The sequence below is a fragment of the Bidens hawaiensis genome, unplaced genomic scaffold (assembly GCF_021521415.1).
Source record: "Bidens hawaiensis isolate Kalapana, Puna unplaced genomic scaffold, B.hawaiensis_p1.1 tig00044856_1, whole genome shotgun sequence".
NCBI lineage: Eukaryota > Viridiplantae > Streptophyta > Magnoliopsida > Asterales > Asteraceae > Bidens > Bidens hawaiensis.
In genome coordinates, this window is record NW_027497982.1 from 41,329 (window position 1) to 113,417 (window position 72,089).

A 72,089-nucleotide genomic window follows, 5' to 3' on the forward strand; every position below is an offset into this window, starting at 1 on the left:
CTTGTAATTGCGCAGGTGTATTAGGTCAACCGTCGTTCCTTCTCCTTGGCATTTTCCTTCAAGTTGAGAATAAGAAGGATCGGTTAGTATTGGCATCACGCTTGTATGTAAGTAGTTGTAGGGTTCGATACTTATTACATTCACACCCATATATTTGCTTATAGTCATACTTATTAATCATATACTCGCATACATAGATTTTATTATTACATCTCATTATACCACATCGTATACTCATACTCATATATCATAAACATAACTTCATTACATCAAAAGATTTGATTACATAAGTTTATGTTTAAGTCTACTACAAACTCCTACAACATACAAGCGTTTTGCCAAAAGATCGGGTCGTAGGCCGTAATATATTACTTCCCATACATATGATTACTACCCGCTAATACTAGTCTATAGTCGCTTCATGGCATCGGTGGTGGCGGTGGTGGAAACACGTCTCCCAAAAAGGCTTGAATTGTCTTAACCTCATTCTCCAATTTCATCACCCTTCGTTCGGCGGCAGCGGCCCGACTCGTTCCCACATCAGCTAAGTGCAATGCATCTCTTACCATATGCTCCAACTTTAGCACTCTCATCCTTGCGTCCGAGATCAAGTCATAGTGATTTTCAAGGCGGAGACTGGTCTCACAGGCCTTGCCTTTCACGCTCTCCATAAACACCTCGACCCTCTGCTCCCAATCCATGAGCCATTCATCAAGGGCCTTTCTCTCAGCCTCGGCGGCTGCTGCGGTCGGTGGTACGGGGACCTCTGTATCATCGGAGGTAGCGCGCCCTTGGGGGCGTGAGGACTCGCCTACCTCATGTATAGTCCGGGGCACCTCATCGTCAGAGTCCGTGGCATACCTTTTCAGCCCGGCGGCTCGTATCTCCTCGGAGGGCACTGCAGCCAGCTCCTCCATCTCCTCAAGGTCGTCGTCGTCATAAGTTACCTTGTCGTCCTCATCGAGCCTGATTACCTCGGTAGGCTCGTCATCGGAGATCTCTATAGGATCATCAGGAATTGGAACAACGTCGCTCATATGGACACTGCTGCTATCAGTGTTAGAGTCAGAGCCGGAGTCGGAGTCAGTGATGGCTAGGCCATGATATGGATCATTGTTCGGGAAGGCCATCGCTGAAAGGATTAAGGTTTAATTAGTGATAATATCGCTTTTTTTTTTTTTTTTTCTATCCCTTATTTTGGTCATTCCTATACTAGACCATTAGTTGCGATAAAGGTGTCGTGAAGACACGTGCACTCTCGTGTAATGCAAGTTTTGAAAACATGTCATGCATGAAAAACGTTTTCATGAGGGAATCTAAGGGGTTATAGCCTAGACTCAGGGTTGAATCCTAGTTCGCTATAACCATGGCTCTGATACCAGTCTGTCACACCCGGTCCATAGGCGGAAACAACCGGTGTGCGACTCATGAAAGGTTTTCGAGAGCGCGGTTAAGCAACAACTATATGATAAAATACATGAGGATTTCATTCATAATATAAGTTTTACAAAAATATCCATAAAAAGGTTTACATATAACATATTGAGATTTCACAGTTATGTCCCGCCGAAGGAAGAAATAGCCGTGAAAACTCCAAAATATAAAATCCTCATTCATGAAATTTCCATAGTTAAACATAAAACCGTAGTGAGACACCGTGACCTCTCCACGTAGCTAAATACCTGAAAGACACGTAAAATAACTTAATCAGTACAAACTGAGTGAGTTCACAAGTTTTGTGACTCGATAAAATGCTTTATAATATGATTCTCATAACGTCATGAATGCAGTATCCATGACTTGCAGTGTAACGTGAATACATGAGTTCGTAACCATTCCTTGACTATATATATACACCATAAAGCCCCATATAACATCCCACGAGTCCACGAGGGAATAAATAAATCGGAAAACTAAGCACCCGTCTTATAAAGTGGCGCGACCACTTACGAGTGGGTTGGTCAGACCAGTAGTACTACCCGTAGAGTTCCTCGGCTATAGTTGCCTATAGTTTATGGTTACGATATATACCGGGGACTTTATGTACCATGAGCGCGCCAAATATCTCATGTACACGCACATTGTAAATCAAGACATACACCATGATAAAACATATTTAAACACGTGTCCCTCGCCCCGAAAACAGTTTAAAACATAGTGAAAATAGTGAAAATAGGGGCTGTGAGACTCACCTTAAATGAGGAATAATGTTCCGTTATACTTGGTGAGTTCCTGTATCATATCGTATACGTACGTACTTCAGTACATAATATTCATACTACTATTAATACTTAGCCCGATACATACTTATGAGGTGACGGTATATATGTATACTTTTTATACATTAGCGATACGGACGTTAGACAACGTCTTATACTTGTTATGTATTTCCGTTATATCCTCTTTATATATATATCCTCCGAGCATTAGGGAATGCTCGATACAAATTATTCGTCGGTAATCATGACGTTCGTGACATGCTTTAGCCTAATAGGTTTTGGAGCTCTCATCGTTAGTCCCCAGGTAGGTAACGGGCCCATCTATGATATATTCAGTTACCAGCCTAGACAGGACGTCCCGACTACCGGCACCTCCACCCTTCCAGTTACTCGCAATGTCCATCACAAAAACCCGTATTTTATATTTATACGTATGGCACATATATAGGAATATATGTGTATTAATTGTATATATCATTTCCTCATGTATACGATAAGTATTATTAGTATTTTCGTCTTCGTAACATATAGTTATCACATCCTTTGTTTTTATAACATTATACATGGGTATTTATATTTTCATTTGCGTATATAGGAATATACGTGTACCTTGTATTTTACCCGTACAATCATCGTTATTTTTATTTCCAAGACTTGATGCAAGGATTGCACCTTATGTTTAATGTGCACTTTTATTTATACTTTTATCTTTATTACTAGTACTCATATTTTATCATTATTATTATTATTACTATTATTATTTTTACTTTTATGACAAACCCGATACGGTTTTTAATACGTTAGTTATACCCTTTTTAAAGTTTAACATAACCGAAATTCCATCTTTACATTTATATCATCTTGTTTATTTATAAGTGGGTTTTACTACTCAAGATCATTTTTACCTTAACTAGGTGTTCTATTAACCTTAACCTTCCTTAAACACCCTTTAAATCCTTTATATCTTTTACTTAACATGATTTATCCTTAATTATATGTCATTTCAACACACTTCAAGTTTATGTTTATGTCTAATCACCTCATTATGTATATGTATCTTAGGCTTAGTCCATGTTTTTCTACTAAACATTATATGGCATTAGTACCTTGGGAATGTCGGTTTTTGAGCGATTTAAGACGAGATCCAAGTTCCTTGACGTTAACCACGATGTTAAGAGTCTACAATATGTTCAAATAACATGAAATAGGTGGATTAGGGTCAAGTAAAATGATGAGACCGTGGCTGGACAGAATCTGTGTTTTTCCAGCCACCATAAACTGTTACAACTCGAGTTTTCGGCTTACCTAATGCTGAAATGAAGCCGGAAATGGATGTTCAAAAGGTGGTTCGTGATCCTTGCGAGTTTCCTTGGATTCCTAAACAAGAATCACCCAAAAATACCAAGTGGTTTGTGAGATATGAACAAAAGAAGAGAGGGGGGTACTGCTGGAAAATGCAGTTTCCAGTAGTGACCTTTGAAGGTTCAAAGCTTCTTACCGAGTCTTCCGGGCAGAGATCCGTTCAAGGCTTTCTACCACGGTTTAAGGATTTCTTCTAGCTTTCCAACGATATATAGGGTTCAAGATGTTCAGAGCAGCATTATAAAGAAAACGGGTTGCAAAGAGGCGGCTGTGGTGGTGCTCTGCTGCTGCCTTCGGCCGAGAGAAGAAGAGGTTGGTTTGGAGCTATGTTCTTGAATGTTTGTGGTGAATTTCAGCTGAAGATCTGATGGTGTATATTAATAATAGTGTAGGGGACATCATCCCTTAAGTTTAGGGATTGAAATCTTGCTAACTCCTCAAGATCTTGTCAAGTGAAATGGTCAAAGGTATGGTCTTTGTAATATTATAATGTGGGCAGATTTTGTGAAGGCTTTTAGGGACTTTGGTTGATCTTGCAAGTAACCAAGATTATGATGATGTTGGTGATGATGATGATACATGATCATGATACATATGGGTGCATGGATAATGGTTTATAAGATTTAATGTGGTGTTTGTTCCTTGTACATTAAAACTGAATGGGAAGAGGTTGGGGTTCGGCTTTGGGCTGCAAAGGGAAGGTATTATGGTTATTTAATAAATATATTGGTTGTCCAAATGTAGTGCTAAGTTCAATCTTGGTTCGGGTCTTAAGTGGATAGTCGTTAGGACGAGTTGATCATCGAGTAAACAAGTTATGGAATTTATATTGGACTTGGGTATTATGAGCTTCTCTTAATTTATTTGGTCACCTATAAAGTATTATAGATGGTATGGAACCCGGTATTTATTTCGGTTCCCGGTATGATGTATATTTAAATTTAGCCCGGAGTTATATTCGGTTAAATAGTGCTCCATATTGTAATCTTTCATGGATTGTTTAAATTATTATCTTCATATTATTCCGACTAGTATACCTTTAAACACTTCATAGTTTCATATCTTGATCGTCTCACTGTATAATGTGTCATTAATTTGGCCGGTTCGGCGACTATATTCCATTATTTAAACGTTTTTGACGTTTCGGTCCTAATTAGGGAATTAGGACATTATTGGGCAAAGTCTTACCATTACCCATTATATTGGATCATAGGTATATATTTAGCTTGATATGTTTGTCACCTCTAAACTATTACTGGGCTATCTTCATCATATAGCCGTTCTCATCGGCACTTTATACAATCCTATAGGCATTAACGACTGTTCTCGTCCACATTTCAAGTATACTATGGTTTATACCTCATATAAATTATATAAATGACACGTAATTTTGATCAATTATAAAGATTAAAGAATATGGAAAATTACCGGGTGTCACATTCTCCCCCTGTTGGAAGAATTTCGTCCCGAAATTTGTTGTTAGTTATCCGTTATAGTTGGGTCCGGGACAAGGTGTGGGTACTTCTTTCGAATTTGATCTTCTCTTTCCCAGGTAAACTCGGGTCCTCTTTTAGATTTCCACTGTACCTTCACTAACTTAATCCGACTTCTTCGTAGTTTTTGTTCTTTCCAGTCGGTAACGGCTATCGGTTCTTCAACAAAATGTAATTGTTCGTCAATATGTACTTCGTCTAGGGGTACGACTAAAGATTCATCGGATAGACACTTTTTAAGGTTCGACACATGGAATGTGTCATGTACCCCGCTAAGTTCTTCAGGTAGCTTCAACTTATAGGCCACGGGACCTATCCTTTCCAAGATCTCAAATGGTCCGGTATATCTTGGGCTGAGCTTGCCCCGCTTTCCAAACCTCGGAACTCCTTTCCATGGCGAGACCTTTAAAAGAACTTTATCTCCCACTTGGAATTCCAAAGGCTTGCGTCTCACATCCGCATAACTTTTCTGTCGATCGCGGGCCGTTTTCAGTCGTTCTTTTATTTGAAATATTTTGTCATTAGTTTCTTGAATTAGTTCGGGACCCGTCATTTGTCTATTGCCTATTTCCGCCCAGCACAAGGGCGACCTACACTTACGACCATACAAAGCTTCGAACGGTGCAGCCTTTATGCTCGTGTGGTAGCTATTATTATATGAAAATTCCACCAAAGGAAGGTTAACATCCCAGCTACCACCAAAATCAATTGCACACGCTCTTAGCATATCTTCCAATGTTTGTATAGTTCGCTCGCTTTGGCCGTCAGTCTGGGGATGGTAGGTGAACATCGTTTAGACTCGCGAGCCGGCTCGAGCTCAATAAGTGAAACTCGGGCTCGGGCTCGGATATTAAACGAACTTACTTTTAAGCTCGAACTCGGACTCGATTAAGTTTGGCTCGATCGAGCTTCTTAACGAGCCGATCTTGAGTAACTCACCAGCTCAGCTCGTTTGCACCCATAATTTTAAGGTTATATCTTGTTCTATATAGTAAGTTTTAGTAGGGTTTAGACGTAACTTTTCCATGCGGGGTACTTTTGTGTTAATCAAGGGCCCGTTTCAGAAAGGATTCAAAAAAAAAAACAAGACACTCTTTCAAAACAGCAGGTGATCGGCAATAGTTTAGGTCTTTTTAAGTTTTAAGGTTGAATATAACAACAATTGTATCCTATAAAAATCTCCTCATTAATAGTAAAACTATTAACAAGGTTTGAAGAGAGTGAGATGTAGGGCCTCATCCTCTCCAGACGATGTTAATAGATAGATTTACTATTGATATGATTTTTACGGGTGTGATTGTTGTTGTATTCAACCTTAAAACTTAAAAGATTGAAAGTATTGAGGTTCATCTGCTTTTCGAACTCAAAATCTAATTAATATTTTGTATTTTGATACATATTAATGATCTGTATTGTTTTAGTAAAGGAATTTAAGAGGTTCTAAAATTTGAATAAATTTTTTTAAAACTGCAACTTTCTTGTATTGTATTTAAGCTACCCCACTCTCTCAATTTAGGGAGTCCCGATGCTTCACTCTAGTCAGACTATGCTGTCTTAATCGGTCCACGCTGGCTTCAGAGTTTGGCTTGTGCGTTCCTCCGGAAAACCATACCGCCAACTACCACTTAACATTCGTTGTGCCACCACAAGGCAGAACTCTCTGGTGTAAAACACAGTGGGACGAAAACCTGGGTGGGCTCAGGGTTCGAACTGACAACATTTGCACAAGGCCTAGCTCAAATCCTTCATTTCAATATCCACCCAAAAATGACATAAGTGGGATTCAAACTTAAGTCACCATGAACAACCCAAGCCTCCTACCTGAATAAATTAATTCTGACTATCAAGCCATTGGATTTTGATACATATCAATGATCTCTAGCACAATAGTTGAGGTGAGACTTCAATTTTTTTAAAAAGATAACATATTGGGTTTAAGTCCTATCTATAACAATATATATATATATAATGTTGTAAAATTAGGTTTATAAGGCCGAGTACTCTTTGAGTACTCGCTACAAGGTATATCGCCTAGGGGAGTTTCTTTAACTCCGACTAGTTACTAAAAAACTGTCAAAGATGGTCAACCTTAGCCAGAATCATATTTAGTCGATGGACTTGAGCTAATTTTGACTTAAAAAATAAAACATAATTCTTATTTCTATAATATTAAAGAACAAATATCATTTTTTTAATTAATGATTAGTAATTCTTAGAATAATTTATTATGTATTTCTTCTATTTATGTTGATATTTTTACATATTTTGTTTTAAATATTAGTAAAATAATGTTATTTGACAAATATATAATATCCAAAAATTAATTTTCTTCATATTTACCATATCTGAGTAATCCGAGTACACTCAACTCCCCAGTCGACCGCCTAGGATCCGCCTAACGACTTTTGCAACCTTGTATATATATATATATATATATATAGGGGGTTTCAGGTTGAGGTTGAGTAGGGGGGGTTTTCTTACCTATAATGGGTTTCCTCCTGAGAGTGGTCTCCAGTACTCAGGAAATGGAGATGAGTGGATAGATCAGTGGCCCATCAGTGATCCAAATTGACCGTTGCCATTGGAAATATATTTTAGATAGAACTTTGATTTTGGTCCTCGTAGTTTATTAAAATTACCAATTTTGGTTCAATAGTTTATCAAGGCTTTTATGGTACACTACCTTTACTTGACTATCAATTTTAGTTCAACTCGTTAACTTTTTCATGAACTTTTTCATCATTTCTTTTTCTTTTATTTTTATTTATTTTTTTTCTTTTTTGCCATTACGCTGGTTGGGCACATTTTTGTTCACGTTCAGACATGCTCTCGTTCACATTCGGTCTATTCTTAATCCCGCTCTTGTCCATGTTGTTTCAAGCGGGTTTCGAAGTTTTGTTGGACCTCTCGTTATTATTTTTTCTACTTGAACTTTTTAGAGCTAGAATTCGTTAAAATATATATAATTAAATACATATAACCAAAAGATTTTTCAAACATACTAACACATATACATAACATTCACCGGTTAAAAAGATCTGATTTTCAACTTTTCTGATCTTGCAAAACTGAATATATGCAAGTATTGATGTGTGCATAGTGTGTGCATTTTCAGTCATCAAAGTGGAGATTCCTTGTAACATGTATTGATAATACACATAAGGTATATTAATACTAATATGAAAGTATGCATCTACAATGCACACAAAAGGGATTTAAGAACTTAACTAATAAGATGAATTTTTTTAATTTCTTGCATATTGATATAATTCAAATCGGTTCGGTTAATCTGGTTATAACACACATTATAACCTAAACCGACCCATTAGTTTTGGTTAGTCGGTTATGACTTTATAATAGGGATGAGCAAACCAGTATGGGTACCGGTACTGAATTCCGTACCGTCGGTACCAATTTGATTCCAACCTTTGATTATCGTAAGTCTTTTATCAAATGTTGAGTCAGAAACATTACAGTCTGATTTCCAATTCAATAATCTGGTAGTAACAAAGAGTGTTACAGCGTCTTTAGACAGCTCTCACAAAGACTCGCTGGCTTGCTCTTAACGTATTGTAGAGTGTTCGTGGTTTTTATTTGGATCATGGGGCATGCACTCCATAACCATTTGATGGAATCTGGTATATTCACCAAGATCTTCATTAGCATCTTAGCCCACGTCCATCGTATTCGCACACCATGTGTGTGCCATAGTCAATGGATCTTTTATAAATCCTCTTGTAGTTAGACGCAATTCAATAATACCTCTTGTCTTGTAGTAACTAGTAACTTTCGGAACCCGTCTACCGTTTCCGTCCGTGGCGTTTTTGAATGCAAAATCCAAGAATTTGTCAGCACATAGTTGGAATTGCAAGTTTAAACTTTAAACTACCATCGTTATTGGCTCTCAAGTTGTACATTCATTCTCTATTCGACGCCATTTTTATCAATCTAAACATAAAATTCTACAATTGTTAGAACTTAACACAGAAAGAGCACACATGCATGCACATAATGCATGAATATTCTACAACTAAGTAACTTTTCAATCACTAATCTAATCAAGTTAAACAAATTACATTCAGATTTTGAAAAAAAACAACAAAACTAACATTTATAATAGTAAAAATAATAGTAACCTTTAAATATGATGTTTTGTAACTTTCTAGATTTTCCGTTCCAACATGCTTATTTCTATCTGCGTTTTCACATGAACTTTTTTCATGGGGTTAATACTAATTTACAAATTGTCAAAATCGAGCCTTACAAATTTGAACACCATCGCCGCAGTCCGCTGATTTCGTCCACTAGGTTGCATAACATCAGTCAATGTCAGGTGTTTGGTCCACCAGAAGGTTTGGTTTAACTTGTTATCTAGATAGAGAACCATGAGCTCATTTATTTTCAACGTCTTCCACACATGCACACTTAATTTTGAAGTTATTCCTTCATCCATAGGCAATGCACCTAAACCACGTTAATGGTATTTGAAGTCGAGTTTCCTTATAATCAACTATTTCTCACTAATGTGGGTTTTACCAAAGGTATCTTGACCATTCACGATCATATTGGTACCACCATCCTATTCAAAATAAGAGCACGAGTCACTTCGATACCATTTGATATGACCAATGCTGTAAGAAACAACCAGCCATATAAGTCTGCTCATACGATGCTTAATCATCATCATCATCATCGTACTCAGTATATCCCACCAATAGCAAAGCTATGGTAGGGTCTGAGGAGGGTAAGATGTAGACAGTCTTACCTCTATCCCGTAGGAATAGAGAGGCTGCTTCCGGTGAGACCCCCGGCTCGATAGTAGTTTTGCATCAAGCCTTGGACATAAGGCACATAACACTCAACCATCGGCACACCAGTCGATTGGTGCTCATACGATGCTTAACTGTAAACAAATTCACATGTACGCTTTGGGGTGTTACAAATGGTATCATGCATGTTCTCTTTGATGACAGGGCCAACTTCTTTGACGACAATGAGTCACCAAGGATAACCAAAGTTAAGTGTGCTTTATTCATGTAAAATTTCTTGACGAATCACCTTAAACTAGGATAACCAACCCCTTTTTGTTTTTTTTTTTTTATAAAAAAAACAATAACCTGTTTTAACCCAACCAATTATTACATGTTATCCAAATTCAAACCCGAGCGGTCCACCTTACAAACTTTATTTCATGCATGTTGATGTTAAGAACCATCATGTTATAGACTTTGTAGACCTACCCTACGTTCAATCAATCGATCATAATCATATTTATAATTTCAAAAACAGATAATAAAAGACTATGGTTCTTTGTCTATTACAACCATCAAAGAAGCTACGCCATATGCTAGCATTTGGTGCAAAAGGCATCCCCAATATAAACTTTTCCGCTTCCTTTATATCACCATATCTAGCCATTAAGTCCACAACAACAAGGTAATCTGGCTCAACTGCATATTCGTGTTGTTTATTTTGAGTACCTGATGATGTATTCAATCGAATATTCAAACCTGTGATCTTAATTTCAATCTTCATAAACAATAAGCAGTCTGGATTAATCTCAGAATCGTGTGAGAACTTTCAGATAAACCTATTTCGCCGGTTACACGCGATTGATTTATCGGATAAGACAGAGATTTCTCTTTATTGGAATTGGATTTGTAAGTTTTCTGTGAATTCATTGAAGCAAAGAACATGGTAACCGACGTTCTCTGTATAATCGATCCATTCATATATCTCTGTGTCCTCCATCATCTTATCTTAAATAAGATTGATGTCATTGGGTTTAACCCAAAACCCAACTAATTAGTAGCCCACTAATAATAAATTAAGGCCCATGTTATTATTTCAATAACAAAGTCTAAATAATAAGACCCAAATAACATCTAGAATTAAATCGAGCACGCACTCCCACGTCACCCAACTCGTTTAATATCTAGCGTTATTTACTTGATCGACAAGTTAATCCAATATACTAAAATACACGTTGATAACACTAAAATTACCAACAATCCTCCCCCATTTTAGTGATATCCATGATTAACTTAAATATTCTCACATCAACTCAAACGCATGCATAAATGATATGTCGTGACGATTGAATTTCATCTTAGTATATTACACATTCCAAATATTCGAATATCGGGGTATCGCTACGGATTGAACCCTTGCTATTCATAGTGAATACTCGAAGATAATATACACATACATTTATAAATCCAAATTCCACTTGACACAATATTTTACTAGCCTATGTCTCAATCCTTCAAAGAATATATCAAAGCTCAAGTACAAAGCTTCTTGAAGCGGCTAAACTTCATATTCATATAGGTAGTTCATTAATCTTGCACCCGCACTGCAATTTTTCAATAAACTATTAAGAAGCTATACTTCAACCTCCTTTATCTCGCGGTCCGAACACATACCTTGGGATGATGCTACTAATGTGTTCTAATTTCTAGATGTTAAGTTTTCCACATTGAATTCAGCATCTAATATCATATTAGATGGGAATTGGGTATCTTAACATGAGAGATTTTATATGAACTTTAAACTCATCCCTATGGCTGATTTATTCACGAGATCTCTTCCTAACTCTATAGTTAGATCATCAGCCAAATTATGCTCAGATATCACACCATGCATGATGAATCATGCTATGTATAATATATATAACTGTCTAGACTTTCCATTATACACTTGACTATAACTTATAGTCAGCACTATCACACTTGATAGATTTTGGTGATATCAGTTACCCACAATTGAATTTCATAATACTAGTTTCTTAGCCATTCGGCCCTTTTTATCAGTTGCTCAAATGCTACAAACTCACTTTCCATTGTCAATCGATGCAAATTCATTCTTTAATTGGCCAAGAAATGAAACCTTTCCCAAGAGAGAATACACATCCACTTAGTTATACAACTTGCACCAGAATACCCTTCTATAGAACCGAAGGAAAAACTTGAATAACACAAACCATAATTCATGGTTTTTTTTAATACCTTAGCCGAGAAATAGAATAACCTTGATTAGACATAAGTTTGATATTAGGATCTATAGGAGTACCAACTAGAGGACAATCAATCTGCTTGAATTTTTTTTTCTCAATACTTTCTCAATGTAATGAGATCGAGTCATAGCTATACCATTGTCACTCCTTTTAATCATCATAACTAGGATATCATCAACCTCCCCCAGATCATCCATATCAAACTTAGAAGACAATAAATTTTTTTATCTTATCAATCACTCAACCCCGAGTAAATCAATAAGGAATTACGTATTTCCTTTAAGATTTCATTTTTCCTTTCAGGCTTTCAGCCACACCGTCCTATTTGTGGTGTACAAGGAACCGTGGTTTTGTGTATTACTAGTAAACTCATATACATTGAATCATAATACTCTCCACCTCTATCGTATAAAGATTCTTACTCAGACCACCTTGATGAAACTCCACTTCTTGTTTAAAAAAAAATTAAAATTTCCAAGAGTTTCATCCTTAGAATGCGACAATTAGACATATCTTCATTCTAAATAATTCACATGACCTAATCTAGCATGTCACAATACACAAACGTAATCTACCCTGCTTTAAGATAATGCCATACAAAAAAAAATTTCAACACCATTCAGGACACTAATAATAAGTTTAAACATGTCATGATACAAATATTCAAATCCAAAAGATTTCATATCGAGATAAGATAAACTTATCCAACTTAATAACCTGCTTAAAACCAAATCAATCCAGACAAGAGATTCTTTTTAATCCCTAAATTATACAACACATAATCCAAAACAAATGTTTTCCGCAAGTAAATACAAGTCTTCGACCGGCTCAAATTCTTCAAACCATTTCAGATCCTTGCATACATGACTCGTATCACCCGAGTCTACGCACCATGCAAGCATGTCGTCCTGTACATAGGATAAAGAAATAAACGACAAATAATCCGAATTATTTTTAGAAACCATTGACCTTTTTAAGTCCAATAACTAACCCGAAGCCCGAGTTTCGTTTATTTCGCACCCCAAAGGGTTTCCCCGACTTGTATACCTCTAATGGGCCTATAGTTACTTGGGTCATGTCCCATCAACTCCATGTGTGTACCATTTGGACAAACACTTTAATAATATTTTTATTTCATTCATTCAAACTATAAAATAAACATTGTTTCTTTGAATTAAATCTATTTTTTTTAATATATAAATCTTAATATTTCCCGAATGAAACATTGAATCTACAAAACTCAAAGGTTTTATCATGTAAAGTAGAATTAATAAACGTACCATGTGGAGCATTCTCGTCTTTCAACCCACTTGGACTCGCCACATCAGGCTTTGTCTCCACCTGTAACCTTCACTCCACAATCTTTCTTTAGGCATCCCAATTTTCCATATCTCCAACAAACAACTTTGGCTTTTTCAAAAATTTTCAGTTTTCAAATCATAAATAAAATAAATGCACAGACTGAATCTAGTAATAAAAACATTATACCAGATTCTTGCAATTTAATCATTTGCAATCAATTTCGATGCAACTACCACTTATCTATTCTTTGTGCATTCTCAAAAGGAAACAAACCAAGATAAGTATTGTTAACAGTCTTCATCGATTACACTAAATTTGATCATATGAGACCCCAACAGAATTATTAAAATCACAATTTAAGTTTAGTGATCTATGCATAAAAGCATATGACATTAATGCAATCTCATATATATAATCTGAATCCCGTGAATTGAGAGAACAAAAATATATATATGTATATCATATATTTCTCCATGTGCAGCAATATCAGTTTGTATACATTCACAAATCAGAAAATCAATAAACATAATCATTGGCTTTCAAATAGCCCGTAATTAATTTGTTTGTTGTAAAAATCCTTTTCAAAACATATCTCCAAATCAGTTTTCAAAAAGTGAACAACAAATGATCAGCCATATTATCTAAAATAATATATGGAAAGACATTCTATTGATTTGAGAATAGTTCACTTTTAAACTAATATACATATGTGTGATGACTTTAACCCTCAAATACAAACAAAAGCCAATTTGGTTGATTATTATTTTCAATAAGACTTTAAAACCCCACACCACAAATATTCCAAAATTCAAAAACGGTTATAGTCCATTATTTCCTTTGATGAAACCCAAATCAATTACAATGTAAAGAAAATTTCTATTTACCTTTCAAATGGTAATTGCAATATCCAATTTTATTTAGTGAATGAAAAATTGAAATTGAAGATAGAATCAGATCGTGCAATTAATAGGACCGTGAAATTGATAATTAATCAAATCAAACCCAAATAGGTTTATCTTTGTTGTTTATTTTGCTACCTGATGATGTATTCAATCGAATATTCAAACCTGTGATCTTGATTTCAATCTTCATAAACAATAAGCAGCCTGGATTAATCTCTGAATCGTGTGAGAACTTTCAGATAAACCTATTTCGCCGGTTACACACGATTGATTTATCGGATAAGACAGAGATTTCTCTTTATTGGAATTGGATTTGTAAGTTTTCTGTGAATTCATTGAAGAACAGAACATGGTAACCGACGTTCTCTGTATAATCGATCCATTCATATATCTCTGTGGCCTCCATCATCTTATCTTAAATAAGATTGATGTCATTGGGTTTAACCCAAAACCCAACTAATTAGTAGCTCACTAATAATAAATTAAGACCCATGTTATTATTTCAATAACAAAGTTTAAATAATAAGACCCAAATAACATCTAGAATTAAATTGGGCACGCACTCCCGCATCACCCAACTCGTTTAATATCTAACGTTATTTACTTGATCGACAAGTTAATCCAATATACTAAAATACACATTGATAACACTAAAATTACCAACACGTGTTTCATTTTCTTAAAACATTTCCGTCCTGTCTTTCACTAATCCAGCATGTCGACACGTAGAAAGAACCGCTTAAAAGCAACCTTGTCTGGTTTAAAACCAACCATCTCCATTTGTTCAAAACAGGCAACCGCTATACGAAACTGTCGGCTCGCATATGTAATCATCATCGTAATTATCTTCGTCATTTAAGTTCCCCCCAGCATCATGATTATCCTCATCATGCTCGTTTTCCCTGTGGTACGAAGACTGGGTTCCGTAAAACGGGGCCTCTACTATTGGTAATTGGTACGAAGAAGAAAACTGACCTCCGTAATCTGACCCGACAACAGGTAACTGGTACGACGGCTGACTATCATAAGCGAAATACTCCTAACATATATTAGTTAAAAAATCAAACAATAGTAATAATACTAATATAATAATCGTATTTTAATAATAATAATAATAATAATAATAATGATAACACTAATAATAATATAATAATAACAATAATAATATTTTAATACTAATAATGATAATGATAACACTAATAATAATATAATAATAACAATAATAATATTTTAATACTAATAATGATAATAACAATAATAATATAATACTAATAAAAGATTAACAATAATAATAAAATAATAATTATTATAACAGTAACAGTAGCATATATTAGTTAAAAATCAAATAACGACTTTATATCAAATAAATATATATAACGAAACCTGATTCAAATTTGATAAGCTCGGCGAGCTAGGCTGTCTGTAAGATTGTTCAGGCTGAATATCATAACCGACATACTCCTAACAAAACGTAATGTAACATGTCTTAGTTTTAAAAAAAAACTAACGACTTCATACTAAATAAATATAAAACGAAACCTAGTTCAAATACGGTAACCACGACGTGCTAGGCTGATCGTTAAGCGCGTAACCCGGCTCCTCCTCGTTTGAGTCTAGAAATAAATAGTTGAACCACGACATTTTTTTCTCGGTTCTTTGGTATATGCTATAAACATGTGTTGTGTGTATGTGTCCATGTTATAAAATATGTGTTTGTGTATGTTGATATTAGTATAAAATGTGCGCGTGTGTGTATATAATAATAATAATAATAATAATAATAATAATAATAAAGAGAGTTAGAGGGAGGAAGAATCGGGCCTCAATTATTTAAATAGGAACTATACGGCCCCGTATAGCTCTATACGTGGCGTATAAGGTATGACGAGATAACCTAGGACTATCATAATTAGTCATAGGTTGACTGTACCCTAATACGCCGCGTATAGAACTATACGCGGCGTATTAGAGGATGTTCAGGGTGTCCCCTTCACAACCCTATTAACAATCCGACTATTTCATAAAAACTGAATTATTTATGGGAAAATTCCCAAAATGAGCATTTATGAAAACAAATTTCAAGTTTTAGTTATTATTTGCAAAAAATTCTAGAAATATGTATTATAAACTAGTCGTGACGAGTAGTTTGTAGAACCAATTAAAACTTGACGCGTGTCCTTAAACTAGCCGTAACGAGCGCGTTCACTAATCATTTACTCGTCACGACTAAATAAGTTTCATGCCTCGTAATCAACGCCCACAAGTAATTCATAAGTCCTTTAGTCGTGACGACTAGTTTACCTGGTTTACATTCCCTACACAAGTAGTTTATTAGCAATTAACTCATCGCGACTAGTTTAACCTTATAATCTACTCATCGCGACTAAAGGAGTTATGAATTACTCGTGGGCGTTGATTACGAGACATGAAACTTATTTAGTCGTGACGAGTAAATGATTAGTGAACGTGTTTGTTACGGTTAGTTTAAGGACACGTGACAAGTTCTAATTGGTTTCTACAAACTACTCGTCACGACTAAATTATAATACCTATTTCTGGAATTTTTTTTCAAATAATACATAAAACTTGAAATTTGTTTTCATAAATGCTTATTTTGAAAATTTGTTTTAAAAAACTTTAGAGACTAAAATGAAATGAAAAAAATAAAGGGTCCTGCTAATAAGACACCCACTTTCAAAATTCAGACACCCTTCATACGACTTGTATAGCTTATACGAGTCGTATAGACTTCCGTACTCTAACACCCACCAGCTTTTTGGAAAGGGTGTTTGACCAAATTCTTAAACAAGTCGTATGACTTATACGAGACGATGTTGATATTTATACGAGTAGTATAGCCTATACTACTGTATACTGTCCATACACCCACTAGACGACTTGTATAGCATATACGAGTTATTTTTAATCTTTATGCACCCTTTTCAGATCATACATACCAGCTTCTCAAACGGTGTTTGACCTGACTAAATACTTATACGAGTAGTATAATCTGAAAGAGCATGTGTATGACTAGTTTTATACGAGTAGTGTAGGTTATACGACTTGTACAGATAGGGTAATAATTTCATACGTACCGAGATTCTCACGGGTTCGCATGATGAAAATTATTTGACACGATATAATATTCTGAAAATTATTTGACACGATATAATATTCTGAAAAAACCGCTAGTTATATGACACGACATAATGGTGTAAATTAAAAAGAGAGAGAGAAACAGACTGAAAATCTAAGAATGTATTCTTTTTTAATAACTAGTATTGTATTTTCATAAAAATTTAATTAGAAAATAAATAATTAATATTTAGTTGTGTAAAAGTAAGCTATAAACGAACTTAGAGTGTTGTAGGGTATTCATTATGTTCAATGAGACAAGAAATAATTGACTTCTCAGTTAATCATAAGAAAAATTCGATAAAATATTTATTTTAGAAAAGTTGTAGTATAAGTGTTTTTTATAGTGAGAATTTATAGTGTTTAATAATTTAAGTCATGTAGCTAATAGTACTCGTATTTGCGTTTGGAAAAAAAAAATCAATTTTATCTATTACAAATAAATGTTACTAATGTCGGTAGAAAAGAATTTAAAATTCATCTTGTATAGCCCATACAACTCGTATGGCTTCCACTCATATATGAAAATTCAAATTGTCTCGTATAGCTCATACAACACGTATAGGCGTCCACTCGTATATGCCTTCTCGTATTAACTGGTTAACGGATATTGACAAAAAGCTGCCACCTATACGAGAATTCATCTTGTATAGCCCATACAACTCGTATGGCTTCCACTCATATATGAAAATTCAAATTGTCTCGTATAGCTCATACAACACGTATAGGCGTCCACTCGTATATGCCTTCTCGTATTAACTGGTTAACGGATATTGATAAAAAGCTGCCACCTATACGAGTAGTATAGCTATACGACTCGTATAGATGGGCCAATGTGTCCAAATAGCAAAATGGGTATTTGAATAGAGAAAGTCAAAATAAATCCGTTATGATTGAGCATCTTAAATCAACGGCTGAGATCTCTTCAAATTCAAAACCAATTCAAAAAATCCCCCTTTTAACCTGTCTCTTGTGCCGTAGCCGTTTGAATAATAATATCATCACATTCACACACGCTCTCAACTCTCAAACCCTAATCCTCTCTTCACACACACTCTCGGACCGATCATGGCGGATACCACACACGAATTGGAAACCCTAACGATGAATATGAAGCTTTTGAAACTGGATCCGGATCAAACCCGAGAACAATCGCCTGATTCTCTCACAGGTGAGAAATCGTCACCCTAAACGTGATATATCGTTGTTGAATTGGATGCTTATTGTGTCGTTTTCGGTTTCAGAACATGGTGATTGCGAAGGCGATCAGAGTAGCGGTGAAGTGCGCTGTGAAAGTCAGCGGCACTGGCACATGCTTCTGAAATTTGACAAGTTCGAACAGTTGACTGACAAAGTGACGGTATGATTTACCAATCGCTTCTTACTTTTGTTATTCGAATTGTTTTCTGAATCGGTTGATGCTTGTAATTGATTGTAAATTTCTGCAATTATTTTGTATAATTCACAGATAATTATTCAAAACCTATGTTCATTTTGTTATTATAATTATTTTCTGAATCAGTTTTGTTTAAGCTTGATTGTAAACTCTGCAATTATTTTCTATAATTCACAGATCCTTTGTTCATTTTGTCATTAAAAATCTTTTAAATCAGTTTTGTTTGTAATTGATTGCAAATTTCTAAAATTATTTTGTATAATAAACAGATAATTACACGGATCCTTTGTTAAGCTTGATTGTAAATTTCTGCAATTATTTGGTATAATTTACAGATAATTATAAGGATCCTTTGTCCATTTTGTTGTTATAATTATTTATTGAACCGGTTGTGTTTGTAATTGCTTGTAAGTTCTGAAATTATTTTGTATAAATTACAAATCCTTTTTTCATGTTGTTATTCACATCATTTTCTACGTGTGTTTTGTTTATACTTGATTATGAATTTCTGCAATTATTTTGTATAATTTAAAATCCTTTGTTCATTTGTTATTTTAATCATTTTCTGCATCAGTTTTGTATGCTACTTGATTGTAAATTGGAAATTTCAGCAATTATATTGTATAATTTACAGATCTTTTATTCTAATCGTTTTCTGCATCAGTTTTGTTTCTACCTGATTATGAATTTCTGCATTTATTTCGTACAATTTACAAATCCTTTGTTCGTTTGTTATTTTAATCATTTTCTACATCAGTTTTGTTTAATACTTGATTGCAAATTTCTCCAATTATTTTGTATAATTTTCAAATCCTTTGTTCATTTTGTTATTCAAATCATTTTCTGCCTTTATTTGTTATACTTGAGATTGTGAATTTCTGCAATTATATTGTTTCAGAATTTGAGAAAAGAACATATAGCACTGTGTGATGAAGTTAAAAGTCTAACTGCTGATTCTTTTCCTGGATCTGAGGTGTTTGCTGCTCTTCTGAATCTTGGTAAGCTATTACACTTTCAATTTGTGTTTCGTTCTCTTTCTGTTTGCTAATGTAGTTAATTATGATTATAAGGTGAGGAATATGAGGCATTGAAGAAAAAGCATCATGAAGAATGCCAAATGTTGAAGAACAGATGTCAATCAGAGTGCTCAAAAAGAAGACAAACATACAACGAAGTGATTGAGCTCAAAGGCAATATTAGGGTCTTTTGCAGATGTAGACCATTAAACCAAGATGAGATTACTAAAGGGTCAAATTCTATTGTTGAGTTTGATTCATCTCAGGAGAACGAGTTAAAGATAATAGGATCTGATTCATCTAAAAAGCAGTTCAAGTTTGATCACATTTTTAGACCTGAGGACAGCCAAGGTAGTGATCATTTCATTTCATGCTTATTTATTTATCTTGATTGTTTTTCTCAGAATATGCATATTTTTATAAATAATATGCCACATTCAAAAGACTTTTGTTAAGAACGCTTATTTAAACTATGTTTGCAGAAGCTGTTTTTGCACAAACTTCACCATTAGTGATGTCAGTACTTGATGGATTCAATGTATGCATCTTTGCATATGGGCAAACTGGAACTGGGAAAACGTTCACAATGGAAGGAACTGCTGAAAACAGGGGTGTCAACTACCGTACTTTGGAGGAGTTATTCAAATTATCTGATGAAAGAAATGATATTATGAAATACCAACTATTTGTAAGCATGTTAGAGGTCTACAATGAGAAGATAAAAGACCTCTTGGTTGAGGATGCAAATCAACCTCCTAAAAAGTAAGCTTGTTGGCATAATTATTGTTCGCATGTTAACCTTGTTTGACACTTTGGCTAATGTTTTTGTTTTAAATGCAGGTTAGAGGTAAAACAATCAGCTGAAGGTACCCAAGAAGTACCCGGGCTATCTGAGGTGGCAGTTTACAAGACTGATGAAGTTTGGGAACTGCTAAAACATGGGACCCGTGCGCGTTCGGTTGGATCAACCAATGCTAATGAGCTTAGTAGTCGTTCTCACTGGTAAATTTGCTAGAATTGTATATTATTAAAAAGGTTTTTAGTTTTAAAAATATATTGCTTACTGGACATCTTTGTTTGGTATAGCTTATTGCGAGTGACTGTTATCGGTGAAAATATGTTGAATGGACAGAGGACTAGAAGCCATCTTTGGCTTGTAGATTTGGCGGGAAGTGAACGAGTTGGGAAGATTGAGGTTGAAGGTGAAAGATTGAAGGAATCCCAGTTTATAAACAAGTCGCTTTCTGCATTAGGAGATGTAATTTCTGCACTTGCATCAAAAACAGCTCACGTTCCTTACAGGTATATATAATCCTCCTTCCAAATAATAATATTGTTAAAAACACTTGTTTCAACGTTTAATCTTATTTTTATCTACTTTTTTGACCCAATCAGGAATTCAAAGCTTACCCATATTCTGCAAAAACAATCAGCTGAAGGTACCCAAGAAGTACCCGGGCTATCTGAGGTGGCAGTTTACAAGACTGATGAAGTTTGGGAACTGCTAAAACATGGGACCCGTGCGCGTTCGGTTGGATCAACCAATGCTAATGAGCTTAGTAGTCGTTCTCACTGGTAAATTTGCTAGAATTGTATATTATTAAAAAGGTTTTTAGTTTTAAAAATATATTGCTTACTGGATATCTTTGTTTGGTATAGCTTATTGCGAGTGACTGTTATCGGTGAAAATATGTTGAATGGACAGAGGACTAGAAGCCATCTTTGGCTTGTAGATTTGGCGGGAAGTGAACGAGTTGGGAAGATTGAGGTTGAAGGTGAAAGATTGAAGGAATCCCAGTTTATAAACAAGTCGCTTTCTGCATTAGGAGATGTAATTTCTGCACTTGCATCAAAAACAGCTCACGTTCCTTACAGGTATATATAATCCTCCTTCCAAATAATAATATTGTTAAAAACAATTGTTTCAACGTTTAATCTTATTTTTATCTACTTTTTTGACCCAATCAGGAATTCAAAGCTTACCCATATTCTGCAAAACAATCAGCTGAAGGTACCCAAGAAGTACCCGGGCTATCTGAGGTGGCAGTTTACAAGACTGATGAAGTTTGGGAACTGCTAAAACATGGGACCCGTGCGCGTTCGGTTGGATCAACCAATGCTAATGAGCTTAGTAGTCGTTCTCACTGGTAAATTTGCTAGAATTGTATATTATTAAAAAGGTTTTTAGTTTTAAAAATATATTGCTTACTGGATATCTTTGTTTGGTATAGCCTATTGCGAGTGACTGTTATCGGTGAAAATATGTTGAATGGACAGAGGACTAGAAGCCATCTTTGGCTTGTAGATTTGGCGGGAAGTGAACGAGTTGGGAAGATTGAGGTTGAAGGTGAAAGATTGAAGGAATCCCAGTTTATAAACAAGTCGCTTTCTGCATTAGGAGATGTAATTTCTGCACTTGCATCAAAAACAGCTCACGTTCCTTACAGGTATATATAATCCTCCTTCCAAATAATAATATTGTTAAAAACACTTGTTTCAACGTTTAATCTTATTTTTATCTACTTTTTTGACCCAATCAGGAATTCAAAGCTTACCCATATTCTGCAAAAACAATCAGCTGAAGGTACCCAAGAAGTACCCGGGCTATCTGAGGTGGCAGTTTACAAGACTGATGAAGTTTGGGAACTGCTAAAACATGGGACCCGTGCGCGTTCGGTTGGATCAACCAATGCTAATGAGCTTAGTAGTCGTTCTCACTGGTAAATTTGCTAGAATTGTATATTATTAAAAAGGTTTTTAGTTTTAAAAATATATTGCTTACTGGATATCTTTGTTTGGTATAGCTTATTGCGAGTGACTGTTATCGGTGAAAATATGTTGAATGGACAGAGGACTAGAAGCCATCTTTGGCTTGTAGATTTGGCGGGAAGTGAACGAGTTGGGAAGATTGAGGTTGAAGGTGAAAGATTGAAGGAATCCCAGTTTATAAACAAGTCGCTTTCTGCATTAGGAGATGTAATTTCTGCACTTGCATCAAAAACAGCTCACGTTCCTTACAGGTATATATAATCCTCCTTCCAAATAATAATATTGTTAAAAACACTTGTTTCAACGTTTAATCTTATTTTTATCTACTTTTTTGACCCAATCAGGAATTCAAAGCTTACCCATATTCTGCAAAACAATCAGCTGAAGGTACCCAAGAAGTACCCGGGCTATCTGAGGTGGCAGTTTACAAGACTGATGAAGTTTGGGAACTGCTAAAACATGGGACCCGTGCGCGTTCGGTTGGATCAACCAATGCTAATGAGCTTAGTAGTCGTTCTCACTGGTAAATTTGCTAGAATTGTATATTATTAAAAAGGTTTTTAGTTTTAAAAATATATTGCTTACTGGATATCTTTGTTTGGTATAGCTTATTGCGAGTGACTGTTATCGGTGAAAATATGTTGAATGGACAGAGGACTAGAAGCCATCTTTGGCTTGTAGATTTGGCGGGAAGTGAACGAGTTGGGAAGATTGAGGTTGAAGGTGAAAGATTGAAGGAATCCCAGTTTATAAACAAGTCGCTTTCTGCATTAGGAGATGTAATTTCTGCACTTGCATCAAAAACAGCTCACGTTCCTTACAGGTATATATAATCCTCCTTCCAAATAATAATATTGTTAAAAACACTTGTTTCAACGTTTAATCTTATTTTTATATACTTTTTTGACCCAATCAGGAATTCAAAGCTTACCCATATTCTGCAAAACAATCAGCTGAAGGTACCCAAGAAGTACCCGGGCTATCTGAGGTGGCAGTTTACAAGACTGATGAAGTTTGGGAACTGCTAAAACATGGGACCCGTGCGCGTTCGGTTGGATCAACCAATGCTAATGAGCTTAGTAGTCGTTCTCACTGGTAAATTTGCTAGAATTGTATATTATTAAAAAGGTTTTTAGTTTTAAAAATAGCTTACTGGATATCTTTGTTTGGTATAGCTTATTGCGAGTGACTGTTATCGGTGAAAATATGTTGAAGTTTACAAGACTGTTATCGGTGAAAATATGCTATCTGAGGTGGCAGTTTACAAGACTGATGAAGTTTGGGAACTGCTAAAACATGGGACCCGTGCGCGTTCGGTTGGATCAACCAATGCTAATGAGCTTAGTAGTCGTTCTCACTGGTAAATTTGCTAGAATTGTATATTATTAAAAAGGTTTTTAGTTTTAAAAATATATTGCTTACTGGATATCTTTGTTTGGTATAGCTTATTGCGAGTGACTGTTATCGGTGAAAATATGTTGAATGGACAGAGGACTAGAAGCCATCTTTGGCTTGTAGATTTGGCGGGAAGTGAACGAGTTGGGAAGATTGAGGTTGAAGGTGAAAGATTGAAGGAATCCCAGTTTATAAACAAGTCGCTTTCTGCATTAGGAGATGTAATTTCTGCACTTGCATCAAAAACAGCTCACGTTCCTTACAGGTATATATAATCCTCCTTCCAAATAATAATATTGTTAAAAACACTTGTTTCAACGTTTAATCTTATTTTTATCTACTTTTTTGACCCAATCAGGAATTCAAAGCTTACCCATATTCTGCAAAACAATCAGCTGAAGGTACCCAAGAAGTACCCGGGCTATCTGAGGTGGCAGTTTACAAGACTGATGAAGTTTGGGAACTGCTAAAACATGGGACCCGTGCGCGTTCGGTTGGATCAACCAATGCTAATGAGCTTAGTAGTCGTTCTCACTGGTAAATTTGCTAGAATTGTATATTATTAAAAAGGTTTTTAGTTTTAAAAATATATTGCTTACTGGATATCTTTGTTTGGTATAGCTTATTGCGAGTGACTGTTATCGGTGAAAATATGTTGAAGTTTACAAGACTGTTATCGGTGAAAATATGCTATCTGAGGTGGCAGTTTACAAGACTGATGAAGTTTGGGAACTGCTAAAACATGGGACCCATGCGCGTTCGGTTGGATCAACCAATGCTAATGAGCTTAGTAGTCGTTCTCACTGGTAAATTTGCTAGAATTGTATATTATTAAAAAGGTTTTTAGTTTTAAAAATATATTGCTTACTGGATATCTTTGTTTGGTATAGCTTATTGCGAGTGACTGTTATCGGTGAAAATATGTTGAATGGACAGAGGACTAGAAGCCATCTTTGGCTTGTAGATTTGGCGGGAAGTGAACGAGTTGGGAAGATTGAGGTTGAAGGTGAAAGATTGAAGGAATCCCAGTTTATAAACAAGTCGCTTTCTGCATTAGGAGATGTAATTTCTGCACTTGCATCAAAAACAGCTCACGTTCCTTACAGGTATATATAATCCTCCTTCCAAATAATAATATTGTTAAAAACACTTGTTTCAACGTTTAATCTTATTTTTATCTACTTTTTTGACCCAATCAGGAATTCAAAGCTTACCCATATTCTGCAAAACAATCAGCTGAAGGTACCCAAGAAGTACCCGGGCTATCTGAGGTGGCAGTTTACAAGACTGATGAAGTTTGGGAACTGCTAAAACATGGGACCCGTGCGCGTTCGGTTGGATCAACCAATGCTAATGAGCTTAGTAGTCGTTCTCACTGGTAAATTTGCTAGAATTGTATATTATTAAAAAGGTTTTTAGTTTTAAAAATATATTGCTTACTGGATATCTTTGTTTGGTATAGCTTATTGCGAGTGACTGTTATCGGTGAAAATATGTTGAATGGACAGAGGACTAGAAGCCATCTTTGGCTTGTAGATTTGGCGGGAAGTGAACGAGTTGGGAAGATTGAGGTTGAAGGTGAAAGATTGAAGGAATCCCAGTTTATAAACAAGTCGCTTTCTGCATTAGGAGATGTAATTTCTGCACTTGCATCAAAAACAGCTCACGTTCCTTATATAATCCTCCTTCCAAATAATAATATTGTTAAAAACACTTGTTTCAACGTTTAATCTTATTTTTATCTACTTTTTTGACCCAATCAGGAATTCAAAGCTTACCCATATTCTGCAAAGCTCATTAGGTGAGGTTTTCAGTTTTCTCTATTGATGTTTGTTAAATCCCATTTGTGCATTTGAAGATGCTGATGCTGTCAAAATTACCTTAAAATGTGTGCAGGTGGTGATTGTAAGACACTGATGTTCGTCCAAATCAGCCCAAGTTCATCAGATCTTGGTGAAACCATTTGCTCACTAAATTTTGCAAGTTGTGTGAGAGGTGTTGAGCATGGTCCAGCGCGTAAACAAACAGAAATCTCTGATCTTTTTAAGTATAAGCAACTGGTAATTTTCTTAAAAGAAGTCAAATTAGTTATGTTGGCTTTTCATATTTCGTTATGTGCTATATTTTATGTTAAACAGGCGGAGAAAGCAAAGCAGGATGAAAAGGAAACAAAAAAATTACAGGATAGTGTACAATCTCTGCAACTACGACTCTCTGCTAGAGAACACATATGTAGAACTCTTCAAGAAAAGGTACATAACAATAGTCTAAATTTTAAGTGTTGGTCAAATGTGGTGGGTTTGATCAGCTGCAAAAACGAATCATTTTGGAGTTTGTCAAGTGATATTGTAAGTTTTGTGCATTTAAGTCAATTGTAGACTAATTTTTAAGTGCTGGTCAAACCAGACCAGCAAAAAAGAAATCATTAGTTCAATCATTTTGAAGTTTGTCAAATGATATTGCAAGTTTTATGCATTTAAGTCAATGGTAGAACTCGTCCAAGAGTCATGAGTCGAGCCAAACCTCACTAAATAACTAATGATACTTATCGATAAAATCTGCAAATCGGCACCTATTCAACAAATAATAGTCGATTTTTTCAGTGACGGTCAAAAACAGGCCGGGTTTAACCAGCCTGTGATTAAGAAGTGAATTTTGAAGTTTTAGGCATTTTGATTATAGTAGAACTGGTCCAAGTTTTTATTGATAAAATTGTCACAAGTCAAGTGAAAACTTAATGATAACTAATAATATTTATTGATAAAATTGTCTTCTGTTCAACAAAAAAGAGTCAAGTTTTTCAGTGCTGGTCAAAACACGGATTTGATCAACCTGCCAAAAAAGAAGAAATAAGACATTTTGAAGTTTATCGAGTCAAAACTCACTAAATATATATTGATTATTGCTGATAAATTCGGCTTTGGTTCAACGAACAGTAGTCAAGTTTTTCAGTGCTGGTCAAAACAGGTCGGGCCTGCAAAAAACAAAGTATTAGTGACCTTTTATTGAGTCAAAGATCACTCAATAACTTATAATTATTGATGAAATCAGCTTATGTTTATCAAATAACAGTCATGTTTTTAGGTGCTGGTCAAAACAGGACGGATTTGACCAACCAGCAAAAAAGATATAAGCAGTCCATTTTTTTAAGTTAAAAACGTAATATTGCAAGTTTTATTCATTTAAATCATTGTAGAACTCATCCATGAGTCAGGAGTTGAATTAAGCCATTAATAGGGAGGATTACAGGTCAAAAGTTAATATATCTAATAATTCATCTAATATACTGTTATTTCTTTGTATGTATAGGTTCGGGATCTCGAGAGCCAACTAGCCGAAGAGCGGAAAACTAGACAAAAACAAGAGAACCGAGAGCACTTGCTGCAGCAGCTTCTTCACACTCTTCTCTATCTTCACTAAAACAAGGTTTGACCACAATATCAGAAAAGAGACCACCAGTAGGCCCTTCAAAAATTAGACTCCCATTAAGAAGAATCAGTAACTTCATGCCACCTCAGCCATCACCCGCCACGTCACTAAAACCTAAAACATTCACAACTCAGCATAACCTCTCAAATGATGACAAAGAAAATCTCACAAAAGCATCAAACATGAAACCAACTCTACGGGCCCGGCGTGGGTCCTTTGCTGTAAAACCGGTTTCAACCACTTTGACCAGCCAAACCATCAAACCGAGAAGACGGGCCTCTATTGCCACCACGTTTCAGTCTGAACCGAGTTCAAGCTCGAGCATGATGACCCCGGTTATGAGGCAAATTAATGCACCGCGGATGAGAAATGATCGTGTGGGTGCAGTCGTTTGTGTGGGACCCGCAAAGGATGTGGAGGACATCTCGTGTGCAGTCGTCGCCTCTGGGGCCTGTGGAGGCGACGCCTGTTGCTGCTGCACCAAGGAGGTTCATGGGTAGCGCCTTCACATGCTGTGGGTTCGTGGAAACCGAAGCATCCGACGGTTGTGGCCTTGCAAAGAAAACAGTTGGTTTGGAGTCCTCTGAAGTACAAAGGTACTACAAAGGGAGTTAGGAAGTAGTTTGTTTCATGAGGAAAGAAAACAGTTGGATTTGTTTGATGAAACAAATACATATTAGTTTGGGGTTTTGGTTGGTTTGTTTGCTTGTTTGTTAGTGGAGTGTTAGGCAAATACTATGATTAAAGTGGAATTCAATGTTGGTTGGAGGTTACTTTGGTCATTTTACTAGTTTTAAAAATCAAAACCATTTACTTGCATTTTGTGGAATTCTGTTGCTTAGAATGAAATTACGATTTATACAAACGTGTGAATATTTTACCTTTATAAATAAATGTTTTACTTTGCTAAAAGCTTTAAGCACTTATAAAAGCTCGAAACAATAAACTGACAGTAGTGGCTAAGGTATCAAAAGATATCAACTGTCGGATGAGACGTTTATCTTTTAAGACTTTATTAAGGTGGCCTTAGAGAAAATAGCAAGAAAAAGGAAAAACGCTGAGTTGATAATAAAATAGAACACTGAGTTGAACATAGATTCGATAGATGATGAAAAATAATAATTCTTACATTAACTAGAAACACCTAATTTTGGATGTATCAATGAGACGGCACTTCACTCCTGCACAAGCCTATGTTTAAACCTTTGAAAGGTATGAACTGAGGAGTCAATCTTTAGATCCAACCTTGGAAATGCGGGCTATTCGGAACTTACATCGACTGATTAGCAAGGCACTAGAGATTTATGCCATTTTATGTGTTCAAGATTAAAGCTTCAATCAATAGAGAGGGATGAAAGTTTTAAAATTTGAATGTTCATATTGCAAATGTGGACCTAGATAATATCAAAAAGCTTTAAAATGGAGCTTTGTAAATAGGGCAGACAGACCTTCTCCTTGATTTACATGGTAGTAAGCTAAAGACGGTGGTGACACATGTTCAATAGTGTTTCCTTTTATCGTATAATATATAAAAAAACATGATAAAAAACGCATGATTTTACAAAATCACGGGGGGACGGGCACGGTTTCTTGATCGTCCACCCTTCTACTACTTCAATTAAATTTGGGTAATCTAAGAAAATAAATTAAATGAAAAAGAAATAGACGAAAGTAAGATCCACTAATCTTGGCCATCACAGTTCACAGTTTGAAAAAAGTCAAACCTTTAGTCAATTAGTCTGTCAGCAAAGGGTTTTGATATTTTGAAAATCCTCTTTCCCTCCCTCCCATGTTCTGAAACATAAACCCTAATAATAATTTCATAATACTGACACCAGTTCAATGAATGACATCTTCGGATCCGTCCGCCGATCTCTGGTTTTCCGTTCACCCGAAGGAACCCTAGTGGATAGGATCAATTCATGTGTCCGCAAGTCTAGGGTTTTCAATCGAGTTCTGCCCAAGCTGATTAGTGATGACCAGGTTGTTATTCGCTGGCGAAGAGGTGAGTTGATCGGCTGCGGGGCCTTCGGTCAGGTCTATATGGGCATGAATCTCGATTCTGGAGAGCTGCTTGCCGTTAAGCAGGTTATGTTTTGCTTTTATTTTTTTTTTTCTAATTAGTTATTATGCTGGTCTGAGTTTGATTTCTTTTGCTGTGGTTTTAGGTTTCAATTGCAGCTAACACTGCTTTCAACGAGAAGACTCAGGTCTGGTAACTTAAGCTTGTGATGATTGTTTGGATTTAGTAGTTCTATGCATATTTTCTATATCATTTTCTTTCTATCAGATTACTTCAACTTAGAGTTCGGTTTGCTTCATTCAAAGTAACCAATCGGCTTTTTGGTTATCGGTGAATTTTTTAATTTTCGGTTTGATAACCAAAATCATATTTGGGTTGAAACTTTTACTTAGAATTGCATGAAATGGATGTATAAATACATGAAATGAAGGTATAAATACATGAAATGGAGGCATAAGTACAAGAAATGAAGGTGTAAATATATGAAATGGATGCATAAATACATGAAATGAAGCTTAAATACATGAAAAGGGGGTATAAAGCTAGAAATATATGAAAATATGAATGGTCTGGTTTGGTTAAAAATAACCGATAACCAGTTTTCGTTAGTTTTGGCTTTGTCGGTTTTTGGTTCGGTTTGGTTAGTTTCGGTTAATCTAGGATACAAAAAATAACCGATAACCGATTTTCGGTTAATTTCAGTTCAGTTTTGTTGGTTTTTGGTTCGGTTTGTTTAATTTTGGTTAACCTCGGGTACAAAAAATAATCAATAATCGATTTTTGGTTAATTTGCTTTTCGGTTAATTTTGGTTTGGTTTTGTTGGTTTTCCGTTTGGTTAACGGTTTGGTTATTGAAGTTCAAGTAGATGTTATGAAACTTAGCATAAATTAGATGCATATGGATGTTTAGTTACTTGAATTTCTATACCAAACAACTGTAATGGTACTTAGTTTTCTACTGTGAGATGGATATTATGGAGGCAAAATCTAATTACTTATCTGATCGCCATATTTGTTTGATGATGTTAGTCTGTTGGTTTCTGTGTGGGACTGTGGTCAGTTGGTACTTATTTTTTGTGTTGGTGCATGTTTTGTAACAGATGATCTTTTGTGTTTGTTAGAATTGAGAGGAACGGTCAAAGGGGAGTCTGTTGGTGCATTTTGTGACCGTCGCTATGCAATTCTGATCAGCGGAAACGATGTACGAAGTTAGGACAACTTCGCCATCGCTATGCAATTCTGATCAGCGGAAACGATGTACGAAGTTAGGACAACTTCGCCATAGGCGAAGTTGTAACAACTTCTGCCATAGGCGAAGTTAGAACAACTTCGCCTTAGGCGAAGTTGTAACAACTTCGCCTACAGGCCCAAGCCCGTGAAGTTGTTTATATATATATATGTGTCTTGGTTAGGTTTGTGAATCCAGAAAATTAGAGTTTTGAGTGATCAGTTTATTTGTCTAGAGAGAAACCGAGAGGGAAAGTCGTTTGGGACGGCCCGAGGTAGAGCTCACCTCGGGTCGGCCGTCATTGGTTTTCGTGTTTAGTATGTAATGTGTTTTGATTATTATAAAAGATCTGCAGATGTGTTTATCCCATTCGTGTGTTTGTTCGTATATGTGTTTGTGTGTAATCGTGTTCTTCGTCTTCTACACCATTAAACGAGTCTAGGAGGATTCCGCACTCATAGACCTCGTGCGGATCTCGTATCGATCGGCGACGCCTCGGGGGGACTTACAAGTGGTATCAAAGCCTTAGGCTCTTATGCTATGGTTCGAGATCTGCGTTTTGGTGTTTCTGGCACGTTTTTGATGCGTTTCTGGCCGAACAGCCGCCGCAGGCGAAGTTATGGAGTTCAGGCGAAGTTGTCGCTTAAATTTTAGGGTTTAGGCGAAGATATAAGGTTAAGCGAAGTTATTCACAACTTTGCCTACCTCACAAGTTCGCTTATCTCAGGCGAAGTTATTTGTCAGGCGAAGTTAGCAGCCAGGCGAAGTTATGGCCGGGCGAAGTTTATGAGGAGCGAAGTTAAGGACAGGCGAAGTTAAGGAGGGGCGAAGTTGACTTTTAGGCGAAGTTGACTTTAGGCGAAGTTAAAAAAAAAAAAGGAAAGAAAAAAAAATGTTTGAAGTTTTCGTCTGTATGGCCAGGTGTACACGATTATTGTGAGACCGAAGACGTTGTTCCGTCAACGAGTGAAACTTTTATCTCTTGGTCTTACGTGTGAACAAATACGTGTCAACTCTGGATATGGAGTTGAGGTTGTGAATGGGATATTGATTGAAATATTGACACATATTTGGGTGTTTGTGGGCAATGAAATTGTTGTTGTTCGAGGTTGACCAACTGAAGAAAGTCAAATTGAACTGAAGGTTTTTGTCATTACTGGATTGCGGTCAGAGCATATTATTTATGTTATTTTCAAGGCGTTCGAGAATTGGATCCTGAAACGTGATGCTTATTTATTAAAGTGAAAATTATGGAACAAGTTGGATTTAATCAGGAATTAAAGTGTTTATGTTCTTGATCGTTATCCCTGGTGATTGAAGATGCTTCAGATTAAGTAATGGTCATGTGTGTTAGATTCTGTCAAGGTGGTTTTGTGATGAAATTGATCACTTGATGTTGAGTAGTTGAAGATTAAACCTTATCGTATGCCGACGTGTTGGTGAAGTTGTGGAGGGAGCCCAACTTCACGTGTTGTGAAGTCAGAAGGACTCACGTGATTGGTTGAGATGATCAATTAGGCACGGGGATGCATGCATTTCAAAGACCTCAATCTATTTAGTCGGAGAAGCTTACACTGAAGGGGAGATCTGATATGGAAGACGCTGGGTGATTGGTAGATTTGTGAAGCTACAAGACAGTTTCAGACACGGCTGGTTGAAGAGCAAACAGAAGATCATCAGTTAAGAGGGAGTCTGTTGGTGCATGTTTTGTAACAGATGATCTTTTGTGTTTGTTAGAATTGAGAGGAACGGTCAAAGGGGAGTCTGTTGGTGCATTTTGTGACCGTCGCTATGCAATTCTGATCAGCGGAAACGATGTACGAAGTTAGGACAACTTCGCCATAGGCGAAGTTAGAACAACTTCGCCTACAGGCCCAAGCCCGTGAAGTTGTTTATATATATATATGTGTCTTGGTTAGGTTTGTGAATCCAGAAAATTAGAGTTTTGAGTGATCAGTTTATTTGTCTAGAGAGAAACCGAGAGGGAGAGTCGTTTGGGACGGTTCGAGGTAGAGCTCACCTCGGGTCGGCCGTCATTGGTTTTCGTGTTTGGTATGTAATGTGTTTTGATTATTATAAAAAATCTGCAGATGTGTTTATCCCATTCGTGTGTTTGTTCGTATATGTGTTTGTGTGTAATCGTGTTCTTCGTCTTCTACACCATTAAACGAGTCTAGGAGGATTCCGCACTCATAGACCTCGTGCGGATCTCGTATCGATCGGCGACGCCCCGGGGGGACTTACATTTTGTTCATAAGATCCATGCAAAAGATAACTTCATATAAACTTGAATGGCAAAATGTAAATGTAAAGTTCTATAGCAAGTGCTGATTGCTTTTCCTCTGTGACTTCACATTAAGTTATTAGTATCAGGTTTTGGTGCTTAATACACTCATTGAATTCTACAAGTAGGTTCACATACGAGAACTTGAAGAAGAAGTAAAGCTTCTGAAGAATCTCTCTCATCCAAATATTGTTGTACGTGCAATCATATCTAGCTATTAAGAAATTAAGGTTATTTTTTAAACTAATTATATAACATTGTTAGTTTGTTACTTTGTGGCACTTTAGAGATATCTTGGAACCGTACGAGAAGAGGAAACTTTAAATATTCTTCTGGAGTTTGTCCCTGGAGGATCAATTTCATCTCTTTTAGGGAATTTTGGACCATTTCCTGAAGCAGTATGTAAATTTCATTTTTCGGTTTTTAGCTATTTTAATATACGATAGATTTATTAATTTTTTTACAAGCAGGTTATAAGAATGTACACGAAACAACTATTATTGGGTCTTGATTATTTGCACAAGAATGGCATTATGCACAGAGACATTAAGGTGCATATTTCTGTTTTGTTTATTTTTTTGTTACGCTACATCATAGTGCAATCAGAAATGGTATGCTATCTTTTCATGTTCAGGGGGCAAACATTTTGGTAGACAATAAAGGTTGCATCAAACTAGCAGATTTTGGTGCATCAAAGCAAGTTGTTGAGCTGGTAAGCTCATCACTTGCCTCACATCTATTAAATTATAGATATATTATCATGGCTTAGTAGGTTATGTGATTGAAAACTATGTTTTGGTCAGGCTAATGGATCAGGAGCAAAGTCAATGAAGGGGACACCATATTGGATGGCTCCTGAAGTTATTCTCCAGACTGGCCATAGCTTGTGAGTACAGTCAAGTATATAGATATATACATATACATACATATATCATAGTTGTCAATAGTGATGATAGCGGGCACTATAGCGCGCTACGTAGCGATGCGGCTATAGGCCGCTGTATACTAAATATCGGACATTTAGCGTGATTATAGCGGTATTTAGGTTTTTTTTTTAATTTTTATTTTATTTTTTAATATAAAAAGTGGTAGAAACTTATTTTTTAGGGTTGTTTATCGACCAAACAGCTGCACCTTCCACAACTTCCACTGTAAAAGCTTATTTTGTGAATATAAACCCTAATTATTTGCTTAAAACTTTTCTACTCCTTTATTGCTAAATATGAAATAGCAGTCGCTATTTACCGCCCTATTCGCTATTGACAACAATGACATATATATAGTTACGTACACATAGTGACGAAAGTTGCACTGTCACATAGGCGCGAAAAAAGCACACACTCAAGATGAAAGGAAGCTCAGTAACTAAAAATATACAATAGGCATATAAAGTGAATACTATTCTCTAATTCAATTAAAAAATCATATGATTAACAGCTAAAATCTTCCAATTAATATTAGAATTGTGAAAGTAATAACACTTCACACAACTAAAAATTATTGTGCAGAATTGCAGATCATCAAACAAGTAAACAATAGTAATTTGTGTAATAAATGGTCTGAAATCTGAATTATCACCACCAGACTATACAAACATAGAATACATACTCTAAGGCCTACTCAAGAAAAGAGAAAGTCCAAACAAGCAAAAAAATAAAACTCAAGCGTAACAAGATTCATCTTTATAGGGGATCTACGTAGAAGAGTATACCATATACATGTATATATCTATAATTATATGTACGTATGTACACACATACACATATAATGCATATACACATGCATATGTGCATAACATCTTTTCCGCCATCTTCTATGCATCACACCTATAAATATCTTTTCTGTTGATTTTTAGTTCTGCTGACATATGGAGTGTTGGGTGTACAATTATTGAGATGGCTACAGGAAAGCCTCCTTGGAGTCAACACTATCAGGAGGTACTGTTTAAATTACCTTTTATAATTCTCTCCTGATTTCAACCTATTTTTATAGAAATGGGTCGAGTTGAGGTATTGACATTGTTATCTTTAACAAGCCAAATGGGTTGAAGTCGGTCAAAATGTATTCACTTTCTAAATCACTTTATTTGAAAAAGTATGGATATGAAATTTATAATATTATATCTAATCACATTTAGTACATTATTTATACTGTGTAAGCGTCATTTTTATATCAGGTTGCGGCTCTTTTTTATATTGGTACCACCAAGTCTCATCCTCCTATTCCTGACCAGCTTTCTTTTGAGGCCCAGGATTTACTGCTGAAATGCTTACATAAGTACGTGCGTTTACTCATTTTGTACTACATACATTTCAGTTCTTCAAGATGAAACAAAGTCAGTATTTCTACTGTATAGATATTTTATGTTATTGTATGCACATTCATTCTTTTTCAGTTTACTCAGGTGTTATTATTGTTACTTGTTTGTGTAAGTTACAGTTTTTATTCTTTAGGTATGGGGTAACTTGCAGGTCGTGTTAACTTCAATTAGTACAAAAAATGTCCCTGAAGTTCATATGTTGTCACACTTTTTGTCTTTTTCATTAATGGGCGTTAGATTTATTCGTTAAATCCAGTCACGTGCAATGTGCACGAGGCCATTGTGGTCATTTGACCCTTTTTAATGAAAAAATACCCTCAATGCGCAATCCACGTGACTGGATTCAATAGACATATCTAACACCTGTTAGTGTAAAGGACAAAAAATGTGACAACATATGAACTTCAGGGCATTTTTTGTACTTATTGAAGTTAAAAGACAGGAGCTGCAAGTTTCCTCATACATAAATGACAACACTTGTAAATTATCTTACTTTTTTTACATTTCATTTTAGTTACACCAAATTTTATTATATTTCAGGGAACCTGAGTTGAGGCCTTCTGCTTCTGATTTGCTGCAGGTGATTTTACTTTTATTTTTTAATATTTTTTGTTTTCTTAGTTTATGTCAATGTTTTTGCATTTTCTGTTGCAGCATCCTTTTGTTACAGGGAAATCTCAGCAAAATTCTGTTGGTACTCCTACAATGGTTTGTTATTAGCACATATTTATCTGCATTTTTATCAATAATCTTCCATTCATTATCTCGTTTCATGTTAATTTATTGTGTCCAGGAAAGTACAGAAGCTCCTTCATCTACATGCACAAGCGTTATGGATTACTCGTGAGTATAATAATATAGCAATGTTACATTATTATCATAATACATACATCTCAAAGTAAAAGCAATGTTTGACTGCATACACATGTTTTGACTTCTATATGAATAAGGTTTTTTCAGTGATGACCAAATGATGAACTTTGTGGAGTTACTGGAGTAATATCTATGCTATCATTTTTCTCTATTGATTAGAAATAGGGGCAACTATATACAATAGTAACTGAGTTTCCTAATTGTTCACTAAAGTCACTTAAATTTCATTAGATCGTCCAATCTTATATATATTTTTGGTTTTGTTTTTTTATAGATGTTTAAATTTTTTAAAATCAAGTGAGGCAAATGAAACATTCATGAATCTTGGTTACCAGTTTGAGTTTTTGACTTAAACTTAACAGTTATAGTTATGAAACTTGGTTATCATCCAGTGAATTTTCTTTTTTCACTATTACCTTTTACTTCATGTTAGTGGAAAAAATTATTACTTAGGGGATGTGTGGGTGAGCTTTTAAAATTGCTTTTGCTTATTTGCTTTTTGAAAAGCAAAAGCAACTTTTGAAAGGCTCCAATTTGAACCTATTGGAGGAGCTTTGCCAAACACAATTTGCTTTTCAACAAGCAAACAAGCAAGTTTTAAAAGCTCACCCAAACACCCCGGGTGTTTGGGTGAGCTTTTAAAACTTGCTTATTTGCTTGTTTGCTGACCGAGATTCATATATGTTTCATTGCCTCACTTAACTTTAAAAAAGTATATATAAAAAATTTATACAGGATTGGACAAAATTGAGTTTGGATTAAAATTGTAGTAAACATGTTGGAACTCTGATATAGTGATATCCCAAATAGGATTTGATTGGGAAATTGTTGCCTTTTCATTTGTTACTGAGCAAATAAGATAACGTTTTGTCTGCAGTCTGCCTATGAAAGTAATGATGATGATGACTTCATGCAGCATTAATATTATTTTTTTTATTAATTGACAGCCGGGATTCGCTTGATATATGCAATTTGGGAACTCTAAACTTCTCTACTGTAACTTCTGGAAACTGTAAAGAATCGAGAGCAGAAGACAGTAATAATGACAGGTGTCTGTTAGATGGCAATGGCTTTATAGAGGATGGCAAAGTAAAGTTGAAATCTGCTTCAATGCTTAATGAGTTTAAGGTAGGTATTTACGTTCATAGGGATGTGCCTGCAACCGAAATAACTGAGCCCAACTCAAAACAAAAGGCTTGGTTTTATGTTTACTTTTTTCCAAATACTGAGTTCTTGGTTTGGTTTTGCATGTAATGAAGACCTAAAAAAGCTAACCGACTTTTACAACCAAACCTACCCGTAAAAACAGAAAAAACCGATAGTTGTTATGAATTTGTTGGTATTCAAAAGACGCAAACTGTTTTTGTATTAAAGGGATTAAACCACCACACTTTTACAAGACACTTTAGCCACCTATTTATACTAAAACATACAACATAAAATCTGCATAATCTTAAACAACTTGCACAACTAGTTGCAAGTTACAACCTTATCTTCCTAGATATGCTAACCATTATTTTAACTTTTCTAATATAACACCTTGACACATAAGTTGTTTACACAACACATCCTTTTACTTAATCCAGAAGTCTAACCCGACTTCTGTTTTGACTGATCTGAACATTGACTCGTGACCCGTATGTTAACAAACCTGTGAACATTGACTCGTGACCCGTATGTTAACAAACCTGTGAACATTGACTCGTGACCCGTATGTTAACAAACCTGTGAACATAATGATTAAGTCTAACAGAATTTGTGGATTACAGTGTTTTTTTCTTTTTTTTTTGGTAAATTTTTGAATGTTAAGTAATTCATAAAAAAGAGTAATAAATGGTATAACCCAAAAAATTTATGCCCAAATGTGTGATTAGTTAATCATTTTAGTTCAAGTTAATTATTTTAGGCCATTATTTGGCCCAAGAAATTCCCAAATGTCCCTAAACTCAACGTTAAAACCCAAAAAACTGAATCCGAACCAATACCATTTTAAGAAACCCAAAAACTGAAAAAATGACTTTTCTGGTTTGGTTTGAGCCCAAAACCGACCCTTAAATGGCAAAACTGAAAATACTGAAACTGAACCAAATCCATTGTGAAAATGTAAAAACTAAAACGAACCGTTTTTAAAACCCAAAAAATGAATTTTCAGATTTTGGTTTTGTTTAAGCCCAAAACTGACCCGTACACTCCCCTATTTCTTAAGTTTTTTTCTAGCATTTACATTTTACTATTGGATAGCGAGGAACTAAATTTGTTTACATATACATTTGGTAAATTAGAGTTTCAGCCCCATGGAAGAACTGTCTATTAATGACGCATTTGAACTGCAAGGACAAACAACCTTGGATGGTGAGCTGCAGTCTGATGAAGTTGTCAGTACTATGATTATATCTCCTGGCAGCTGTAGTTTGTTCCAAATAGCCCGATCTCTCTCTGAGGATGAAGATGAACTTACTGAATCAAAAATAAGAGCTTTTCTGGATGAAAAGGTACTGTTTTAATGTTAATTTTTCATAGAGTTGGAAGTTTACTTATGAACGAATTGACTATGGTTTTAAAATAGGTTGAAAGTCGCCCAAAGTTTAATTTTCAATCATACAACCTTCTAAGTTGTTTTATTTATTTATTTTTTAAATATTAGATGCTGCATTAACGATTTTCCGATTTTGCTGTAATAATATTATTTTATTTGGGGTAAATGTCATATCATATATTAGCAATATATACTTTAGGCGGTGGTCCATGTTGGTACTTGGTAATTAAATTGGTCCATTGCCAAAAGTTTATCTGCTCTTTTAATTTCACTCTTCTTTTATGTATTACATTTTTTTTCTCTAAATGGACAGTGTTAGGGTTAACGGTTAACACAACCTGATCTGTACGAAAAGTTACCCTTTTGACCCGTTTCACAACCCGCACGAACCATTTTCTACCTAAAAGTTTCAATTATAAATGGAATTTGGTATGTAATTGGCTTTACGCCAACTTAACAGATAAAGTTAAATCTCTATCCATTTTGTGGACCATCTTTGTTACAAAAATCTGCAAAATATTGGAGGAAAGTGTAATTGTTCAAACTTCGGGACTAAAACCAACATCAGTGCATACCACAGGGACTATCCGTGTAACCAGTTTGAATTCTATTTAAATATATATTCAGGCATTAGAACTAAAAAGGCTTCAAACGCCTTTATATGAAGAATTCTACAACAGTGTGGTTCTTTCATGTTCAATGAGTGAGGTTGATAATGGAGGCAGTCCAAATTACTTGAAACTGCCACCCAAAAGCCGATCCCCGCTTAGTAAAGCAGCTGCTGATGTGGCAAGTAATGCAAGCCCCGGGAGTGGAAGTAAGGGCATGTCTAATGTTAGTGGTGAAGAGAATAGTAATAGTCCCATGAGCCTTTCTTCACCACAATGTAATGATATTAACAGCTCGGATACTCAGCAAGAAGCATGCAGTCCCAGGTTAGTTATTAATATCATTATTGTTGTTATTGTGATCGCTATCGTTAGCATTGTTGTTATCATTATTACTGTTATTTGTGTTTATGGGTGCTTAAGTTAGATGTGGTATTTGCAGTGTGAACTTTTCTGAAGTACAAAGAAAGTGGAAGGAGGAGCTTGACCAAGAGCTTGAGAGAAAACGAGGTATAATTTCTGATATGAGCCTGGTGTGCATAAAACCAAAATAACCGAACCGAGGAAACTGAACTGATAAAACCTAACACAAACAAAAATCTATGATGAACTTTCGGTTCGGTTTTGCATGTAATTATAACCGAAAAACCAAACCAAACCGATTTAGGGATTTTCATTGTTAGTTTTGAAAGTTAAATAGTTTACAAGAATTTGATATGTAGTGTGTAACCCAAGTATTTTAGCCAAAATGTACAATAACGAAGTCTATGCTTTTTTGAGTCCAATCGTAGAGATCAGTTAATTAGTTATTAGCACAAAGATTTAGGCGTAAGTTTGTTATTTTGGGCCTTTTTTTGACCCAAAAATTTGAAGCTCAAGTGACAAAACCGAAAAAATCTAGCAGAGTTTAAGGATTTTCATTTCAACTTTTAAATTGAAGTTATTTGTAAGAGTTCTATAAATAGTGTAATCCAAATCTTTTAGCCCTGATGTATAGTAATCTTTTAGTTATTAATTAACAAAAAGATTTATGCCTAAATTCATTATTTTGGGCTAGTTTTTTTTACCCAAAACTTTCAAGTCCAAATGGCAAAAACCAACTCTGAACGGTTTTCAAAACTGTAATTTTTGTTTTTGGTTCGGTTTGAATTCACAACAGATCTATGTGGTGAGAGGGCTTTTTCTTTGTTTTTTTTAGTTTTACAACTTATAGTGCGGTATAAATGATCACAAAACAACAGTAGCACAATAAAATTTAAATAAAATGATTTGGAAAGTTTTATTCTTTTTAACTTAGGTAGTCAAAAGGGTTGCATGTCGTCTAGGTGCAAGGTGCAAAAGAAATTCTAATTTAATAGCATTCTACAATTATAATAAAAAAACATGATAGAATTTTCTTTTAAATCAAAGTCTAAAAATAAAAGAAATTGGTAAATTGTCAATTGGAGCTCAAGTAGTGCATCATTAGCAATCACTGCAAACTTCTTTATTATGTTAAGCAGTATTCTAAATATTAGACTAATAGTCAAACATTCTTACTGAATCTATGTGACTTATGGTCAAACCTCTCTGTATTAAGGTATTTTAGATGTTTGACTTTTACATTCTTACTCTGTATTGATTTTTCTTTATGATGTGACATTTAGAGATGATGCGTGTCGGGGGGAAGACAGGATCACCTATCGATAGAGGATCAAATCGACGGACAAGATTTGCATCTCCCGGAAATTGAGCGAGTGGTTACTTTCTGATTGTACAAACCTTATGCTTGCCTTATAAGCAAGCTATTAGAGTGTAAGTTTACAAGGGTTTGAAGGTGAATAAGCATTTTCAAGGTTGTTTGAAAATGAGAGCTACTTCATTTCCCAAGATGGTTTTTTTGATATTTTGATTGTGAGTTGTATAATAAATATGATTTACTTCGGGCTTGTTGTTTTCAGTTGGTTGATTTGCTGACACATTCGTTTTCACCAAGTAAATATCATCTGGTTTTTGTTTGTGGATGTTGCAGACAAAACTATGTGTTTAGATTTTTAATAAATGGGTTTATAATGTATCTGTTAAATGTTATTCTTATGAAAGTGTTTTAAAGTGCTTTATAACCGGTGGTGCTATAAGTTAAACGTATGTAATTGCGATTTGTATTATTGAATAATAATATTCTGTATAAGAGTGTTTATATACTAGACTGACTACATTACAATTAGATCCCTCTAATATAATTATTGTAATATCTAATCTAATATGTCTAATATTTCCTCACAAGCTGAGGCCAGGAAACGACCTGCAACCTGGATCTTAAAAACAAAAGTCGATCTGTCGGCAATGGCTTAGTGAAGATGTCAGCAATCTGATCATGAGTTGAGTCACGTAAACCCCCTCGAGCAACTTTTTCCCGGACAAAATGAAAATCCACTTCGACATGTTTCGTTTGGGCATGAAAAACTGGGTTAGCTGAGAGATAAATAGTACCAAGATTGTCGCACCAAAGTGTAGGAGCAGACTTAGCAGAAATACCAAGCTCACATAATAAGGCTTCAAGCCATGTAAGTTCAGCGACAGTGTCAGCTATAGCTTTGTATTCCGATTCGGTAGATGACCGAGAAACGGTACGTTGTTTGCGAGCCGTCCAAGGAAGCAGATTAGACCCTAGCTAAACACCAAAACCTTCAGTGGATTCGTTGATCATCTAGACACCCTGCCCAGTCAGCATTAGAGTAAGAAGGTAGACCTAGACGTGTGCTGAATAAGGAGACCATAAGCACAAGCATCAAGAAGATACCTGAGAATACGTTTAACCGCAGATTAACCTGGTAATCAGAATTGTAGAGGATTTGTATTTCTGTGTTGTGAATAAGTGAGATACAAGGAGATATATAGGGATAACAATAATAAGTAACCTAAAAACTATACATATCCCAAAACTTTGCATATTCAGATTCCGTGACTATCCTTATTCAGTCTAATATTCCCCCACAAGCTAAGGCCGGGGAGCGACCTGCAGCTTGGACCGTAGGAGGGAAAATTGTTGTGATGGCAGAGGCTTTGTTAAAACATCAACAATCTGATCATTTGTAGAAATAAACTGAACCGAGAGTTTTCGTTGAGCAACCTTCTCTCGAACAAAATGAAAATCCACCTCTACATGTTTTGTACTAGCATGAAAGACTGGATTTGCTTATAAATATGTGGCACCTAGGTTATCACACCATAAAGTAGGAACTGACTTAACAGGAACACGTAGTTCATGCAAGAGAGTTTGAAGCCAAGTGAGTTCAGGAACCGTGTCAGCTAAAGCCTTGTATTCCGACTCTGTTGATGACCGAGAGACAGTTCTTTGCTTTCAGGCAGACCAAGACACTAGATTGGAGCCAAGATAAATGGCATATCCCCCGGTGGATCGTCGGTTATCCGGGCAACCAGCCCAATCAGCATCAGAAAACGCACTCAAAGAGTTAAAATTCGAATCGGTGAAAGCATGGAGGAGTGTCCCATAGTCATGTTTTATTAGGAGACCATAGGCTATACTATACCTTGCAAGTATTGTAGTATTCGCTTAACAGCTGACCAATGATTTTCAGTCGAAGAGGCATAAACTAGCAAACCTTGTTGACTGCAAAAGTAAGATCTGGTCGTGACAAAGTGACATACTGAAGGGCACCAACGACCTGATGATATTCCAATGGATCAACTAGTGGTGGGCTGTCACCAAGAGAAAGGTTGGCTGTGGTAGTAATCGGTGAAGGCACTGGTTTTGCGTTTGAAAGGTCGGCCCGTTCAAGTAATTCAAGGATGTACTTTCTTCGTGAAAGAATAATATCAGGGCCTTTGATGGATGACTTCAATACCCAAAAAATAAGACAAGTCTCCCATATCTTGAACAGCAAACGACCGGCTAAGGTTGTTCACCACCCGATTGATTTCTTGTGCATTATTACCTCTCAGAATAATGGCATCGACGTACACAAGCATGTACAATAAGGTTCCCTATGAGGAGTAAATAAACAACGAGGGGTCGGTCTTAGATCTCCGAAAACCAAGTGTATGAAGCGCCATAGACAGACGTTGAAACCACGCGCGAGGTGCCTGTTTCAAACCATACAAGGATTTATGAAGTAGGCATACATGATCTGTTTTGTGTGAGTCAACAAAGCCTGGAGGCTATTGCAAGTAAACTGTCTCTTTTAAATCGCCATGCAAAAAGGTGTTCTGCACATCAAGTTGCCTTAAAGGCCATTTTTGTGCAACAGCCAGGGAGAGAACAACACGTATAGTTGTCGATTTCACTACCGGACTAAAAGTTTCTTGAAAATCAATGCCCGGTTGCTGACGATACCCCTTAGCGACAAGACGTGCTTTATAACGCTTGATGGCCCCCTTTTGATCCCTTTTTAATTTGTAGACCCACTTGCAGTTAGCAACATTGGAATTAGGAACACGAGGTACTAAAAACCATGTGCCATTTTTCATCAGTGCTGAGTACTTTTCAGCCATGGCAGTCTGCCACTTCGGGTGTTTCTTAGCAACAGTAAAGGTGGGAGGTTCAGTATCAAGGAAGGTTGTATGAGTATGAAACAAGGAAGCATTATGTGGTTTGGTTTGTTTAGAATTAGGGCGAAGGTTGGATGGCCAAGTACGTTTAGGAAGTTGGATGGGAAAGGGCTGTTGTTGGGTAAGGATATTTGGGCAGGGGTTTGGTGTTGGGATGCAGATTGTTGGGCCGAGGGCTGATGTGGGGCTGAGGATTGTTGGGGTGGGGTTTGTTGTTGAGCCAAGGGAGATTGGGCTGGCGATTTTTGTTGGGTTGAAGGAGAGATGGGTGATGGAGATTCAATATGTTCAGAAAGTGAAAAAGAGGTGGGATAGAACGAGACGTAAGGATTTGGAGATGGTGAAGTAGACTCGGTAGGCTGCTTATGAAAGGGGAAGGACTGCTCGTCGAAACGAACATGTCGAGCGATATAGATGCGTTCAGAAAGGGGGTTAAAACATCGATATACATGGTGGGAGGTGCTATACCCAAGAAACACACAAGGAAGAGATCGAAAATCCATTTTATGTTTGTTGTATGGACGATATATGGGTAGCACCGACACCCGAAAACCCGAAGGAATGAGAAATCGGGTTGACGTAGGAAAATTCGTTCAAAAGGTGTGATGTTGGAATTTGTTCTAGATGGCATCCAGTTAATGAGATAAACTGCCGTGTCAAAGGCAAAATGCCAAAATCGCTGTGGAACATGAGATTGGGCTAGTAAAGTAAGGCCGGTTTCGACCACGAGACGACGATGGCGCTCAACAAAACCATTTGTTCACTCGTATGTGGACACGAGAGCCGATGAGTGATGCCAAGAGAAGAAAGAAATGGAGAGAGATTTCTGAATTCTCCTCCCCAGTCAGATTGAACGGATTTTATTTTTTTTTAAATTGTCGTTCAACCATAACAAGAAATTGTTTAAAAGTGTCATAAACATCATATTTCAATTTTAAAGGGAATATCCACATAAACCTAGAGTAATGATCAACACATTACAGGAAGTAATGGTGACCATCAAAAGAGGTAACGGGAGCAGGTCCCCATACATCGCAAACTACTAAATCCAAAATGTTTGAACTTTTATAAGTAGATGGTAATAAATGGAGTTTTGTTGATTTTCCAACAGAACATGAGTCACAAAATGAAATGGCACTTTTATTCAATAAAGGTAAATGGTACTTAGTAAACATGGACTTCAAAAGCTGTGGATGAGGATGTCCCAGTCTTTGATTCCATATGGTAGAAGAAGCTCGAGTGGCGGTGAAAGCAACTTTAGACATGGGTTGTATCCGTGGAAGTTGGAAGGAGTAAAGGCCGCCATTACTTGGACCAGTGAGGAGGATGTTGTGTGTAAACTTGTCCTTCACACAAAAATAAGTAGAGTGAAATTCAAAAAATACATCATTGTCATGACAAAATTGTTGGACACAAAGAAGATTTCGTTTAATTTCGGGAACATGAAGTATATTGAGAAGGGAAAAGGTTTTGTTTGGGGGAGTAAAATTTTGAAGAGCAATTGTGAAGAATGGTAAAACCTTACCGTTGCCAACATGAAGGTTATCTGGACCATAATAGGCCTGAGAGTTATCGAAGCTGGAGAGATCCGGAGCAACATGCTGATTAGAACCAGTGTCTGGAAGCCAAGAAGTTGAAGCTTGTGAGCGGTAATCAGCAAAGTTTGCATATGGCTAGTTTCTCACCCTTAAGGTGGCGGGGTCACGATTGGGGCATTCTGATGGGATATGACCAATACCGCACCTGCTGCACGTGCCATAAACAATATTTTTGTTAGAAGCCCAACTAAACTGATTACGATTACCTCTTCCACGGTTGCGGTTGTTATAGTTCCCTCGTCCACGGGTGTTTCCTCGTCCATGGTTGCTATTGTTTGTTGACCGATTTGCGTAGTAAGCTTGTGCTGGTTGTGAACTGGCTGGTTGAAGTTGCAACCCTAGCTGAGTAGCAAGCTATTGAACAGCTTGAAGGGCCTCTGTTTGAGACAGAGATTGACCGGTAGCAGAAGTAGCCGGGCTAATAGCCGTAAATGCTTGTGTTTGTGACACATCACCGGAGGGCCTTTTGATCATGTAATCATAGTCTGAAAGAAGGCCATGAAGCTCATCAAAAAAAGTCAGGAATTGTTAGCCAAGAAGGGTAGACTTTAGGCCATTGTATTCTTCCCTTAATCCTGATATCACAAGCATCACAAGATCCTTTTCTTTTATTGGCTCACCAATATTGGTGAGAGCATCTGAGTATTCCCGTGCCCGAGTCAGATACGCAGAAGAGGACTCGTCACCTTTCATTGCAATCTTCAAAAGTTGAGTTTTTAAGGTGTATTCCCTTGAAGACGTGTGAGGAGCATAGGCATGCTCGAGGGACAGCCAAAGGTCACAGGAAGTGGTTCCATGTACTTGCTGAAAAGAGGCTTCAGAAACAGTTGACAGAATTAGCATTCGAACATGAGCGTCATTGGAAACCCATGGTGCATGATTAGGGTTTGGTTGAGATGCGTCTTCTTTGTCTTTACCAGAGGATATTTCTGTTTCTGATTGAACAGTTTTTGGTGGACAAGGGATCGAACCATCAACGTAGCCGAATAAGTTGTTTGTAACAAGGAATGGTTGAATCATTGCCTTCCAGTAACCATAGTTGGTTGGAGACAGGGTAAATCCAAACTTGTGTGAATTGTGGGCTGTCTTCTCGGCTTGAGAGAAAGCAGCTAGAAGAGCCATTGTATGACTGGTGATCTAGCTGTACCAGGTTTGAAAACAATCTGGCTTTGATACCAAGATAAACTTGGTAATCAGAATTGTAACAGATTTGTATTTCTGTGTTGTGAATAAGTGAGATACAAGGAGATATATAGGGATAACAATAATAAGTAACCTAAAGGCTATACATATCCCAAAACATTGCATATTCAGATTCCGTGACTATACGTATTCAGTCTAATAACCGCTGACCAATGGTTCTTAGTAGGAGCATGCATGAACTGACATACGCGATTAACAGCGAATGTTATATCCGGCCTGGATAAGGTAACATATTGCAGGGCTCCAACTATTTATCTGTATTTGATCGGATTAGAAAACAAGGAGTTGTCATCTAAGGATAATGGAAGAGATGTGCTCATCGGGGAAGGAGCCGGTTTAGCTGTGGATAGACTAGCTCGTTGTAAAAGTTCCATAATGTATTTCTGTTGTGAAAGAATGATGTCTGTACCTTGTTCAACAATTTCCACACCCAAAAAATAATCGAGTTCACCGAGGTTTTTAAGGGAAAATTCGGCACTAAGTTTGGCAACAATCTTGTTAGTGGCATCCGAGTTGTTCCCAGTCACAATTATGTCATCCACATAAACTAGAAAATAGATAAGTGTACCATGATAGTTATATATAAAAAGAGAAGGATCTATTTTAGAACCCATAAATCCCAACCGTTGTAAGGCAGTCGAGAGACGAGTAAACTAAGCCCAGGAGCTTGTTGTAAGCCATAAAGACACCTGTGAAGCTTACAAACATGAGTAGTTCTCGTCTTATCAATGAAGCCTTGAGGTTGCCGAATGTAAATTGTTTCTTCAAGGTTCCCATGAAGGAACGCATTTTGAACGTCCAGTTGTTGGAGGGACCACTTGTGGGTAAAAGCTAAGGTTAACACAACTCAGATAATAGCGGATTTTATAACCGGACTGAAAGTTTCATGAAAATCACTAGGTTGCTGATTGAATCCTTTAGCAACGAGTCTGGCTTTATATCAAGAAGAAGCCCCGTGTTTGTCTCGCTTTATCCTGTAAACCCACTTGCAATCAATAATGTTAGTACCGGAAACAGATGGAACAAGAGACCACGTTTTGTCCTTAACAAAAGCTGAGTACTCTTCAGCCATGGCGTGATGCTATTCTGCATATTTGTTGGCAGCGGTAAAGGTGGTGAGTTTGGTGTCAAGTGGTGAGCTGATGGTGTAAAAGGCAGATGGATCGAATCGAGCATGCTGTTTTGGATTTGGCCGAAGATTAGATAGACGGGTATGGGAAGGTGGTGGTGGAGGTGGAGGTGGAGGAGGTGGTGTTGGAATTGAATTACGGTTCGGTGTTGGCAGAAAAAGCTGAGTGATCGAACGGTTGTTCAATAGTCGCAGATGTGGTCGGTGGGCTAGAGTTGGCTGGTTGGTCGGCAGCCATACAGGTGGCTGGCGGGCTGGAGTTGGCTGGTTGTTCGATAACCGTATGGGTGATAGACGGGTTGAATTGTGATGTTGCTTCTGTTGTTGGGGGTGGTGGAGATGGGACAACGACGGTATATGGAGTAGAGTCGATAACCGTAGGTTTAGGTGATGGTTGGAAAGGAAATTAGTTTTCATTGAATTGCACATGGCAAGCAATATAGAGATGATCGGTTGTAGGATCTAAACAGCGACACCCATGGTGAACAGTGTTGTAACTGAGAAAAACACATGGCATTGACCGAAAATCCATTTTGTGGGGATTATACGGTCGAAGATATGGGAAATATTGACACCTAAAAACCCATAAAAAAGAATAATTTGGTGGACGTTTGTGGACCATTTCAAATGATGATGTGCTAGAATTGGAACGAGATGGCATGCGGTTGAAGAGATAGACGGTTGTGTGAAATGCAAAATGCCAAAAACGTTGTGGGACAAACGATTGAGCAAGGAAAGGCCCTTCTCAACCACATGACAATTTCGGCGTTCGACTATGCCATTTTGCTCACTTGTGTGAGGGTAAGACCGATGATGAATGATACCAAGCGAGGTAAAAAAATGTGGAAAGAAAGATTGTGAAACTCACCACCCCAATCAGTTTGAACATTTTTAAATTTTGTATTAAATTGTCGTTCAACCATGGAAATAAATTGTTTGAAAACTGAATATGTATCATACTTTTGTTTCAAATGAATAAATCCACATGTATTTTGAATGATGATCAACACATAATATAAAATAACGACTACCATCAGACGATAAAATGGCTGTGAGACCCCAAACATCACAATATACCAAATCCAAAATATGATTACTATGAAGCAAAGAAAGTTTTGTAGATTTTCCCAATTGACAAGAAGTGCAAACATTATTAAAAGTTCTATCAGAAACAGGAAGTAAATATTTGGATAACATAGTTCTTAAAAGCTGATGATGTGGATGTCCTAAATGCTGATGTCATACGGTTGAAGAAACACACATAGTAGAAATGGCTGACTTGCGAATAGACTGAAGTTGTGGAAGGACAAGAGAATAGAGGCCATCTTTACTTGGAACCATGATTAGTGTGGTGCGCGTAGATATATCCTTCACACAAAAAAAACAATGGTGAAAATTAAAAAATACATGATTATCAAGACATAATTTTTGAACAGCTAACAAGTTATGTTTAATTTCTGGAACATGAAGAATATTAGATAATGAAAGAGTTCTGTGATGTGAGAAAATATGAGTGGAACCGATGTGAAGGTTAGGTAAACCCATACCGTTTCCAACATGAAGAGCATCATCACTATGATATGCTTTAGATGTGCCTAAGCTTGCAGCATCAAGTGTGACATGGCTACTGGCGCTAGTGTCTGGGACCAAGTTGTGGATGTAGTAGACCGATGGTCAGCAAAGTTGGCAGAGGGTCGTGTATGGACTGTTGATGGATCCCTGTTTGGACAAAGAGATGGGATGTGGACAATACCACATCGGTTGCATGAACTGTAAACCGTGTTTGTGTTAGAAGCCCATTCAGACTAACTTCGATTGCCTCTAGTTTGTCGATTGTTGGAACTGTTTCCACGACTACGATTATTATTGCAACCTCGTCCCCGATTGTTTTGAGGAGACTGAGAGCTATAAAAAGCTTGTGAGGGAGCCGATGGTGTGAGGTGATACCCGAGTTGTGAGGCTAATTGTTGGGCAGCAAGGAGATGAGCCTGGTTAGCTGTTGTGTGTCCCTTGGAACTAGTAGTAGGGGCGATAAGAAGGGTGTCGGTTGCAGCCATTAATGCTTGGGATGATGGTGGTGTGGGCTGATTGCCATTAATGCTTGGGATGATGGTGGTGTGGGCTGATTTTTGTGAATAATAAAATCAAGGTCAGCAAGTAAACCTGGTAGTTCATTAAAAGTGATGGGTTTTTCACGGCCTAGAAGGTTTGACTTCAGTCCATTGTATTTTTCGCGAAGACCAGATATAGCTAACATGACCAAATCTTTATCTTTGAATGGTTCACCGATGCCGAAAAGGGCTTTGGCATATTTTGAGCCCTAGATAGATAGGCTCTAAGTGTTTCATCGCCTTTCATCTCAATCCTTAGGAGTTGTTGTTTTAAGGTAAACTCACGAGACGAAGTATGTGGTACGTAAGCACGTTCAAGGGAGAGCCAGAGATCCCTATACGTGTCCCCTGAACATGATGAAAAGATGCTTTAAATACTGTAGAGATAAGCAACATACGGACATAGGCATCATTGGTAACCCACGTAGCATGATTAGGGTTATTACGTTTTTCCTTCGATTGTGATTGTAGGGTAGGGGAATGGGATAGTTCCATCAATATAGCCAAACATGTTGTTTGTAACAAGAAACAGATGAATCATCGTTTTCCAGTACATGTAGTTTGCAGGGGATAGGGTAAAAGCAAACTTGTGGGAATTGTGGGATGTTTTCTTTTGGGTAGTAAAGGCAACAAGAAGAGCCATGGATTGATGATGATGATGATGATGATGATGTTGATGAGTGGGAAAAAATAGAAACGGCCAATTGTATGACGGCTGTTTTAGGGTTTACAAACCTGGCTGTGATACCAAGTTAAACGTATGTAATTGTGATTTGTATTATTGAATAATAATATTCTCTACAAGAGTGTTTATATACTAAACTACATTACAATTAGATCCCTCTAATATAATTATTATAATATCTAATCTAATATGTCTAATACTATTACAAACCTTAATCTTATGTCGTGGAGTTGGATAAATTTCGTAGTTATTACTTAATCTTTTCCCTACACCCTCGAAGTAATAACAAGAAGAAAAACTCCATCAATTAAAAACATTATCTAGTACATATTTTTATTCTCTAAAGATCTTTGGTAAGTGGAGACCTGATACATGGTACCATTTAACTCTCTGTTGATCCTTAGTTTGCTATCCAATGATGTTTGATTTATTGTGACAGTGTTGTCTTCCATTGATGTAAACCGCTAAATTTGACCACTGAAGAAACACTAATCGACCCCGGCAGACTACGGATAATCTGGGGGTTAAATAGATGTTTCCCACGAGGGTTAGGTCCGGCAAGATGGTTATCCTTCTGATGACCTGCAAAACAGACACCGTGAGCTCGTCACTGAGAAGGGGGGTACCTCCTTGTGACCACCCTCCGGCGTGAGAATCAGACTAGATTGCTCTTGAATATAAGTGTATATTAAGAGAAATAGCTAGAGAGAAGATAATGATACCGTTCCAAGGTGTTGGAGTATTTATAGCCGAAGGTAGGTTTCCAAGCAGGTACAGCCGGCTGAATAGTATTCCTGTTCTACCAACTGTGGGCTACGCACGTGCCATGCTGATGGTTGGTGGGTAGGCAGCGGCTGATAGTGACCAGGCCGGCTGTGTACTATTCCTTTTCCACCAACTGCAGGCTATGGACGTGCCCCGACAGGGGTTGGTGAGTAGGCAGCGGCTGATAGTGACTTTAAGTACTAGAGCGTGCTGCCCGTCGTACTGTTGTCAGTGAGCTGTCGCAGCTTTGGTCTGTTCTTTTGTCCATACCTTGGCAGGTACAGTACAAAAGATCCTCCAGTATCGTACGGACTGGCTCATTTGGGCGGGAGAATTCCCGGCTTTGGGCGGGAGAATTCCCGGCTTTGGGCGGGAGTATTCCCGGCTTGCTCATTCCCTCTTCAGGTGACATTACTGAATTATTTGAGAGTTAGTGCCTTGTGCGTGTAGCCTTGCTGCGCGGGTAGCCTTCCCTGATGGCTAGTATCCGTAGCTGCGGGAACAGGCGGAGTACGTCACCATTGGGAGGCTTTTTCTGCGGGAACAGCTTGCGTACTGCGCGTAAGGACGTCGCGTCTCTGAGCATGGTTGGTCCTGCGGATCCAGTTGGTCTTTGCGCAGACGTCCCTCAGGAGTCTTGCGAGATCAACTGCGCAGACGTCTCTTCGAGGTGAGTCTTGCGGGTCCAACTGCGCAGACGTCCCTGTTTAAGGTGAGTCTTGCGGGTCCAACCGCGCAGACGTCCCTGTTCAAGGTGAGTCTTGCGGGTCCAACTGGGCTCTGCTGGGACCTACCTCTTCAAGTCCCCCCAGTCCAATGTTCTTCTCATGAATTGTTAATAAGTGAGGTGAACTTTTGGACTTAAGCAAGGGGTTTTGAAAAGGGTTTAGTTTTAAGGTTTTCCATGGGGATTCTTCCCGCGGAAGTCCTAATGTCACGTGCAGAAATTCCCGACTTTTCTGCTTGATCTTTGGGTATGATGCGGGTAGGTCTGTAACCTCCCCGCAAGTCAGGAGCGTTGAGTTCCACTTGTGTAGATTCTCCATGAGGTTTTGGTAGTTTTAAACATAGTGATCAATTATGTTAAAACAACCAATTCCATCTTGGAGCTTCAAACAATCTAGTTCTCAACGTTCCCGCTATGCGGGGATGTTATTTCCGTTTCCGCAAGCATGGCCCAGAAGATCCTTCTTGGTTTCAATTCCCTGCGGAGTGCTAAGTATGTGAAGGGTTTTGCCTTGACACTGTACCCGCACTCTTCTTATAGTTACTTTACTTCCAAGGTATTCCTGGCGTCAATTCCCTGCAGGTGCTAAGTATGTGAAGGGTTTTGCCTTGACACTGTACCCGCACCCGTCTTATGGTTACTTGGTTTCCGAGGTATTCTTGGCTTCAATTCCCTGCAGGTGCTAAGTATGTGAAGGGTTTTGCCTTGTCACTGTACCCGCACCTGTCTTATAGTTACTTGGTTACCAAGGTAAGGGGTATAGTCCCGCTTACTTTTGAATCTTTGTGACTTGCGTTATAAACGTTATATGACTTGCTCATGCATATTTCAGTTTAACTTAGCAATTTTCCAAGTGTTTTGAATAAGTTAACCGTTCGACGCGCGGTTGTCAATAGGTTAGTGTTCAGTTTCCTCTATCATGATTGTGCGGGTAGGACCGTCACTTTCATTTAGTGGGATGACCAATCTTCACCTATAACTGACCTGCGTGGAGGTTTGTCGTTTTTTGTGTTTATGCGGGTTTTGCCGCCGTCCACACGCAACGACTTCTTTCCATATTTATGCGGTGAATACCGGCATACCGTCCGAAAAGTTTATAAATGTAAAGCGATCAACACAATGTGATAAAAGAGAATCATTTCCATTAGAAGTGGCCCCAGGCCGTTTCTTTATAAGTTTGGAATTGATCTACATGTAACATTTGCGTAATTGAGCTCCATTCCATGTTCTTGAGATGGGGGTGCCATCGAGCTTTTCGAGCCGGTATGCGCCCTTTCCCAAAACTTCTTTGATAATGTATGGCCCTTCCCAGACGGGGGCCAGCTTTCCTGGGCGTTCTTGGTTCGAAGCCTCGTTGTTACGCAGTATGTAGTCTCCGACATTGAAGTTGCAGAGTTTTACCCGCGTGTTGTAGTACTTTTGCATTTGTCGTTTGTAGTTCTCTTCACGCACTGCGGCTAAGTCTCTGCGTTCTTCGGTTAGAATAAGGTCTAACCGTCTTTCCGCATCATTGTCCTCTGGATGAATCAAGACCCTTGGTGAGGGTAGACCAATTTCGACCGGGACCATGGCTTCAGTGCCATAAGTGAGGCTGAACGGGGTTTCTCCCGTACTTGCCTTTTTCATCATTCTGTGTGCCCAAAGGACGTGTGGAAGTTCGTCCACCCAGCCGGATCTGTGTTCCAATAGTCTTTTCTTTATGCCGTCGACGATGCTCCTATTTGCTCTTTCCACCTCACCATTACCCTGTGGGTGCGCCACTGAGGTAAAGGTGTGGGTGATTTGAAGTTCTTTCAGCCACTGTTGTAGCTTCTTGTCGGCAAAGTTGGTGCCGTTATCGCTCACCAAACTCTGTGGAAGCCCGAAACGACAAATAATAAATTCCCAAATAAATTTTTTGATATGTTTTGCGGTTGTTTGGGCTAAGTGTTTTGCTTATATCCACTTGGTGAAGTAGTCGATGGCAACCATTAGAAACTGGACGTTCTCTGCTGCTGTGGGAAATGAGCCTGTCACATCGATGGCCCACTTCTGAAATGGCCATGAAGAGGTGACTGGAACAAGTTCATTCTTCGGGCGATGCGTGTTGGGTGCGTAGAGTTGGCAAGACCTACACTTTCTGATGTATGCCAGTGCATCCGTATGCATCCCCGGCCAAAAGTATCCCCCGTTGTTTAGCTTAGCTACAACTGCTCGTGGACCTACGTGTATCCCACAGATGCCTTCGTGTACTTCCCTTAGGAGGTAGTCGGCATCTTGGTCGTCGACGCATCTGAGGAGTGGACCAAGAAAGTTACGTCTGTAAAGGATGTCATCGATGAGTTGATAGTTCAGTGCTTTACAGCGTAGTTTTCTTGCCTGTTTTTTCGACTCTGGTAGTATACCCGCCGCAAGGTAATTTATTATTGGTGTCATCCACGTTTCCGTGCCGGTTTGGATGACACAGACTTCCTTGTGTGGGACTGATGGTGCTCCAAGGAGTTCAATGCGGATGTCCTTTCCCAAGTGGGTGAAAGCCAATGACGCAAGCTTGCTTAACGCATCCGCAGATTTGTTTTCGCTACGCTTGACGTGTATGACTTTACAATCGTTAAAATCGCGCATGAGGGTTTTTGCTTGAGCGAGGTACATGGCCATTGTGTCGTTCACGGCCGTGTACGTCCCGTTTATCTGATTGGCTACTAACATGGAATCCACGTGGGCTTCCAAGTTCTTCACTCCCATCTTACGCGCAATCCTCAGCCCGGCCAAGAATGCTTCATACTCCGCTTCGTTATTTGTACTTGGAAAATCCAGTCGAATAGCGTAAGTGTATTCTTGGCCCGCTGGGTTGGTTAGTTTTAACCCTGCGCCTGAGCCCTTGTTGCTGGCTGCTCCATCAGTGTAGAGTCGCCAGACATCATCGATGTCCTGTGCTGGAGAGGGTTGAGCCTCGTCCTGGCACTCTTTCTCCCGCGAGGCGGGGACTTCTGCAATAAAGTCGGCCAAGACCTGGCCTTTTATGGCTGGCCTCGGCTTATACTTTATCGCGTATTCTCCCAATTCTATTGCCCATTTGGCTAGGCGTCCCGACAGTTCGGGTTTGCCTAAAACGTTTGCAAGTTTGAAGTTGGTGAGAATGGTGATTGGGTGACCTTGGAAATATCGTCTTAGCCTGCGTGAAGCCTGTACAAGTGCTAAGACTAATTTTTCCAGGGTAGAGTACCGGGTTTCGACGTCTGTTAGGAGACGGCTAACATAGTAGATTGGCATCTGGATGCCTTTTCGCTCGACTAGCAGGACGGCCCCGGTTGCTCTATCTGTGGCGGAGAGGTATAGGATTAATTCCTCTCCCGCTTCTGGTGCTGTGAGCGTTGGGAGTTCGATCAAACGTGACCGAATTTCCTGAAAAGCTGTTTCCGCTTCTGGTGTCCAGCGGAAGTGCGTTTTCTTTAAACAGTTTCTCAGCGTTGACACGAATGGGAACGACCTATCCGCATGGTTTTCCAAAAAGTGGTTAAGTGCGACAAGGCGTCCATTCAGTGTCTGAGCTTGCTTGATGGTAGTAGGTGATTCCATTTTGATAATGGCTTCGACCTTTTCAGGGTTCGCCCTGAAGCCATCTTTAGTAACAATGACTCCTAAGAACTTCCCTTCTTCCATCCCAAAGGAACACTTGCTCGGGTTGAGCTTCATGTTTATCTTTTTGAGTGTGTTGAATGTTTCTTCGATATCTTTCAACATCGTTTCTGGGTCAAGGCTTTTGATGACCAGGTCATCCATGTAGACTTCCAAGTTCCTCCCAATTTGGGCATGAAACTCTTTGTCCATCAGGCGTTGGTATGTGGACCCGGCATTCTTAAGTCCGAATGACATCATTTGATAACAAAATGTGACATCGGGCGTCCGAAATGCGGTTTTGTCCTGATCGTCAACGGCCATGTGGATTTGATGGTACCCTTTATACGCATCAAGGAAGCATTTAAGGCGAAACGGTGCTAGCGAATCTACCTTAAGATCAATTTCGGGTAACGGGTAACAATCTTTGGGGCATGCTTTGTTCAAGTCTTTGAAATCTATGCACATGCGCCATTGTTTGTTAGACTTCGGTACCATGACGGGATTTGCAACCCATGTTTGATATCTGCTGACGCGTACGATGTCCGCGTCAAGGAGTTCCTTGACTTGGGTTCTACACGCGTTAGCTTGTTCCGCCCCCATTACTCTGCGCTTTTGTATGACCGGCGTAAAAGCCGGGTCACACTTGAGCTTATGCTCTGCCTTACTTCGAGGTACCCCAGTCATGTCAGCTGGTTTCCATGCGAAGATGTCAGCGTTTTTCTGTAGTAAGCGTTTGAGTAAGGTGCGCGTAGGATCAGTGACTGTTGGGCCAATGGTAACCGCCTGGTATTTGCCATTGAAGGCCCATTCTTCTGGTTCGGTGATGGTCGGTTTAGCCATATTTGGTTTGGGTGTTGAGACAGATGCGATGCATACCTGGGGAATACCGGTGACCATCGCTACGCCCTCAGCTGTTGGCCATCCCATCATGCCGTGGACTGAAGATACCACGGCATTGAATCTTGCCATCCCGTCTCTCCCGAAGAGAATGTCGTATGTGTGGTGTGGCTTCCTTATTACGACAAAGTCCACGTCTTCTGTGCGGGAGTGTTTCCCGTCTGTGAGAATGATGGGGAAGGATAGGATACCCAGGGGGTGTTTGTGCTGCCGTCAAACCCTTCCATCGAGGCGTAGACCGTTTCCAGGCGTTCTTTGTCTTCATCATCTAGCTTGTCGAAGAACTGCCTGTACATAACTGTTGACGAGGCGCCGTTGTCAACAAGAGTGCGGGAAGTGATGTAGTGCCCCAGCTGGCTTTTGATGACGATAGGGCCTTCTTTGCTGGGTCCTCCTAGCACTCGCGGGAAGCGCACCTCAGCTTCCTTCCATGCGCATGGTTCTGTCGTCCGTCTTTTTCTTCCTCTGATGTTACTATGAACCATGTGGATGCTGATGTCAACGGGCTTTCGTCCGTTGCTTTTGTATCGGTTGTCATTCTTCCTTCCATTCTTGATTGATGCCACAAGGTGTGTAAGTTTTCCATCCTTGACGAATGATTCAACAATATCCCTCAAGGATGTACACTTCTCAGTGGTGTAACCCTTTGTCCCGTGGAAGTCACAGTATTTGCTCTGATCCGCGTCAGGTCGGTGCCGGACCGTTGGAGGTTTTGGCCATGGGAGTTTCTCAGTGGCAAATATCTCCGTGACGCTTTTGGTGAGCGGCGTCCACCTGGGGTGTCGGCTTGATGGGTGCGTGTTATCCCTTCCGCCTACAAAAAGAGGAAGCTAGGCATTTGGAAGTCAAGGGTAAACTTTGACACCTCATCCAGCTCTCGCTCTGAAGAAACACTAATCGACCCCGGCAGACTACGGATAATCTGGGGGTTAAATAGATGTTTCCCAAGAGGGTTAGGTCCGGCAAGATGGTTATCCTTCTGATGACCTGCAAAACAGACACCGTGAGCTCGTCACTGAGAAGGGGGGTACCTCCTTGTGACCACCCTCCGGCGTGAGAATCAGACTAGATTGCTCTTGAATATAAGTGTATATTAAGAGAAATAGCTAGAGAGAAGATAATGATACCGTTCCAAGGTGTTGGAGTATTTATAGCCGAAGGTAGGTTTCCAAGCAGGTACAGCCGGCTGAATAGTATTCCTGTTCTACCAACTGTGGGCTACGCACGTGCCATGCTGATGGTTGGTGGGTAGGCAGCGGCTGATAGTGACCAGGCCGGCTGTGTACTATTCCTTTTCCACCAACTGCAGGCTATGGACGTGCCCCGACAGGGGTTGGTGAGTAGGCAGCGGCTGATAGTGACTTTAAGTACTAGAGCGTGCTGCCCGTCGTACTGTTGTCAGTGAGCTGTCGCAGCTTTGGTCTGTTCTTTTGTCCATACCTTGGCAGGTACAGTACAAAAGATCCTCCAGTATCGTACGGACTGGCTCATTTGGGCGGGAGTATTCCCGGCTTGCTCATTCCCTCTTCAGGTGACATTACTGAATTATTTGAGAGTTAGTGCCTTGTGCGTGTAGCCTTGCTGCGCGGGTAGCCTTCCCTGATGGCTAGTATCCGTAGCTGCGGGAACAGGCGGAGTACGTCACCATTGGGAGGCTTTTCCTGCGGGAACAGCTTGCGTACTGCGCTTAAGGACGTCGCGTCTCTGAGCATGGTTGGTCCTGCGGATCCAGTTGGTCTTTGCGCAGACGTCCCTCAGGAGTCTTGCGAGTTCAACTGCGCAGACGTCTCTTCGAGGTGAGTCTTGCGGGTCCAACTGCGCAGACGTCCCTGTTTAAGGTGAGTCTTGCGGGTCCAACCGTGCAGACGTCCCTGTTCAAGGTGAGTCTTGCGGGTCCAACTGGGCTCTGCTGGGACCTACCTCTTCAACCACCTTATGCGTACTGAACCAATTTAGAGTGATACCCGTTCAGTGAGTATTCTTCATGTTTTGATCATCGACTATTGTAATAGATTTATTTAAAGCTCAATAAAAAACATATTACATTTACCATAATCTAATTTCTTATTCCACACTTTATTTTGTTGAAAATCATTAGTAACTAACAAACAAACTCTCCTTTTTTACTCTTAACTCTATTTGTGCCTCTTATGTCCTGTTCGAAAGTTTAGAATTTCACATTATCACTTATGAGATATGGGGTTTATTGAAACATTCCTGGACATAAACTCATAAAAGTTACTTTCTCTATTAAAACTTTACTTTTTGTATCAAATCTGCTGGTCAGTATCTATAGTACAACCAGTATCAATACCAACTAACGGTTTTAATATATATTATCTTGAGTGGGAAAACTAACCAAACAAAATGGTCGGTCTTGTGGTTAAGGTGTAGACACATTAAAGTGGGCACACAAGTTTAAATCCGAAAGGGCTGGTTTGGTTTTTTATTTTTTCGTCCTTTCTTACAAGCTTGTTGATTTAACTATTTCAGTCCTCTAAGTTTAACAATTTAGTTAAATCCTTCACAAAGTTAAAAACTGCATTTTCCCTCCTCCCTAACTCTTTAAATGCATATTTACCCAATCCATAAGTTCAATTGCATATTTCCACCCTCTAGCTTTTTAAATGCATACTAGATTATTGACCCGTGTACGACACGGGTGAAAATATATAAATCATCAATTAAAGGCATATATAATGTCAAATGATAACATATTTTTAATATATTTTTTTTAGACAGCAACATGATTTTTAATTGCAAATCGTATTCAAACATAAACATAATATTGAAATTTGATGCCCCTGTGTATACCTCAAACGTTACAAATAAAAATGACATAAAATAATAGAATGTTTACAAACAAAAATTTAAATTCCAAACATAAAGTTGATAAACTACTAAAAAAAAAACCCAAATTAGATACACATCCATTGAAAATCAGCTTCCAATTAAAAGAGGAGAGCAGGAAGAAAAGCAACTAACCAAAGATCAGGATCAATATTTGCCGCTGCACATGGACCATATAAATTACCCAATAATATATCTAATATTTTTAAACAATAGTTTAAAAGTCACCATAGTAAAATCAATTAACCAAATTGATTTAAGTTACAGTCACAGATTCATATTTCCTCATCAAGTTTTCCTAAACCCATGGCCAGTTCTATATTCTACTAAAAAATATTAATTTAAATCTTAGGAAATTACAAATAAAGCACCTCACTTGTGGCATCAACTGCACAAAGCACTTTTGAATTACAACAAACACACCTTGAGCATTATTCTGCAAGCCACATTAATATTAGACAGGTAACAAAGAATGTTAAAGATTTAATGTCAACGTGTATACCTGGTGGATAACCTGAAATTTAAAAAATATTGATCAATAAATTGAAAAAATTCAAATGAAAATGGAAATAGTTGTAAATGAAATAAAGATTAGAGCTTACATCATGGTGGAGATATTCCAATTCTCTAGCTACATATAAAGCTACCTAAACTCTTAGATAGTTAGATTCCATCTTAACATTTCCGCCTAAAAATTTCAAAAGTAGCTCGTTTGTAGTAAAAGAAAATTATAAACATCTAAGACAATTATTAAGTGTATATCTTCATAAAATGCCCCTTACTCTACAAATGAGAAGCTAGACTGCCTTTACTCATGTAGAATATATGAGCATATGTTGTCCCTTTTCTGCATAATATCGCACAAAACTCACTGATGCATTGGTTCCTAATTGTCCTAAACCAGCAGTTGCCTGCATACAAAACTATAAATCAAATTTGCCAAACAAGTAAAGCCTACACACAAGTAAACGAAAAGGCTATAAGCAATTCAAGTTAATTATTGCTAAACAAATATAGTTGTATCATTCAAGTTAATACCTTCTTTTTTATTTTGGTAAGCACATAAAAAAGGAATGATATTAAATAATTCTGTAACTGAATTATTGATTGGAATAAAATTTCGGTAAAGTTCAATAGTCATTTAAATTTCGAATTTAAACTTGTAGTGGACGAATTGTCGGAAATAAATCATGAATTGAAACATATCACAATAAAAGTAAATAAAAGCAAAAAGAAACTAGCCTATTTAGTTGGCTATATTAAAGTTTACCTTAATACTGTGGTAACCGTTTCATCTTACCATATTTGAATTATATAAATTAAATGTAACATTTCAAAAGAAAACAACTGGCGAATTTTTTTTTGAAATGGTGTTTATTAGGAAAAAAATTAGGTTAACGGAGAAGTCAAAAAAAAAAAAGGATTTTGGTGTATCCGCTATTAAGAATAGCGGATTAGGAGAAAAAGTTTGTAGGAGCCGCCACTACCAAAGACGGATTACGAAAAGATCCCGTTCACACTTAATCCGCTATTGAAAATAGCGGATTACATTATACCCATTCCTAACCCGGTTAACAAACTAACTAACCCCACTAACCAAACTAACCTAACTATAAATATATTGTAGTATTATATATAATAATATATGTTTCTGTATGAGATGTAATGAAATATGATTAGATGCTACAGTAGTGGTAGTGATAGAGCTGCTGATGCTTGTGAATAATTAGTTGTTAATGTTCATGATTTACTAATAATAATTGAATTCTGATTTAGCTGATGTTTGAATATAATTAGCTGTTAATCTTCATGATTTACTAATAATTGAATTCTGATGTAATTAATGATCAGTTATCAGGGAGAAAAGTATTATGTTCAGAAGCAGTTTGGAAACAATAATAGGAAGTGAATCATACTGGCTGAAGAAGATAATTATTTTATTATTATTATTATTATTATTATTATTATCATTTTTGTTATTTTTTATTTTAAAATCTTTTTCTGAACGGCTAGATGATGCTTTAAGTAGGATATTAATGTGATTTAAGTGATGATGGGCTAGTAGGGAGAAAGGTATTATGTTTAGAAGCAGCTCAGAAACAATAATAGGAAGTGAATCATATCTGTTGAAGATGATACTTAAATTTTATTATTCTTATAATTCTTATTTTTTTGTTTTTTAAATGTTTATAGTTTTAGGTTAGTGGGGTTAGTTAGTTTGTTAACCGGGTTAGGAACGGGTATAATGTAATCCGCTATTGTCAATAGCGGATTAAGTGTGAACGGGATCTTTTCGTAATCCGTCTTTGGTAGTGACGGCTCCTACAAACTTTTTCTCCTAATCCGCTATTCTTAATAGCGGATACACCAAAATCCATTTTTTTTTTGACTTCTCCGTTAACCTAATTTTTTTCCTAATAAACACTATTTCAAAAAAAAAATTCAACAACTGACATTTGGTCGAACACTTAGTGTGCGGCCTAAAAAAGAGTATGAAATCCCAAAAATACAACCTCAAAGACCAATATAGAAACCCACTAAGCGAAAAAAGAGAGAAAAATAAATCAGCAGTGCACACACACAAACACTAAAACCGTAATCTCATAAGACTAAACACATGCACTAAATAAGTAAAAGGATTCTGACGCACACTTGCAATTCAAGAGGAACGGAGAAAGTCAGTAGAGTGATTATGCAGAGACAATCGGATACTATCACACGTAAACCAAAGTTGTTGTGCTCAAAATCGTTTCCTTTGAATTAAAATCGACAACTTGAGAAATAAAACAAGAACAGTAGATCGAATCTAATACCTGATGATTTAAGCGGCTGGAAGTAAGGTTCATCGAGTCGAACCCAAAAACTTATGAGTTATAGGATTAATGGTAGCTCTCCAAGGAAATAATTTCATATTAGGGTTTGAAAAGTGTAACGGGTCCGTGTAATCAGCAAAGTTGAATATATTTTATTTTTGAATTATTTTATTACCAGTAAATTGTGAGAATGTATGGTATATATGGAAATTATTTAAATGGACCAATAGATAGTAGACGTGTTCGGAAAATGTATTTCTTTAATGGTATAAGTAGATTTACCAATTCATAAATTCAATTGCATATTCACCCTTATTAATTTAAAAAAAAAAAACAAATTTACCTATTTGAATTTATTTTTTTAAAATAGTTTTATAATAATTAGTTTACCTTTGTCTATAACTAATTTTGTTTTTTTTAAACATGTTTTTACATGAGTCTTTCATGTTTGCTATAACTATTTTTATTTATTTATTTTTTGCATTTCACTTAACTTTTTATATTCGTTTTTTTGTTTTGCATTTTTACTTAGTTACCTTTATTTTTTTCTTATTTTTTGTTATTCTTTTTTTTGTTGTATCACGGGCTTTTGAAGTCACAACAATCCTAAATATTAAATAGTACCATAACAAATAGGGGTATAAATGCATTGAGTCAAGCGCGAGTTCGAATAGACTTGAGCGCAACTTGTTTTTACTTATGAGGGTTTGAGCTCGGATATGGCTCATTTCGAGCGATTTTTCTAATACTCGATTACTCGAGTTCGGCTCTTAAGCTGTTTTTTTCAAATTTTCCGAAAAAACCCTTAAACAAGCCTAAACTCAGCTCAAGCTCGTTTGGTAACTTAAACAAGCCAAAGGTCATCTTGAACTTGCTTGCAGCCCCCTAATATATAGAAGTCAAACAGAGGTTGAAGTTAAAAATACACAAGGTTCGTTAAGGCTCGAGGAGCCTAAGCGAAATTGACTCGATAACTAAACGGGCTTTATCTGGGGCTCGGGTTCGTATCGAGCTAAAAAAAGCTCCGTTCGTTTCGAGCCTTTTATCGATTCAAGCTCGTGTATTTCGGGAACAACTTGGTTCGTTTGCATCCCTATAAATGGAGTAAAACTTTAGCATTTTTGTTTTCATTTAGATGAGTGTCACTTTTCTTATTTATAATTGTTGATACTCTAAAAAGCTCGAGATGTAAAAAAAAAGAACGAAATAACGAAAAAAAAAGTTTGAGAATCCATGGTTGATGTCAGGACCGGGATCTCGTGTCACACGTAAAACAATATGACAAGAACACATACACGAAATCTAAATATAAAGACCATCTGATTATACCGGCGGAATCATTTATAATCAGAATGTTGGAATAGATATATGATTGTATAAAACACTCTCAATATACTCAAAGATTCCAGTATATTAATATCAGTCGTTCAAGAACAATGAAAGTGTTTATAAGGTTTGCTTCAATGACGACCGTACTAGGTTAGCATAAAATGAGGTCTTAGTCTCTGATTAATCGTTTATGCATGCACACCCCTATTATGTAAAGCTAGTATTCTTTATATAGGCCCATAGACATTCCTTCCAGAAGCCCTAATGATTACATAATACATTGAAAATAAATACAAGTGTAAAATAGGTCTTCGAGTATGATAAATCCTTGTCGATCAAACTTTGTAATACTGAGTATGCTCGAAACATGCCTTCGAGCAAACTTTACTTAGAATATTTCCTTTAGAAAATATTCAACTCCAGCAGACTTCAATCTTCATGACGTATTCCAACTTTGCTCGAATAAGTCCCACGAGCAAACATATTCTTTTAGACCTCTTCAATCTTTCTTTAGGATTTATTGCGAACAACTCCAGTATGCTCGGGTACTGAAACTTACTTGAGATTGAACCATGCTCGAAGCTTTAATTAGAACATATTGAGATCATCCTTTGTTGTATCCATGCTCGACCCACCAAAGTGCTCGTCAAATTAGTTTAAGCTAGATAGATCAAGTGTTTGCTCGGATAGCAAACTGTGCTTGATGAAAAACATTCTTGATTGACGAAGTGTAGCTTGCTCGAAGATTTCAACACTTATAAGAATTCCAGAAGATAATCTTACGAGCGTAAGATATCATGCTCGAGATAGTAAACTTCATGCTCGAAGGTCCAAGCTTGCTCGAGTTCCATACTTAGCGATTTTCTGAGGTGGTTGAGAAGATTCCAATCTTCCTTGTAACTTTTCTGACCCAACAATCTCCCCCTAGATTGGAACAAGCTCAGATGCACCAAAACATACTTGCATTACTCACATTTTTTTCAAAATACAAATCACATTATATATGAAAATCAAAGAACATTACATTACATTATAAGATTCTGTCTTCAAGGCATTACACATCAAATTACATAATTATCAAATTACACAAATAAAATACACAAAATGATAAAATTACAAGGATCATAAAAATACTCCCTTTAGCACATATCTTGTAATTTTAACCTCTCATTCCAGCCTCCTAGCTCTGTTAATCTTTCTGTTTCGAACATCAGCAGCGCTTTGTCTGAACATGTCTAGCTCCACATATACATCCGAACCCAACGGTATCTCCACCTTCATGATGTCTGTTAAGTCCTGAATATTATGAACTCCAATTCGGAGTCATTTTCAACTATTGCAAGGACATCTCCTTATGAGTTTCTTAAGGTGACCATCTCACTCCTCTTGTTAAAGCTTAAGCTAGAAATCCTTCCATTGTGCTGAACTTCTGAATTTGGCACCATCATCTCTCTTATCATGGCTATGCTCTCTCTAAGAGTTCTTCTTGTGGTACTAGCAGCATGAGCCTCTCTAGGTGCACTTGAGCTTGATGGTCCATGTTTCCTTGAATTTTCCTTTTTCCTTGGTTGTACAAATGAATACTCTGCCCATCTTACTTCCCTCAACCTCTTGTTCTTCAATTAGTCTAGCCGTCTCCTCTTCAGCTTTCTTTCTCTTCTCTCTTTCATATTTTTCTTTCTCCTTCTGTTCTTCATACGCTTTCTTCACAAGTCTGGCTTTCTCTTTAAGTATTGTTTTTTGAAGATCTTTTTAAGTGCAAAATTGTATTAATGTTCCACAAAATCTCACATCTCCAGTATACTTCTTTAATTCTTGCTCCTTTTGTTGTGCTTCTTTTACATGTCTCCCCCTTTCTTTCTTAGTCACTATCTTGTACAGATTATCAATATTTTCGAATGCTTGTTTGTTAAGATAGGATACCACATAACTGTTTTCAATCAAATATTTTCTTTTGAAGATTCTCTTTCTCCACCCCTCTTCCAGATTTACAATTTCCTCTTCTGTCATTAACTGAATATGTCGGGGATCATATTCCAAGCTTTTCAAAAACTCAATCTTCTTTTCTAACTCTTTTCTCTTTTGTTCTCTTGCCTCCCTTCTCTGTTTGCTTTACTTTGCTGCCAGATAGTCAAGATCTGCATCATTTAAGTTCTTTAGAGCATCAAAATCCAAACCGAAATCAACTAAGAACACTATCCTTGGGTCTGCCCTCTTCATTTCATCGAGACTTGCTTGCATGATCTCTCTATGCTCTTCATTCAAATTAATTTGGGAGATCTCACTCTATCACCATCTTCTGTCTATTTTGCAACAAATATCTCATCGTCATCCTCTAGGTCATCAAGAGCTTCAATTTGAGGTTCATTCAAATCAACTTCCTTTTCCATACCTCTTCTCTATGATATACTTTTGATTAAAACCCTCCCCTTCTCTGTATTTGAAGCCATAAACTTCTGTCGTTTTGCCTTTGGGGTTTCTTCACAGATTGGTTCCTCAGTTTTGTTGATAACTGTTTTGTACGTCTCGGTCTTTGTATTTTTATTATTATATTATAGTTTAATGTAAAGGGCATTTTGATAAATGTATAGCCCATTCGCTCTATCATAAATTACAATCGTTACCCCGTAACGATTGTAACATATTCGTATTAATTGTAAGCTCATTCGTTAACCTTGCTTAACGAATGAGATAACGAATGAGGGCTATTCGTTTAGTTTAATGTATTAACGAATGAGTATGTTCATTCGTTAATTTTGTGTAACCTATGACACATTCGTTAAGTTATATCTTAACGAATGTGGTCATCACTATATAAACCCCTGTAAGGTATGATTAATGTAACAGTTTTGATTATTCCTTCTTCCACCTCATTACTCTGTCCGATACACTCTCAACACACACAGTACACACAGTTAATGTAATCACTCTTAATCGTATACATATTCAACAAACAACTCGATGTCATTGTAAGATCTAGATCCAATAAGGCTCAATCAAGTGGTATCAGAGACATTTGATCTGATCTTCGAGCTAATTCGTTGTTTAAAGTGTATAATTCATCAAGTATTGGTTTCGTTTCATGATGAATTGATCTTAATCGAGTTTTATTTGATTCCGATAAAACAGAGGTTTCTGTATTCTGTAAATTGGACTGTTCTAGTTGCAATGAACTGGGATTAATGTAAATGAACCCAGATAATTGTGGTTTTAGTTCGAATTAGGTCTGAATTAAGGTTTGATTGAAGAAAATTATTAGTTACGGACTTGTGTTTGACATAATGGATGATTGATAAGGTCTGGTGTGGTTTGTGATTATGAACTAGTGTAATCTGGTTCGGAATTGAGTTTACGAGCAGATTGGTATAGCTTATAGGGATTTTGGACAAGTTTGGACTGAGATATGTATTTTTGAATGTATGAAGATATGAGTTCTGATTCGTTAATGGATGAAGAATGATTCGTTATTCCTTAACTGATCATTCTCTAATCCTTCACCTTCGCTTAAACCATATTCGTTATTCAATCAACATTCGCTTAAACCACATTCGTTTACACCACATTCGTTATTCAATCAACATTCGTTAAAATAACATTCGCTATTCATTCATAAGTCACATTCGTTTAAATTTCACATTAGTTACAAAACTCATTCGTTATCCCTCAAATTCGCTTGTATTGGTAGCGAATATCACACCATTCGTTACTCACTAAACTTCACATTCGTTATTATTCTGAGTTGTATGACCATAAGTGTTAAAACTTGACAAGTTTGGTCCCAAAATTTCAAAACTTGTTATCTTATGGCTTCTCAGAATGCTTCGTTATATGCATTAGCATCCCATAATGCTTTAATGCAATAAATGCTGACGATGGACAACGAGATTGGTAGTCACAACAAGTGTCCTAAACTTCTGAAACTTTCAGATTTTGCTCGGTGGGAACCAAGGTTTCGTACTCACTTGGGGTCGGTTCATCCAAGTAGTGTACGGTATCTCGATGTTGTTTATGCAGCACCTCTTGTTGGTAGTGACAATCTTGGTTGGAGGAATTTAAGCATTATGAAGCTCAAGAACTGAAAGATTTTGAAAGTGAGACAAAGGCTTAATAGACTCTTACAATGGCTTTGCCCGAACAAATCTTTCACCAATATAGAACTATAAAGATTTGTGCATCTCTATTTGATACTCTAAAAAAAAGAATCTTGGGTAATACGCTTGAGAGTAAGAAGACTCTTGTAAAGTTTCAGTTCAAAAATTTCATCTTGATGAAGAATGAAACTGTGGAAGAGATGATTAATCGGTTTAGTCATCTGGTTGTGGAAATGGCAAGTGTGAATCTTGAGCCAACCGAAACTAACAAAATTGATACTCTGAAGAACGCATTGCCCTTATCATATTCTACTTTCCCTTTTTGTGTTGAAGGAGAATGGTTTCTTTCATAACACAGAGCTCATTGTAGTGCAATTTATTAACAAGATAGAAGAAAGAGAATTTGAGTTGAAGTGCCAAAATTCTTTGAAGGACAATCAAAACCAGAATCCTTCACTTTATGGTGGAGCAATGCCATCAAGCAATTCTTCAAGTTCAAGTTCTAACCCAATCACTGCTTTCTTCACTCAAGCTCAAGTTGAGACATCTAATGTAAATAGCTCAGCTAATGTATGCTTTATGGCAATGGGTGCAAAGTCTGAGTCAACTGTCAATGCTTCAAGTTCGTTGCCAAAAGTAAATCTTCAAGAAGCTGAACAACAATTTGCTTTTGTGTGTGCATTCATGACTTCATATAAACAACTGGTTGGTAGCAAAATTGCAACAAGTGAGTTGACCGATGAAGACTATGATCATATTGATCCCGATGACCTTGAGCTAATGGATCTCAAATGGAATATGGCAATGATTGTCAGAAAGGTTAAGAGGTTTATGCAAAGAACGGGAAAAGACCTTCCACACTTAACAAGCGAGTTGGTTTTGATAAACTGAAGGTCAAGTGTTATAATTGCGGGGACTTTGGCCATTTTGCCAAAGAATGTGATAAACCAAGAAAGGAGTATTCAGGGCCACACAATGCTGAGAGAAACCCGAGAAAGAATGCATCGGGAAGTGATCAAAGTAAGAAGAATTCTTTAGAAAGTGACAAATCTAAAGTATCCAACACTCAAGCTTTTGTCACAAATGAAGGGGTTGATTGGTCTCAAAGGTTGTTGGGAAATCAGGCCAACCTTGCTGTTTTTGAACGAATTGAGAAATTTGAAGATGGAAGCAATGATAATATATCTGAAGAAAGCTACTCCTCTGACTTTGAAAGTGATTCTGATCAGAGTTCGTCTGTGCAAATCAAATCTGATAAATCAATTCCTGATCAAGTTGAATCTTATGCTTGCATGGCTAAGATCGAAGAGGTATGTCCTACACCTCAAGTTAATGTATCTGAACCTTCAGCTGGCGTGATTGAGTGTACTGAATGTGCTGAACTCAAAAGTAAACTTGAATCAACTTTAATTCAGAACACTAATCTCACAAAAGATCACTGATCAATGAATATTATCGACAGAAATCCAAATTACTGGAACAATCTACATTAAAAATTCAAAATCTGTCTGAAAGCAATCATGATATCAAAGCTGAGGTTCAATGTAAGATAATTGTAGTTGAGCAACATTTCAAGGAGATTCTCCGACTCCGAACCTGCATTTCTAATATGGAAAATGAAGTTTTAGAACTGAAAAACAAACTGGGAAGATTTCGAGATTCCTCGTTTCTTTTAAATGAGATCATTAAGGTAAATCATTCTCACAAGAAAAATGGGAAAACAGGTTTAGGGTATGTCGAGATTCCTCCTCCTTTTAAAGGATATTACTGTAGCATTCCTGATGTGAAACAATGTCCGGAAACGCATAAAGTTGAATCTGATAATGTTGAACAAATTAAAACAACTAAAGAACCATTTCACATTACAAGTAAATCAGTGTTTACCAAAAGTGAATTGGATGGTTCTATTGAGGAGTTGTCTAAACCAGATGAGATTGCCAAAAACAAGAACATCCCTGCTGACAATCACATCTTATGCGAACCTGAAGAGTTTGAACAAGCAGTGTATGGTTCAAAACCTTCAGGCGATTCATCAAAAACTCCTAAGGTATCACCTAATGTACCTAAATTAGACAAACCCTCTGTGTCTGATGAGGAGTTGATGAGGGTCATCAATTGTGATATTTGAGCCAAAACAAGGTACACCTCAATACGTATTTACCGATTAAGCAAATAAACGCCTTTTGCGTAACAAATGAACGATTAACCGAACGGGTCGGGTTATGATCCAGATATCTCTGGGGGCCATCTATAAGTGATATACGATCTATACAAGCTAAAACATTAGAAATATGGCCTTAGTTTGATAGCAAACAAGTTAAACGAAAATATGCTCGTTTAACTACCCGCTATAGATTTAAACGCGAAAGATAGTTACAAACAAGGCATTGTATCATCCGTTAAGCCAAAAAAAAGACTTACCAAACACTTACTTGAAATGTTTTAAGTGATCCGTGAAAATATTTTTGATTTTTACAAACATATAGTATGTTTTTATAATTTTACTCAAAACTAGCCGAAAAACACTTGTTTTCGCGTTGTTTAACACACCCGATAAGTTTTTCGCGCCAAAAACCGAACCCGAATTAAATTTGGACCGGGCTTTTCGTATTTGGGCTTGAGAAACCAGATTAATGGGCCAAAACAGCCCATCATGGGCCCAAAGAGACTTCCGATCGGACCAGCCCACCCCACCCCCCATTTTTTTTTATAAAACTTGTTTAGGAAGCTTGTTTATCCAATTTGGTTTATAAAAACTGAGGTCCAAGCAGCTGCAACCTTAAATTCCAGAAAACCTCCAAACCCTAAGGTAAAGAGCTTAAATAAGTAGCTTTTATGCTTGTTTAAGCTTGTTTAATACCATAAAAACATGTCTTGGTTACTAAAAATCATTCCTAACCGTGTAAAAATCCTAAAAATGGTCCATAAACATTTTTTGATCATACACATGGTAAGGAACCTGTTTTGATAGTTTTTTTGGCCATAAACACGGATTAAAGGGTTGAAACGACGTTTTTACGGTTCAAAAGTTCGTTTTTGTGCACTAGCCAAAACCCTAAGTTAAGGGCTGTTATGTTGATGAAATATTTCTTGGTTTGTGATATAGGACTTGTACCTAGCTTTCTTAGAAGCACAAGAACCTGAAAACTTGATTAAAAGGTCGGAAACGAGCCAAACCCGCTAAGGTAATGCCGAAACACTCGCTTACGGGCTATTTAGGTTAAGGTTGTGATGTGCATATTTTTAGGACTTAAAATTTTACAGGGACATCAGAGACCATGTCAATGAGTCCCTGTTCAAATTTGGTAATTTTTCGACCATCCGAGAATATTTAGCGAATTTATTACCGAATTGGGACGTTTATTTGGGAAAAATAGCTAAAATACTTCAAAAATTATTTAATTTTTCTGGGAACTCAGATTTGATGTATTTTGATTACATATTAATTTTGGGTTCATTTGGAGAAGTTTTAAGGTGTTTTGTTTATTTGCGTTCATGTGATTTTTTACAGCCGAATTTGGGCCGAAAGGAATATTGCACGAGCTTTTTACATTCTGGAAATGATACAGGTTGTTTTGGGACATGATTTGAGTATTCAGGAATTTTTGTGGAATTTTTGGAAATTGTTTTGGGTAAACGGACGATTTTCAGGCGAAATATAGCTGATAAAATGAATTTTTATAAATTAATAAATCAGTAAATAAATTCCAGAAATATTTTTATAAAAATCTATATATTTTAATTGATAAGTGGTTAAATTTTCATAATTTAATGATTAACGGTTAATTAATTATGCTAATCTGAATATTAAACAAATTCAGTTTCTATAACAACCGGCAAGTTCGCGAGTAGTGAACCTGCGGGAAAATCAAAACACCAAGAGTGATCAAAAATCATATGTTTGGACTAATTAAGTGAAAATGAACTTTTCTATGAGAAACCTGGACAATCCGGGTGGATTGTGCGCGTTTCTTCTCAAATCAAACTGAATAAACGGAAACGGGCCCCGTGGCTAATCCGGGACCCCAGTATGTGATCTTTCTTTATAACTTAATCATGTTATTAACCTATACAGTTACCCAAGCTTATTTTCCCATAACTGCTTTCTGAACGTGTAAACGAGCAACTTGGCCCAGCTGGGAAAACGGGAGTCTGAGCCAAGTTCGGTTTTAAGTATTAGACATTGAACAACATCACAACCTAAGCCTATTGCACTTTCTGGGCGTTTCAGCTACACCCAGATTAGTTATACAGCACAGTTTAGTATTGAGATTATAATAATATTAAAATATTAATATTATTATAATATTGATTATAGGAACTACTGATAGCAGACTGAACAAACCACGAGTTGATACAGTACTGAATATCTACTAAACCGTGAGTTTCATGACTCCACTTTTAAACTGTTTTACGAACTTTTGGGGTGAAAAGC

At 37.3% G+C, this 72,089-nt stretch overlaps 1 protein-coding gene and 2 pseudogenes across 2 annotated transcripts; 2 read left to right on the top strand and 1 right to left on the bottom strand.

Annotated features, from left to right (window-relative positions):
- Positions 1-18,496: 18,496 nt before the first annotated feature.
- Positions 18,497-28,067, top strand: LOC143595279 (kinesin-like protein KIN-14S; annotated as a pseudogene). The gene is made up of 11 exons (XR_013146494.1): positions 18,497-18,599; positions 18,673-18,788; positions 19,723-19,822; positions 19,895-20,191; positions 20,323-20,602; positions 20,681-20,842; positions 20,927-21,142; positions 25,768-25,805; positions 25,901-26,064; positions 26,143-26,256; positions 27,314-28,067. The product of XR_013146494.1 is annotated as a kinesin-like protein KIN-14S (transcript).
- A 1,208-nt stretch (positions 28,068-29,275) lies between these two features.
- Positions 29,276-41,254, top strand: LOC143595283 (mitogen-activated protein kinase kinase kinase ANP1-like). The gene is made up of 17 exons (XM_077074337.1): positions 29,276-29,521; positions 29,602-29,643; positions 33,097-33,162; positions 33,256-33,366; positions 33,439-33,519; positions 33,603-33,680; positions 33,772-33,854; positions 34,824-34,905; positions 35,145-35,245; positions 35,829-35,868; positions 35,943-35,996; positions 36,082-36,131; positions 37,109-37,289; positions 38,444-38,653; positions 39,325-39,632; positions 39,748-39,815; positions 40,952-41,254. The coding sequence occupies exons 1-17, from the start codon at positions 29,276-29,278 to the stop codon at positions 41,035-41,037; spliced, it is 1,887 nt and encodes a 628-aa protein (XP_076930452.1). The 3' UTR covers positions 41,038-41,254.
- A 2,212-nt stretch (positions 41,255-43,466) lies between these two features.
- On the bottom strand, positions 43,467-43,799 carry LOC143595280 (putative mitochondrial protein AtMg00820 pseudogene; annotated as a pseudogene).
- Positions 43,800-72,089: the final 28,290 nt, after the last annotated feature.

Excerpts from the sequence above, each read along its gene's own strand:
- LOC143595283 (XM_077074337.1), top strand. The coding sequence starts at position 29,276 with ATGAATGACATCTTCGGATCCGTCCGCCGATCTCTGGTTTTCCGTTCA. Across the intron at positions 33,520-33,602 it reads TTATGCACAGAGACATTAAG|GGGGCAAACATTTTGGTAGA; the intron begins GTGCATATTTCT and ends TTTCATGTTCAG. Across the intron at positions 33,855-34,823 it reads CTCCAGACTGGCCATAGCTT|TTCTGCTGACATATGGAGTG; the intron begins GTGAGTACAGTC and ends GTTGATTTTTAG.